This window comes from Rhinolophus hipposideros (assembly GCF_964194185.1).
Source record: "Rhinolophus hipposideros genome assembly, chromosome: 4".
Classification (NCBI taxonomy): Eukaryota; Metazoa; Chordata; class Mammalia; order Chiroptera; family Rhinolophidae; genus Rhinolophus; species Rhinolophus hipposideros.
Genome location: NC_138050.1, coordinates 56,850,049 through 56,922,137, shown reverse-complemented (window position 1 = coordinate 56,922,137; position 72,089 = coordinate 56,850,049).

The following is a 72,089-nucleotide window of genomic DNA, read 5'->3' as shown; positions in this document are numbered from 1 at the left end:
ACTAGGTAAGGTAAAGAACGACGCTTTCCTCTTTGAAACGCTATAGCACGTTAAAAACACTGACAGATTTAGGTATTATTTCTAAATGCTATTTGCTTAAGATTTCTTTAAAAATGACAGACTAACAAAAAGCATCGCACATATACACACACACACACACACACACAAAAAGAAAAACAGAACTTTGACCCTGACAGCATAACATAATTTACTTTCAATTCTAAAATAAAGTTTGAAATTTAAATTTTGATTCTTTTCTTTTTTTCTGGAACTTCACATACACCAAGTAGAAAATAAGTTGCCAGTGATATAAATTCTTCTCTCACAAAAGGAACAATAAAACATATTTCTTGTTCAAATTTTCGGTATTAAGAGTACTAGCTCTTCTTCAAATAATATGCACCAAGTGACCTTATAAGATATAATCTTATAGTTTCACACTATTGTAATAGTAAATTGTATTAAGTTAATTTGCATATTTTAATGTGAAATTGTATTATATTAAATTGATAAAATTATAATGATATTTATTATCAAATCTTCTCTAATATTCATAGGCACTAATTTTGCATGTTCTTTTACTATACATACCTATACATATAAGTTTTTTTGAAATTTGCTCCATCAGTTTCATCTCAGCTGAAGAGCCACTGTTATGAGACAGAGGAGAAAAACAAATTATTCTGTAAACCTTTCAATGTCAAATATGTTAAAAGATAAGTAATTAAAAATACATTGTTTGAGGTTGGTACAACAGCAATATGCAATGAAGCCAGAGAAAAAATTTATGATCTTAGGTGTGTTTAACCTGGAATGACTGAGGGGTCGAAAGTGGAACAATGCGATACTTGTTTCTCCACTGGACTATCCCTGCTTCACTTTGGTAGCGAAGCAAAATAGAAAAGTTCACCCCAATTATTTTTCAAATTACGGAAAAGTACTGTCATTAGAGCTTGAAGAAGTAATTCAATTTCTTTTTTGATCCAAGAATCCCTCTCACTCACTAGGTCTTTCTTCTATGAATTCAATGAAAATAAACCCTTGAAAATTCACACTCTTTGTTTGCTTTTATAAACTTATTTTATGAAAGCATAACTTTATAGTCTGGATTAGACTATGTCTTATTCAAATGTCTGTAGAGTCAGAGCTGATGAATAAATCTTCTCTAAAAAAGTATTCCGGTCCCAGTTCCAAAGGCCATAACACAAAGTCCTGACAAACTGGAGCTGTTTTAGCGTAGTAAGTAGGATCAGTAATGCTGTGGTCCTGTCAAGGAAAAACAGTTCTCACTCCACCTGACTGCTACTCTGGCTCCTACACTCAGATCAATGACACTGACCCAGCAAATTTTCACACACAGAGAAGCTTAAGACATCGTGTTTGGTCAAAAACTGAAGACACTAAATAAGATTTAAAAGAAAAAATAGTAACACAGGACAGCCTTTCATTTCCAAAAACTGTTAAAATAGACATATAAGTCAAAAGCCATGTAAAATACAGGAGACATCAAAATCAGCGGCATTGGGGAGACAGGCTATTTGAAAACAAAGGCCATGGAGCTCCTTATTCTCATGATAGGTGGATGGAAGAGTTTAATGTATGATACAAAAAAAAAATTTAAAAAGGTAGAAGGCATGATTTGATTGTTTTTGTTTTTGTTTTCTGACCTCTAATGTAGAGGAGGGAAACTTTCTAAGCACAAAAGCATTGGTAGAAATGTAATACTTGTGACATTTTAAAGTTCAAAAAAAAAAAATCACTAACAAATTAAAAGACAAGTGAACTAGCAACTACATTTATAGTAAACATACATAAAATGGGTTAATATCTTGAATTTTTAAAGAAAACCTGTATAACATTGAGAAGTGCGCGACGATCTCCAATGAAAAAATAAGCAAAATTACTAGCATGAAAGTTACAAAGGAGGAAATGTAAATGGATTATAAGTGTATGTAAATAAATATTTAACTCACTGATAAAGAAATGGGAATTAAATTGCAATTCATTTTAGCTAGCAAATAAGCAGAGAGTTTGGATAATAACACTAAGCAACACTACTGAGCGTATACTGAAAAATACACATTATGACATTATTAGTCAGAATTCATATTAATAGAATCCAAGTTAATTAATAATTGATGTGGTATATGGCCTGACCAATCATAACAGACTCAAGCTACAAAAGTGAGAATATTCTGGAATCCCTGTGGTGCCTTGGGAAAGCCAAGGGTTCCAAGGAAGGCAGGATAGCAAGGCGACATTAGAAGAGGGGCTCATCCAGAAGCTCTTAACTAACCAGTACACAAGTACACAAGTATTCTGGTATTTTTCTGAGTATGTCTATACCAATGTGTTATGGCTGAAAATTAGTTCAGGTATTATTTTATTTAAAGAAATTAATTGCAAAAATTAAAATGATGATTTTTACCCTTGACCTAGTAATTCCAATGTTGTCTATCTAATGAAGGAGAGTTAAGAAGGATTTATGAAATGTTTTTGATCACAGAATAATAGTGACATAATGATAATAGCTAGATTTATGATGTGCCTACAATATGCCCGGTATTCTAAATGATATACACAGATTATCTCATTTAATACTAACAACAGTCTCAAAACACAGCTTTCATTACTATCCCCATTTCATAGACAAGGAAACTGAGGCATGGAAAGTAGAAGTCGTTTGCCTAAAGTCATATGGTTAACAAGTGAAAGAGCCAGAATTCAAAATTTTCCCCAGGTCTGCATTTGCCCATTAGTTACGTGGTAAATAGAACAATGTTGTGTGAATTATCAGGCTTTATTGTTTCTCAAATAAAAAATAATAATTCATCTACCTAAATTATATTTAGGCCACTTAAATTTTCATTACCTGGTCCCATTTGCTAATGTTACATCCTACTCACGATTTTTACGCCATTGTCATATATTGTCTAACCAGCTATTATCCATAGAGGACATTATACTTAAGTTATAAATCATGAAGTAATTGTGATTTAAACTATTGTCTGCAGTAATGCATTTCTCCTCATTCCCATGAAAATGGTAAATGAGTTACTATTAGATTTATAATTAAAGACATCAGAAATATTGGGCTCATTAAAAGCAATAGCGTGGGCACCATTATACTTATTTTAAGAAAATGTATAGGTGTGCCGTTATTAGCAAAATCACCCTTTCTTTTGACTCACCATTTGTATAACACTCTACCATATCCAGCCCCAAAGTCCCGTGGCCTTTGACTTGTTTATTCAGTCGATTAGAAACCCCTACAGAAAAGTGATAAGATCTAAATTAGTCTGTTTCCCTAAGCCCTCACACATGTCATATTTTCACTAAGTTGACCAGGAACCTTCCTGTCACTAAATTGAACTGGACCTTTTCAGGTTTCAGTTTGTTAACCTATAAACCTCTCCTGGCTCACCTCTTTTTTAGTTTCCTTTGCCAGCTTATTGTCGTCAACACAGGCTTTAGTTACAGAAGTCCGACGCTTATCCCAGTCCTCTGCGCTTCTCATTGCATACTCTCTTCCAAAGCAAGATCATCTTCAGCTGTTATTTCCCTTTCTACCGGAACACCAGAAAATCCCAGGTTTTCATCTCCAATGCAGTCATACCTCACAGTCTTACTAAACAACTAATTACTCACATGTCTCAAAGACCCTTCAGACTCCCAGAGTCCTAACCTGTTCCCCCAGACTTGTCCTTCTCCAGCAGTGCTCATCTCCTGGCATCGCTCTTCATCCACGCATGCAGGCCCAACGTGTGTATCACTCTCAGCATCAACCTTTGCCCCAAGATCCCTCCTAAAAAAACACGGGTAAGTACTGAAACTTTTAGAGCGCTCCATTTCTGCCCATGTTAACACCATCTCTACTGCCTACACTTGCCCACGTGGCCGTGACTTTTTTCTAAACAATTTTACTCTTGGTGCTCCGTAGCCCATTCCCCACGTTGTCACTTCACCCATTCATAGCAGTACCCTCCTTAAAACACCTCATGGCTTCCACTAATCTAGATAAAAACTCGAGGTGGCCTACACACCCCTACATGATTTGGACCCTCATCCCACCTCCACTCCAGTTTTTCTCCTTGGTGTTCTTCAGCTCAAGCACCATTTCCTGGTCTAGGTTGTCCTATTACACTCTCTTAGTCGCCCCTACAATTTTCCTTCAGAGCACTTGCCAGAATTTGTAACTGCATGTTAATAGGACCGTGTCCAGTGTCTCTCCCCCACAAGGCAATGAACTCCTCGTCTCCACTGAACGTTGCCATATCTCCAGGGCCTGGTACATTGCTGGGCATATGGCAGGACTCAATAAATATTTATTGAACAAATAGCTTGATACTTGGAAAGGCAAATTCAGTAAGCTTAAAGGCTCCTTTCTGAATCTTATCCCTTTCTCTGCAACTAAGCAAGTTGTCTATTGTCATATTGTTTTGTTGAGTGTATTGCAAATCTCCAGTCAGTCAGTAGCAAATGCTGCTTTGCCCTGTATCCCTCAGCCCACTTGGGTGGGGTCCCTCATTCTCTGAATCATCTGCTGTTTTCTGAAGTCTGGCTCCAAACCCAATAGCCTTTGGAACCAAGAACCCTGCTATGGCTGATCAAGCATCCAGCTGTTACTCCCTACACACATTGCTAGATCTTGGTGATCAGATCAAACCTATTAGGAATGGAGTCTGCACTGTGTCCCTCTCAGGGGACAACCTAAAGCTAGGTTGGTTCTTTGATCCCAGACCCTGTTCGTTCCTAAGTACCTGCTTTCCCACACAGCAGTGCTTCTGCTAACATTGCAGCATTAGCTTATGGTTAAGACGGCATAGACTTTGACAGTTTGTGACATTTTCATTTTGCTACTTAATTTCTAAAAGAAACTTTTTGAGCAAAGTTAAGTTCAATAACTTTACTTACTTTCTTCTTGGCTTTAGGGGAAATGTAACAAAAAAATTAACAAAACAAAAGAGCACTGTCTCTATTGTTAAACTTTACCATCTAGCAGAGTTTGTGGTTTTATGAGACTAATAAGTTATATCTTCATAAAGATGTTTTAGTAACGGGCCATTTCTTTTTAAATGTCTTTTAAAAATAATCTCTAGAACATTATTTTACTGAAATTAGATATTTTTTCTTTTCTAAATTTTAAACCAAATTGGTTTTTTTCACAATTGAAGCCATAATACCAGTTTTTCTAAACTTTTCTTATTGTGAAATTCATTACAGAGGAGGTTCTTCAAATAAATCTTGGTCCTATTTTATTCTTTGCTTTCGTTTCACATGGCTGTGGCAACTAATGATTCTACAATATGCAGAGATCCCCTGTGGGGAGTGTGTTAGAAGGTTAGCTTTCTGTGTAAAAAATGTGGTTCGTCAGGGAGTGTCATCTAAATTCCCCAATGGGAATTTCCCTCATGAGAACTACTTAGTCCTATTAACATACCCTTGAGAAAAATGATACAAGAAACTCATGTCAATCTCATTCTACAGATTTTACAAGTTCTCTAGGCTAGTTACATGTTTGGATGAAAAAGCTCAATGACACAAATGTGTTTTTTTCTTTTCTTTTAAACCAATGAGCTCTGCACTTGCTTCTGAGAAGAGCAAAAATTCATTCGTGTTTAAACAAGAAGGCAAAAAGAGACACCTCACTTTCTTTCAGCCTCTTTCCATCTACCTTTTACTCAGCACCATCCAGAAAGTTTACAGGCCCAAAATAATGCTGGAAAAGTGACAATGACAGTTGATGGGCAAGTGGGCAATCAGAGAGTTACTGCAGGCTCTTCACGGTGGACTGTGCTGGAACAGGAGGAAGACACTCAAGAATCAAGAGGAGCCACGTCCATACCCACAGAAGCAAGAGCCATGATGAAAGGACATAATGATTAGTGACTTTCTATTTGACAAAGTGATGATGGTGATGATGATGACATCTTAACAATTGCTGAGTGTTTACTATGAATTAAGCACCAAAGTGCTTGATGTTGACCAACCTAAGTCTCACACCAACCCGGTAAGTTTGGTACCATTATTAGTCCCATCTGACAAATGAGGAGACGTAGGCACGAGGTCATTGGGGAGCCTCCTTGGGTTGGAAAAGGACTGATGCAGGCTTTGACCCCCCCAAACATTCAGGGTTCATAGCCTTAGCTCCTAACCATTAAGTGTGGGATTTTACTTTTTACTCCGATGTCAACTGTGGAGAGCCTGCTTAGGTCAATTAAAATATGTCATTCTTCTAAGACATTCTCACTGCCTACCAGGTAGACCAATCAAGCCAAAAATGTCCCTGGTGTTCTCTCTGAAGAGACAAGCAACAAGCCATAGCAGGAGCCTGATGAGACTTGCAAGCAGGTCCAAAACTGGCTTTGCTTTTCCTAAACACCGTTTCTTGTTTTAATAAAAGAAAATAAAAGTCAATGTATGATGAAATTAGTTATGTTCACCTATCAAAATCCCTAATTCTTGAAAGATGAAAAGATGAACTACATATTTCTATACAGATATTTCTATATAAATGTTATATATTTTTTCAGCAAGTTTTTCTTGAGCACCTACTGTGTGTCAGGCCAGTGCTAAATGCTGGTGACACACGAATAAAATCTCTATTACCTGCCCACAAGAGTTTTTAATATGGTGCAGGACTCAAATAAATAAACTGGCAAATACAGCACTATACTGTGCTCTGCTATGTCATGCCCAGTGCATCAAGCAAACACAAAGTAGCTTCTAGGCCAGTAGAGGAGAATTAGGGAAGGCATTTTGACAAGAAAGGGGAGGGTCAGGGTGCAAGGAGGGTGATAAGGATACTAGGCTGAGTCCTGAGGATGGTTAGGAGTTAACAGAGATTTGGAGAAGAATGTTCCAGAAAGAGCAAAACAGTCTTAGATGCAAAGGAGGGCATAGGTTTCCTTCAGTGATTTGATTTGGTGGAAGAAAAGACCCCTCAGGGAGGAATGGTGAGAGGTCGCCCAATGGGATTTGCAAAGCCAAGCAAGTTGAATATTCCTGAAGGCTATAGAGAAGTTAGTGAAGATTTTCTCCTTCAAAAGCATAACATAATCAGATTTGGTTTGTAACAAAAGCATGCTGATGATGTTAGGAAAAAAAGGGAGGGGGGTGAGATTAGAGCAGTAAGACTGAAGACAGGGACCTATTAGGAAATGATGAAGGTAAAGGCTGAATATTTTTAGTAAATATAGGCATAACAGAAAGCAAAATGACAAATAATATTTCTCCTATGCACTGTATTAAGTAAGAACCACTACCTTGATTTTAACCCTTAGTAAATTAAAATGTGAATTCCACAAGTGTTTTTAGGTTATCACCCACTACCTTGATTTTAACCCTTAGTAAATTAAAGCACGAATTCCATAAGTGTTTTTAGGTTATCACTCACTGATCCCCCAAATAAAGTTCTCACCTATGAAATGGTTAGGTGGAAGAAAAAAGTTTATTATATTTCTTTTTGGTCTTCCATACTCAAAATTAATGATATCTACCTTTTTGTTCTTAGCTATTAAGCTACCTTAATGTGGAAATTAACACATGCCAGACAGATGTGAGGTGTAGATGGTGGGAAATAAACAATTAGCTTTTTGAGCTAAGGCACCGGGATATTATAACTCTAAATCCTGCCAGAAACAAATATGCAAACTATAATAGGTCTAAAAAAAATTTAACTGGCTTTTACACATTCAAAGGGTAGATTTATATGCGTCAGTAATCCCCAATACTCAATTCACATGGAGTTCTTCCAGCAAAAGACAAGTATTCACCTCCTAAGAGTTTGTACATTTCTAGGTTTCTAAGATATTTCTGAATTCTTCTACAACAGCCTAGTGCTTTCTAATCCTTAAAGAGAGCAAATTCTGCAAACTGTTCATTGATGACAAGCACCAGAAATTAAAGTTGTTGGCCAGAAATTTGTACTAGTTGCAATTTCAGAGACTCTGTGTTTTTCTGTACTTTTTGCCAGAGACTTATTTTTAATATCTTCCTACTAAAGAGGAAAAGATAGAAACCTGAAATAATAGTCAAATTCATGGGGAACTGCTCTGTCAGCACCCCAGGCCCTTCCGACCATTCCTATCAGCAGATGGACAGACAGTAAATGAGCTTGTTTTCCCCTCAAATGACTTGAAAGTTTTGTGCTCCCTTCTTGCTTTAGTGCAGGGGCCGATTTGCCTTCGTGGGCATTTAGGTTTAGGGAGTAGATTTAATCTTGCTGTCTCCAGTAACTTTCCAGAAGATTCTTACCTTCTACCCACTTGAGAAAATTCCCATTGTACCCAGCAGTTAGAGTTCACAAATGTCTAATTTACCCATGAGTAGCAGAAGCGTTTATGTAATGCTGCTTTTAAGATTTTCATCTTTCTCCCACATGATCTTAATCCGGAAAACCGTAAATTGTTTAGACTAAGAACTTCAGCATATACTGCTTCCAACATAAAAGCTGAGATGCAGCAAATAAGAATTTAGCTTTTTATTTTTTTAAATCTTTCCATTCAGTGACTTAAAGCAACTTTAAAACATTTTATTAAATAAAAGAATGTAATCATTTCAGACGACATAACATAATAGACATCAAAGATACACATAAATAAAATATGGATTTCTGTAGTTGAATAACATAAAAGCATGCATACTTGCATTTGGATTTTGTTTTACATGCATAGGCTATATACAACAGATTTGCTTATTTGAGTCAGATGTGGCTTTTGGCAAAAAACTCTTACAGTTTAGGTGGCCCACTTGAAAAATTTTTTAAAAGCTTTCACCTTATATGCTGGAGAGATTCAATTCAAATAAAGATCAACTGTGTTGTTTTTCTTCCTGTGAAAATTTCCCTGGCCCCCTGCAATGCCTGAGCCCCACTTTTATATAGATTTCCCACCTGCTTGCAAAGAAGGAGGTAAGCCTACTGATTCACAACCCTGAGGGGAGGACGAACACAGGACCTATCTTCGTACAGTGCAATTGTATCCAGATAGCAGTGCATCTAGGCGTGGGAATGACTTCAGACTATGCTCTGGAAGAGTCTTCCACCTCTAGAGTTATGGGCTACCTATCACTACTGGCGAGTCCCCTAAGAGAATCAATTCCACAAGTGTTTTTGTGTTACCACCTGCCCCCCCCCAAATAAAGCTCTGATGTATGAAATGTGTTGGTGTGTGTGTGTGTGTGGGGGGGAGTTGATTGTGTTTTAGAATAGCATCTTTGAAACATCCCGACATGCCAGCCTACCCTCCTGGAACGTGTAGTGCCTCATTATTAAATTTCCAGGGGCAGAACCCTTGAGACTTGCATTCCAAGGCAATGAGGCCTAACAAAAACTCTGTCACAGCTGATGGTTTCCACAATGCCTAGAGATCAAAGCCAGGGGACATGGGCTAAGGCAACAGGTGTGTGTGTTCCTAGGCACAAGGTGGGGGTTGTGCAGGGAGAACAGGCTCCACACCATCCAGCAGGCTGCAGAGCCAGAGAAAAACAGGTGTGCATTGCAGGTGGCATCAAAGAGTCATTTGGATATGATTTAGACAAAACGAGTGGGCCCATTTGTGAGAGTCACACTGTAGTGCCTCAAAGCCATAGCTTAATTATCATGTACCACGAATACCTTATTAGGGACGTAGGAGGCAAATGGGTGAGCTCCTAATTGCACCTTGTCTAACTTGAACATGAGACCAACACCTTTTCTCACATGCTCTGTCTTTGAGATACCCATCTGTGTTGACTCGGTTTTCCAACTGAGTATTTCTTATGGTGATGCTAAACCTTTCACATCAGAAAGAATGTGACAGAAGCTGGGAAAGCACTGATTTGTTGAATTATATACCCCATCCTACTGCCTGTATATAAAAGAGAAAGGGTTATACAAGCAAACAATTGTGGGTTGTTTTATGTTTCAGTGAAAGGGGAGAAGACCCAAGAATGCCACAAAGGACCCTGGGGTTCAAAATATTTAGAAACTTTCTTTACTCTCCAAACAAAACCAGAATGGTAAAGGGAGATGCAGGAATTGGAAACAGCCTTACAAGAGAATTGGCTGGCTTTGTGGTTCAACAACTGGTGTTTGGCACAAAAAGAGACAACTGTGGTTTAGTTCCTGTATTCTCTGAGGTGTCTGAGACCCAGAAAGGGAGGGATGTCCTGAGAGCATAAAACATAATTTATCTACCTCCCGGGGTTGAAATGTCCCCACATGGTGCCAAGAGTGTGTTCCAGAAATCAGTGACGTTTCAGGAAGAAATCATTGTTTTGGTAAGGTGCTGTCTGTGTCCCGTCCTCAACTCAGTGCCAGTAAACTGGGCAAATCAAACAAGATAAGGAAAACGATTGCAGCATCAGAATGCTTGATTCCAACAGTTAGACAGCTAAACCTCTTACTAAGCCTTTTATGCAGCACTTAATGGTTTCAGAATTAGCAAGGATGTAGAAGGCATGGGCCAAAATATAAGTGTATTTTCTGAGTATTTCATGCAAGCTTTATTGAGCAGCTTCCATGTATCTTCCACACCCCTACTGGAGGAGCTCCCAGGGCAAGGCAGCCTGTAGCATGTTCCCACATTAAGTAACTGAAAAGGATGTGGAATGAAGGATAGAACAGATGTGCCAAAGAGCACCAAGAAGGGAGAAAAGTCCACAATTCCATGTGGACTGATCATGAAAGATGCATGACAAAAAGGAAAGCTGTTTAGGTAGGTTAACCAGGACCTTTATATTTTTTGTTCCTTCTGCTTAGAATATTCTTTCAAGATCTGTGATGGTAGCTCTTTGTCTTTAAGATTCAGGTCTCTGCTCAAATGTGCCTTCTTCAGAGAACCACGCCCTATCACCTCCCCCAACCCCATCACTCTCCAAACTTCACTCTGCTTTATTTCCTTTAAGTACTTATCACTATAGGAATTTTACTTGTAATTATTCTATTTGGTGCTCATTGTTGCTGCTACTCAATATAGTTCCATAAGGAAGGGGATTTTACTTTTCCTATTCACCTCAGTATCTTGAACAATCCAGAGTGTCTAGTCCTTTGTCAGTACTCAATAAATAGTATTTATGCAAGTAACAGAAAAATGTGCCATACTTTATTAGTCTGTTTTTAATAGGCAATTTGTTTTAATCACTGACAAAATAAGGCAAAATTATTAGCCACTGTAATAGAAGTGTTTCAATTTTAGCTTGTCAAACACGTATGATTGCAGCCTTACATATGAATCACAAACACCATGTTTGCTTTGAGATTTCACTCCAAACTAGAAACCCCAAAGGTAAGGAGATTGCCAGCCTCCTTCGCTTTTCTCCACATTGTTTCTATAAAAGGCAGTATAATCTGGCAATTTAACTGATGCAAATTACTGTCAGAACAGTTTCATAGTCAATATTTTATTTCTAAAACCTATTGTCACTTGGGGGGAAAGAAAAAGGTTTCTTTTCCCACAGACTTGAAAAAGTTTATTGCATCCTAAGGTGTGATTTTATTTTGAGTTCATCAGCTTAAGGATAGAAACCAACAGATTCATATTCAAATTCTGCTTCTATTATCATCTTCCATCTAATGCTGAGTGAGTGAGTGTCTCTGTCGGTTTCCCTAGCTGCAAAATTAGGGTAATAATAGCTTCTCTCCCCTATCTCAGTGAGATGTTGGGAGGATTAAAAAATATCACCTTTTTAATTAGTGTAGAACACTGTGCGATTTTAAAGAAGGTGTGACGTTCACACAGAATAGTATTCATCTTAACTTCCTGGAATACTTTAATGGAAAGAACTGTTAGAAACGCAGCTGCTGAGAGAAAATGTGAGCCAGAGAATCCTCTGTGTGATTGATGGGTTTGGGAAGAAGCAATGATAATAGTATACACATTGGGCTTGGCGGGGATTTTCCTTCTAAAGAAGTTAAGTATTTTATAAATATTATCTCTTTCATCCTTTTCAACTTCCTGTGATGTGGCATTTATTACTCTTAGCTTCCAGATGGACAACTAACCGCAGAGAAATGTATGATCTTCCCAAAGGCACATGATGACTGGGTCTCAGTGTGCTCAGTAAAATGGGCTTTGATTGATTGAGTAGTCACTCACTCATTTGCTCATTCACTCATTCACTCAACAGGAAATGTGGAGAATCCATTATGTGTCAGGCACTGAACTCAGGATGTAGGGAGGAGACAGAGATAAATGAAGCATGTCCACCCGCATAGATGGAAGGAGACTAACAGAGGCAAACACAATATAATATGAAAAGAAGATAAGTGCTCCCACAGAGGAGTGTAGATTGTTTGATATGCAATAAAGTATCAGGATGATGTCGAAATGATGTGTTTATATTTATAGGTAGAGATACAAACATACCTTTATGGACATGCAAAGTTGATAGCAAATACTAAGTAAAACTCAGGTTAAAGAAAAAAGTAAGAAGTGTGTGCTTTGTGTGTTGTTCTCGTAAATGTGTGTGTGTGTGTGTGAGTGTGTGCGCATCATAATAAATGAGGCAAGTGTGAAGTTGTAAAGACAGAATATGTCAGTGTATAGAATTACAGGTCATTTTTCACTTCCTTTTTTATACCTTCATGAATTTTCTGAACATTTTTGCAGTAAGTATGAATTGAGTTTTCAATGGAAATAGATACCTTGCTGATTATAAATTTATTGACAAATATATAAAATGGAGATTAAGAAACTTCTTAATCTCAACTCTCAGAAATAGCCCCATAATGAAGATGTTTTATAAAAATCCACATTTTATATTTATATATGTATGTTTTTAAGGGAATTGTCACCAGAATTCTGTTACAAAATATGGTACACACCTTTCCAGGTCAAAATATGTTGCTTTCTTTCTTTCTTTCTTTTTTTTTTTTAATGAATAGACAAATATATTTAGCCAAATTCCTATTATTAGATTAGGATTAGATTCGGATTTTAAATTCATTCTCTCTCTGTTTCTCTCTGTCTGTCTCTGTCTCTGTCTCTCTCTCTGTCTGTCTCTCTCTCTCTCTCTCTCTCTCAACCAGCAGGTTGGCATTACATATCCCTGTGCATATATCTTTTGGAACTCATCATATTATTTCTTTATGATAAAATCTTACAGGTGGGATTAATGAGTCAAAGGCCATTATATTTTCAATACTAACACATGTTGTTGTCATATAGTCCTATGAAAAAGTTACACTACAACACCCACTGCAACAGAGACATGCCTGATTACATACACCCTTGCTGTATTTGGCATTACCATGTGTTTTATTTACCCACCTATATGAAAAAATATGTTTTATAGGTTGACTTTGAATAAATTCATCATTTGATACGGGCATCCTCTCATATATTCATTTATTAGCTCTTTGTGTTACTTCTGGAATGATATGCCTATTCATATATTTGCCCATTTTGCCTCTGAAATTTTGTCTTCATAGTATCGATTTCCAATAGATTTTTATATATAAAAAATAGGAACCATCTACCACATGTTATTAATAATTCCTGAAGCAGTGGTAATGAAAGAAATTTTCAAAATAGATACAATTATGATTACTCAAATTTATAAAAATAAATCACATTCAATTACTTTAAACAGACAGTGTTCCAAGAAATTAAAAACATTGTTAAAATGCTTAAATGATCTGAGAAGCAGAGAAACACAGATGAATAAAATAAAATAAACAGAAGTACATGAAACACAGTGATTCTTCCAAAACACATAGAAAATATTAAATTCTTTTTAAGAGAATGATTTAACAACAAAAATGATAAATCCATTAGTTTAACCAGATAGCTAAGAAGCATTCTAAAAGAAGAGAGTAGAGACATGAGTAAAGGAAATTATTTTTTTTAAATAGAAGAAAATTTCTCTGAATTTAAGATCAGAGAGGAAGAAATTTTGAAATAAAATATTACAAAAGCAAGCAAAAAATAATTTTAAAGCATAAATGTCTCCATAAATGAATCTATGAAATTCAATGTAAATTGAATAATAATCACAATAATTAAACTTTTTTTACAAATTTTGACAACTAATTCTAAAATTCACCTGGAAAAATAACTTTTGATGAATACCCTTGGAAAGAAGGATATATTTAAAAATCAAATATAAGTTAATATAAGTTAAAATAATGTATTACTTGCAAAGGAATAAGAAATGAATGGAATCGAATAGATGAATGTGAAACTGACTTATGTATGCAAAAGATATTATAATATAAAAATCAAAACATTTTAAAACTGATTGCTTGTGAGTAGTATTAAATTATTCACTACTTATTTGGAAAAACTAAAGTTGGATTTCCACCTCCAACCATACACAAAAATAAATTTCAAATATATTGAAGAGGTAACGAGTAAAACATAGAATCCATGTGCTAATAAAAGATACAGGAGTCATTTTCTTTAGACTCTCAGAGTATGGATGATGTCCTGTGCAAAACACAAAATCCTGAAGCCATTACAAAAACGGATGAAATACATGGCCTGAGATTAAGTATTATTAATACACATATATGGCAGATTAAAGATGATTAATACACATATGTAGCAGATTAAAGACAACTTTTTGCACTTCTACCATTGAGAGGTAAATTCTATGATTCCCCCTTCCTTTGAATCTAGTTGGGCTCTGTTACTATTTTGAAAAATAGAATATTCTAGAAGTGATTCTAATCCAGGTTCTGAGCTTAAGTCTTAAGAGAATGACAGCTTTCCCTTTCTATATTTTAGGACAGGTGATCAGCTAGTATGCTGTGAAAATCTAAGTCGTATAGAGAAGCCACTTATCAAGGCCTTAGCCAACAGCCCGAAAAGAGTTCACAGCCAACAGCCAATATCAACAGTCAGCCATGGATATCCAGGATAGCATATCCTGTCAAGCCTTCAGATAACTCCAGTCACACCACCTACCATAATGATCCCAAATGAGAACTGCCCATGTGAGCCCAGGAAACCCACAAAATTGTGAAAAAATAATAGTAAAATAATAGCCACTAAATTTCAGTGTGTTTTGTTAAAAAGCAGGAACAGATAACTGGAATGTGATTTGGTACTACATATGAGATGCTTCCATAACAAATTCTAAAACATACAACACTTGCTGTGGGACCCAATAGTGGACAGAAGATGAAAGAGCTTTGAGGAGACCTTCAGACAAAGGTATACGAGCCTTTTAGAGACTGTTGGTGACGGCTTGAATGAGAGTGAAAAAAACTTCTATTGGAGGTTGGAGAAAAGACATGGAAACATAAATTTTGATAACATTGTCACTAGTGGAATTTTGGAAAATAGAAAGTATATCTAATGCACTGATAGATTTGGCTAAAGATATTTTTCTACAGGATATTGAATGTACCAACATTTTTTTAACTCATGTATGAAAAGGATAGATAGCTGAGCTATTAAAAAATAACTATTCAGTTTTCAAAAAGTTAATTTTCTAAAACAGTAAATGGAAGGCAATACTTCTTGAGATAGGAAAGTACACTTTTCTCATCCTCAGTTGTTCCATATGTCAAGAGATTCAAAAAAGAAGAAATGGTTTCAGGACAAATATTGAATCCACAGCGCAATCAGTAAGGCGTGGTCTCAGGGTAATGACATGAACAGTGTGGCTATGCAACATTTTGATAAGCCCTCAGATGGTTTTATATGTGTGCACAGCAGGGCCTCAAATAATCTTAAGGTTATTACTCTTAGATGTCCTCCATTAGACAATACGTATGATACGAATCTTTAGTATATGCCTCAAAGACCCTTCCAACTAAGAAAAAAACCTCTGAGACCTTAAGAGCATTGTCCCACAGCACCCTGAATCTTGGCTCAAATAAAGATCCCATAAATGTGATCTGTGAAAAATGTGAGTGTGGCTATTGTCTAATGAGGTATACTAAAATGTGACACACAGGAACCTATGAAATATTTACAAGAATTAGGTCAGCTTGGACAGAAAGAGTCAGGTATAGTACAAAATGGAAAGGGTCTTTGAATACAGTCCCCTCAAACTACCATGGGCAGAAGAACACAGAGAAAACATTCAGATGTGAACGGTCTATATTTAATGGAAAAATAAAGATGACATGAAGGAAGAAACAAGAAAACAGGTCCCAAAGCCAAGAACCACGGAAAATCATTACCAGGAAAGAGAACAATTCAAAAAATTGGCAATATGTGCCTAGCTGGATTTCATAATTGCTATAGGCCAATGAGTGCCACGTGCCTCCCATTTTCTCTTTTTTTGAACTGAAATGTAATTTATGTTTATTCTATGTCTGTCCAACATTGAATGTTGTGGTGTGTGTGTATGTGTGTCTGTGTGTGTGTGTGCAGATAACTTGTCTCCTTGGTTCACGAGTTTTCAAATAGAGAAGGCTCACACCCAAGGAGCTTCTTTCACACCTGAAACTGATTTAGATGACAAAGGCCTGAACCTTAAACTTGAAGCTGTCATAGAATGAGACTTTAGGTGGGGAGGGTATGTTAGGAGCTTGGGAAGAAGAACTGTGTAAATTTGTATGTGAGAAATATGTAAATAATTTGTGGTAAGAGAATGGACTGTAGTGGATTAAAGAGGGTCAAAATTTTTTAAATATTTTTTTTCTGTCTCTTCCCTGGAATCTGGGTGGGCCTTCTGACTACAACAGATTATAGCAGAAGAGATGTTGTGCCACTTTCTATACTCAGGATTTAAGAGGCTGGCAGTTCTGCATCCTGTCTTTTGGAATACTTACATTTAGAAATAAGTTATTATGCTGTGAGAGCCCAAACCACATGGAGAGGCCACATGCAGACATTGCAGTCAGCAGCCACAATTGAGCCCCCAGCAGAGCTTTCAAAGAAAGATAACACCAACTGCCACCACATGTGGAAACACTCTTGGATCATCACCAGTCAAATCTTTGGATGACTCTAGTCCCAGTTGCTGCTTGACTGTAACTACATGAAAGACGCTGAACAAGAAAACCTCACAGCTGAGTCCAGTCAACTCACAGAACCATATGAGATAATATCTTATTGATTCAAGCCTCTAAGTTTAAGGGCAGTTTGTTACCCCACAAAAGATAGGTAGAAATATATATATATATATATTTCATATATATATATATATATATATATATATATATATATATATATATATATATATATATGAGAAACACAAAGAATCCACATCCATAATATGTAAAGAGCTGCTGTAAATCAATAAAAAAGATAAAGAACTCAATACAAATAATGGGCAAGGCATTTGAAGAGGTGATTTACAGAAAAAATACAAATAATAAACAAGTCTATAAAAAGATGCTCACAAGTTACCAGGGAAATACAAATTAAAACAATGGCACAACTGTTTGCTCCCATCTCATTGGCAAAAATTAAAATGGCTGATAAATCAATCAAACGACTGATTAATAATACCAAGTATTACCAACAATGAATTTGGGGTAGACATCATGTTGGAAGACATGCTTCTACATGGTGAACATCTTTACAATGAGCAGAGTTACCTCTGAGATTTCAAAACACCCCACAACCAACACACACACACACACACACACACACACACCTAGTCAGGAGAGGAAGTATTAGCAATATATAATCAGTAGTTAAAAAAGAAAATAGAATCAACGAGAGAATTTTGCCAGTGAGAGACAATAAAAAGTGTCTGAATGTTGAACCAAAGAACACAGAGAAGCCAGGTTGTGGAAATGACTGAAATAAGGTCTTTGATGGAGCAGTAGGGAATGGAATCCAGAGCACATGGGGAAATGCTGTCCACACCCATGACCAAGGCACCAGCCTCAGAAAGCTGGGGGAAGATCTTCCAAAGAGATTAGCCCAACCGACAGAGGCAAAGGAGATGCAGAAAATATCAGAGGCTCTGCTTTATTCTGCTATTTCTTCCACTTTCCATAATACAACTAAGTCCACTCGGTTAAAGGAATATATGTACAGATAAACTTTATTCCAGATATAGCCTTAGCTAATTTACAAATTACCTCATAACCAGAATAATTTGTTCTCGTAGGTCTCTTTAGTCCCCTTCCAGGTTGCAGATCTTCAGTATTTCCCTGTCCCTGTGCCTCCAAAAGACCTGAGTGACATCATTATGCACACCCAAGGTTAGTTCCTGACCTTCTCCTGAAGTTCATCTCCATTTGAATAGATAATGAGCTTAAAGTTCTAACTGACTTAAATTTTTCCTGGTGTGTCAAAAAGGAACCACACACTGAGACTTAGACCTGCACAAAAAGATGTCCCCAGATAAGCCAGTCATTCTAATCCAGTCCTCCTGTTTTCAGGTTGATTTTAGCACCCGCATGCACCCCCCTTCATTGTTTCCCAACTGAAAATCTTTCCTCTTTTTAGAAAATACCATTCACAAGAGGGGTGTCGATGGTTGTCTTTGGCTCTTGTTTCCTGAGTCATCACTGTCAAGCTGCTCCCAGAACACATTCAAAGGAGCACGGCTGTTTGCCCAGTTATCAGTGGGATCATGTGAAGATTGGGGTCTGCCCACAAGCAGGGAAGAATTGGGTCCTCCCATTCTGGATCACTCTTTTCACTAGGGACAGCTGAGAGCCTCTTGAGTCCCTTATTTAGTAACCTATTAGTTAAATACATTTCTTAAAACATTAAAGCATGGAGACAGCTTCATCTAATTCTATTTTGGGGAGAAAATGGAGTATTTCTGCTACTATCAAAGCTCTGGCTTCAAGGAGTAATGAATTCCTCCTTTATATAAAGAAGTCTGACCTCTGCCCTATGTAGCCTTCAGCCTCACAGCAAGGCCATGCCAGTTCCTACTGGTTGCTCGTTTGCTGCCTGCAGCAATGGCACCAGCTGCCATTACATTGTATTTATCCTGGGTCTCTCTCCAATGTACACTGGGAGTGGTCTGCCAGTTCCTGTCACCATGTAATTATCACAAAGCTCTCATGCACTGTGACAAATGTGATTTCTCCCTGGCTACCACATGGCCTGTTCAGCCAATGATTATTTTTAGGGAAAGCATCTAGTCCCTGGTTTTATTCCCACAGCCATCTTCTATTTTAATGCTCCATTTGGCTCCGAGAACCAAACTATGCCCATTGAATTCCCATGAGGTTTTGCAGAAAGGCAAACCTACTCCCACTCCTGAATTAATGAACCCCTCTTGCTGTCAGCTGTGGTTTAATGGATTTCACTATCCTGTGTATTTTCACACCGAGAACAGAAAGTCATACAAAGGTAACTTAATTCAGGAGTGACCTTTGAGTTCATTGCCTGGCAGTGTTGTAAATCTTGTGAGGTGGCAGGTTTATTCCTTTGTTCGTGATTTCCATAGGAGGCTTCACCTTATGTGTGGCAATGACTAAAAATGGTTGCAAAAATGGTTGCAAAAATGTTATCGCTGTCTAAAATGGCTGATATTCATTGCATTTTATCAACCGTAGTGATAACTTATCTCTATTCATTCCCCAAATTTAACATTTTACTAGACTATCTTTCAAAAAGAATGCGTCCCCATGGCACATAATATTTCAAGAAACTGGAAAAAAATAATTTCTATTCTGTTCTTTTTATTGCACCATCTTTTTTGTTGTTGTGACTTTCTCTCTAAGATTCAAAAATTACCAAATATGAAGGTTTTCTTTAATTTTTCACTTTTCATTATCTTAAGTCATTTCATGATCAGTTGTAATTCTCATCTTTAAATTAAATGCAAATGGGCCAGGTGAGTTTGAGTTGAAAAAAGTCTCCAATGTGGAGTTGGTTGATTAAGAACAGAATTTCATGGGTCAGCTATAAATTATCATGAAACAGTGAATTCCTAAACTACCTCTGTTTTGTTCATTCTCTCCACAGATATTACTTATCACTTGCTCTTTATCACTTTGCTATTTGTCACTTTGTATCATGTAAATGGGGATGCACAAAAGTGAACAAGGAATTTTCCCCATCTTAAGGATGTTCCCATTCCGTGGGAGAGACAATCAAATTTTAAAGAATTAAAATATTTTGTTGTAGTAGTTATGAGAAAATGTATAATGTGTTTTTGGGTTAAACAGGGGAGGCAAGCAGAAAGTGTAGCAAATTGTTGCTGTTGTCTCCAGCTTCCATTCCTATCATTCTGGAGACAGCACCTTTCTTTGCTTAGAGAGCTGCTTCACCATCCCCTCTAGCCATTCCTCCCACATCCTGCTCACTTCCCACAGAGATGAGCTATACAGAAAAGGCCCATCACAATGCCCCATCCTCCTAGCCACAGTAATTAGTCTAGGGTGAGCACATGGCCCATGGTGGGCCAATCAGAAACATTTCTTCAGATTTTCTCCACAGATGCTGGGAAAGAAAAAGCTTTCATGTTAGCAAATAAATGTACATTTCTCTGAAGTGTATTTGGATTGGGTTTTCTTCACTCACAGCTGACTAAGTCCTGACGAGCACAAAGATATTCTAGGAAGAGGAAAACTAGTGAAAGCAAGAACATGGCACATTCTTGGCACAGCATATACAGAAAAGGGACATTTGTGTATCCTACCATTCCATTTTGACCATATTATTTTGATATTTTCATGATGCTATTTTAACACTGTTGTTTGCTCTGTGTTCTGTCGAAACATGGATTGCAAGTGTGTGATGGACAAAATGGTAGGACATACACTAAAAAAAGAGATTATCAACATAATAGATCATCTGACCATTCTGTACAATCTTGGAATACCTGAGAGACAGTTGTTTATTATAGTCTACTGAATTAAATGAAGGTACGTGGAATAAGTTTGTCATCCAATTTTTAATAAATAATATTTTAATTTTATTTTATTAAATATTAAATATTTATTAAATATTAATATTAAATGTTTATTTGTTAAATTTAATAAATTTAATAAATAAATTTTAAAAATAACATTAAAAATTAGAATAAAAAATAAAAACTTTAATAAAGGCTAAATCTAGACATGGTAAAATTTTAATCTCGAAAATTGTACTGAGAAAACAGACTCGGTAGAAATGACAGGTACAACGTGAATCTTACAAGGAAAGAATATTGAAGTAGAAATGTTAGTTTTGTGAAATAATATAAGACTGATACAACGATGGCCGATTAATAAATCAAATATCAAGTATAAAATTAACACACAAGATAATTTTCCCAATGAGATTTCAATTAAGTAAAGAAATACAAAATAAAACTGCATACAATGCAATTATGCTACATAAACATTCAGACAAGCAATAATTTAGTTTACTGTATCAGCTAGAGAAAACATTCTGCCAATAAAAATTCACCTTGAAGTTAATACAGTACGGTTAGAACCTATTGATTCCATATGTATATCAATTTGGTCGAAGTATACATTTCAAGGTAAGCAGTGTCAAAAATGAAGCTGGAGGAGTAGGTGAATATGTATTATGAAGAATCAGGCTTGTGGTGCTAAAGGCTTTGGACTTATGTGGAAGACTGTCAGGAATCTATGAATCACTTTAAAAAGAGCAGTAACCTGATCATCAGCTCTTCAGTCAAGTCAAATCCCTCCAGTAGCCCTGTGGAGAGTGAACTACAGAATAAGATGGGAGGCCAGGAGACTAATGAGAATCTGATCCAGTAATCCAAGCATGACTTAGTGAGTGTCCCAATTTAGGGAGGGGCTGAGGGAATGGAGGGAAGGCAAGAAATGGGAGATATTATGCCAGCGAATCTGACTGGACTTCGTGACTAATTGAATGTGGGGAGGAGGGAGAATAAAAAATTACTCCCAGGATCCTAGCTTGTGAATTTGGACACCTTTTACCAGGAAAGGAAATAAGAGTAATAGTTCTGGTGGGGGAGGTAATGAGTTCATTTTGGATGATTGAGTCTGAGGTGAGAGGAAATGTCCATTCATCAGCTCGACTCTATTGCTCTATAGGGAGGTGTGGGCTGGAGTGAGCTAGTCCAGTGTATCAGCATATAGCTGATAGAAGAAGGCTTTGGAGAAAATTAGTTCATCTAGAAAGACTAATAACCGAGAAAACAGAATTAAGAAGGAAAACCTGGGTTTCACTTGTTTTATTCTTAAATGAATAGGTTATAGAGCTCTGTGTGTTCTATGTGCAGACACTCCTAACTTACGACAGGTCGATTTATGATTTTTTGACTTCACAATGTTGCAAAAGCTATGCAAATTCAGTAGAAGCTGTACTTAGAGCTTTGAATTTTGGTCTGTTCCTGGGCCAGCTATGTGAGGTGCCATCTGCAAGTGATGCTGGGCAGCAAGAGGAAGGCCTGGCTCCCAATCAGCTATGTAGTCAGGAGGGTAAACAACTGCTACTCTATCATTTCGTCAGTGTTTATTGGATCTTGTGTTTTGAGTGCATTTAAAGTAGGCTAAGCTACGATGTATTTATTTAATAAGTGAAATAAATGTATTTTGACTTATGATATTTTCATCTCACAATGGGTTTGTCAAGACATAACCCCAACATAAGTCAAGGAGCATGTGTATTTTAATTTGCTTAGTCCTCACCATAAGCATATGAGATATATTGTTATCATATTTTTTTTACAGTTAAAGAAACTGAGGCCCAGAGAGGTAAAGTATTCTGCCCAAACTAACGCATACAGCAAATGGCACAGTGAAGAACCAAACCCACATGACCTGGACTCAGTCTGCACGCTAACCACTAAGTGGCATGGTCCCTTACAGAGTTGAATCCCACACATAAGGAACAGGCAGAAGAAATCAAAGAGAGAAAAACCAGGAGACATGATCAGGGAAGAAAGAAGAAAAGGAGAAAGCGTGGTGTCACAGAAGATGAAGAAGGGGTGGTTTTAAGGAGAGAATGACAAAGAATGCTAAGTGACAGAGAAGGATATTGAATGTCAAGGAGCTAAAAAGTGGTCCGTGAGCTGCTTTGGTAGGCTTTTCTGTATTCTCTGTGGTGAGTGAGAAGCAAAAGCCATGAGATAGCAGACAGAACAGAAAAAGGGAGATGAGGAATTGAAGATGACAAGCATACAAAATTCTGTCCTTCCCTTCATAGCCAAGCACCTTTAAAGAAGTGACAGTGACAAAGGGGGACCTGAGGCCCATTCTCATTGTGACAGGAGCGGACACAAGAAAGCTTGAATAGAGCAGCTAGAGAGGAAGGGGAATGCATGTAGAAGGGGTTTTCTGCCACATAATTTTACTTTTATACTTGAAGTTAGAGATGAGGTTATTTCCAAGAAGGGCAAGGTAGATGAGAAGCTAGGGAATTTGAAGAGAATACTAAAGAATTTAAATATCTATTGTGGGGATTAGGGGGAAGAACTGACTAGAGATATTTCTTTTAAAGTGATGGCACCCTCTGACACTGGAAGGGCAGCCATCTGTTATGTTTGCCGAAAGTTAGTCCCAATGGACACTTATTGTGTTGGTTCATTGTTTCTCTTTCAAAAGTATCCCCGTTTGGAGGTTATCGTAATCCTAATAATTAGAAGATGTCTTTAAAAAAAGACTGACAATAATTGTCATTCTGGGAATGTTACCAAGGATGAGATTTATTATATATAGTATGATCTCAGTGGGAATTGATAGGAGAAAACTTACCCATTCTCGGTATCAAACTATTAATTATTTAAACATGTGTACTGTGTTTCTTACAACTGATAGGACAAATCTCTATGCGATGAAATGTCTAGGAAATTTAGAGCAAAATGTATGGCACACTCCAAGCAAATATATTAGTTGATAGTATACCTTTTGTGTTCTGACCTTATTGTTTTTATGTCTGATAGTACTTTACTTTTCAACCCTTAAATTCCTCTTGTTGGTCATTCTAAATTTGCTTGTTTTATTAAATACACTTAAATATGTAAAATACCTTAAATCCTTTCTGGAACTAGAGGTTCCATTCAGTCTTTCATTCACTTATTCTTTCTTTCTTTATTTTTTTTTTAAACAGTAAGAGGACAGTACAAAATGAAGAAAAAGGTCAAATGAGATATGCTCATTGTTTTAAGTTTCAGAAGCTCTTTCTCATTTTTCAACAAAAAATCAACCTGGAAACAGGAATATGAGCTTTATGATTAAGTAAAATGATGGGAACAAGAGTTCTGACATGATTTGGATGGCCGTAGTTCTCTAAACTGAAATGGCCGCTGTGGCAGGTACTATCCATTGTCTACAAGCCTCCCCTTGCCCTGTCTTCCTCAGTTTACAGAAAACCAGCTTTGGGGATAAAGAGGGATCTCTCCCATCATCAAGGTATGAAGGAAAAGTGATCTAAGTAATCCAAGCCAACTATGGTAATTGTTTTTCAATGAGCCAGCAATTGGTTTAGAACCCAGCATAAGACTTCATTCTGACCAATTAAGGAGCTATAATCTGGGCACCTTCTGGAAAGTTGTTCCTCCCTGATAAAAAGAGGCTTGTAAGGAAAAGGGATTGCTGTCTCATCAGCGAAACATCCCCTCCCTCTAAACTGCATTGTCTTCCTGCCTTTAGATATGGTTGTGAAAGTTCATAACGTTTGTAGCAACTACCATTTTGAAACCATAAGAAGACTGAAAGAGAAGTGAACTCAGAGGTCTGAAATCATCACTCTCAAGGTGCTGGCTTCTCGTTATGTAAAGAAAAGGAAAGCCTGTTTTTCTACACTTCTCTTAATCAGGTATTGTCACTTGTACCTAAAAGCACAAGCATTCTAGCCTATGATATTCTACGGGATTCATCACAGAGTTGGCAAGAACAATGAGGAAACAGAAGGCCCTCTTCTAAAATTAAAATACATTCTTAAAAGAATAATTTTATATAAAATAATTATATATAAGACTTACAGCAACACAAAATCCTTAGTGATAGGCTTATGTTTGTGTTGAATTTTATTTTTGCCCTCCATTTTTAATCTGTTGTATTCTCAGCATATACTACTTCAATAATCAAAAAAACAAATATTATTGATAAAATAAAGGTATAGTTCCATTATCATTTCAACACTTAGCATTGACAACCAATCAAGAACCAAAAATAGGGTGGAGCCAGCCAGCAAACCTTAGTTTGGGAGGATGTTTTCCCAGTCTCTGGTTACTATAAGAATGAAAGACACAGCAATTAGTGACAGGTATATGTTTACCAAGTACATTCCCCACAAAAGCCTTGAAGCAATACCTCTCAGTCTCCTTCCTCCCTCTGTGTTGTTTAATTCTGGATTATCTGCTTTAGTTTTCCTTTCTTCATATTGCTTCTTCAAAAACCTCTTATTCTCATTGGTCAATGCACAAAATTCTATATAGTTCCTACCAAAGCCTATTAACATAATAAAAGGACAAAAGTAGTTTATTTTGTGAAGGCTTTATAAAATGTCATATCTACTAAACACCTATCAAGTTGTTTCTTCTGAAAAATCTTAACTTGTCTGTCACCAATATAAGTCATATTTCAGTTAGTTTCTTCCCACTAGTTCCCATTTACTCTACCAAAATATATTGCATAGAAGATAGTAGTCTATTTTTAATCTTCTGGACTGATAATGAAATCACAATATGGCTTTGATGACCGTTTGAAGGTTCATTAGGTGGCACTGTTTGAGGAATTTTGTTGCAACTATAATTTTAGAAGTAGAATATATGGCTTAAACAAGACCTAAGGCCCTTGAGAATTTACTGTCCTTTAAAAATCATTCTTTCTTTAAAGCTTTCAGAACTTTGCACACTATGTGTTTAGAAATGGTCTCTCCATAAAATCTCTAGGCTGACAATAGAATTCTTCAATGAATATATAGGCAATCAATAAAATACCACATTATTCATTCACCTTATAGTACTTTGATGCTTTTAACATTATAATATTCAACTAGTGAAAAGAGAACATAGCAGAAGGGGGTAGCCTTTCATTTAAATTGGTGCTTGAGCTTTGCAATTACTTCAGATGTCATTGCTGCTATTTGAAGAGCTTTCCAGTGGAATTTTTCGCAAGTTGGTGTTTGATATGATTAACCTTAGTTCTCATCTTGATGCTACTAGACTGTATGACGAAAAAATTAATTTTATCTTTCAATCTGTGCCAGACTTTCAACTGATAAGGAAACCGGAATCAAAGGATTATACTAGAACAAAGATCCTCATATTAGTGATTAAATTTTAGATCATGGCAGTTAGTTCTTCGTTATTCACTTGGTTCATTTTAGTAAAACTCTTCTTCGAAAATACTTTGAAGCAAATATAAATATGCATCAAGTTTGAAATAGTACAAAATAGGAAAGCTATCAAAATCTATTGTTATGTATTCATTCATTAATGTATAAGAAAATATAGTATGCATAAGGCACTTGTCAGTAAACCAGCTTATTTATTAGGTTGGTGCAAAAGCAATTGGGGTTTAAAAGGTTAGAAATAATTGCAAAAACAGCAATCACTTTTGCACCAACCTAATAATTCCATTGGCCAAAAGAACTTTTGGAAACATTTATTTAATTTAAAAATTTTCCTCTTACAATTTCGTATTAATATTTGTTGATTATTTCCTTCATTTTAGTTGCTCACTATGAGCTTGCAGGCCCTGAAATGACAATCATAAACATATCTCTAATTTATTCTCAATGGCACTAATAGCTACAGGCAAAGCACATTCTCACATAATGTTAACAACTAATTAAAAATAAAAATGAAAAATAGTACCTGAACTGTTCACCGAGTTTCAGAGTTCTATTGTATCTTATCTGAAAACTTTCTTTCAATTAACCCAAAACACCAGAAAGTTCATGTTTGGTTTACTATGTAACTCTGTCCAAGGAACCCAAATTTAGAACAAGTGTTGGAAATTTGGAAATAAAACAGGACTGATGAGAAAAGAATAGCGTGAAAATTAACCAGCTTTCTGGGTTAACCGTATCCTTCCAAATAGCACAGCTACTGACAAATCATAGATCCAACAGTAGGTATTAAACATAATTACACAATGTTACTTCATATTCTGAGGATAGAAACAATCTTGTAAAACATGACGATTAAAGTACTATAACAGAACTCAATAGTATTTAATACCTATGTTTGCAGAAGGGTGTGTTTTAGAAATTTCGATCATAATGCAATCTGTTCAAAGCTGTTAAAGTATGGATAATTTCACTCAATTTTCCAGTAGGTTTCTGCCTTGAATAAGTAAATAGTGGGTAATGGCTTGTGTCAAAGTCCTTACAACACTCCATTAAACATAGAGCATGACAGTCTGATCAGATGTCTCTTTTATAGTCAGAAACTGACTTGTGACTTTGTGAGTTACTCAGCTACATCAGGTCACATCAGAAATCTCTTCTTTTTTTCTTGCCCAAATCCCTGATGGTTTTACATTTGACACATTTGAATCTCGGCATTGTGATTTTACTCTACGGCCTGTATTTGATATAGTCAAAATAGTGCTATTGAAATAACTCTAAGGTATTACTTAAAGAGCTGAATGGATAAGTGAACAATACTGACATTAATAGAATTTCAAAATTTTACATTATTTTCCATCAATATGAATTTTCAAACACCTTTCATTGATGATACATGCACCCTAAAGTTAAATTGAAATTGGTCTTTTGGTAAATTCATTAGGGACTCCTTTAACAACTTCCCATTTCCTACAGAATAATCTATATATTATCTCACCTACAGCCAATATGATCCACTCCACTGATTAAACATTCTTGTTCCCCAAAGCTCCCATGCACCTAGAACGCCTTTGTTCATAACTTGTCCTTTACCCAGTGTCCAATTTCCCTGGCAAATATCCACTTGCAGTGATCAGTAGCCAGTTTTTCTTATCCTGTAATTATGCAATTGTTTTTTTCAACCTTATTAAATTTTAGCCAATATTCCCAGGGTAGCAATATCATTTGCAATATTCCTCCTGTACTCTAACACAAAAGTTATCCCTCTTGATTAAATAATGTATGTCTGTTTTATATGTGTGTAAGAAGAAAACACTCCTTGCTGATATGATTGGCACCTATACTTGGTGAAAAAGTTGATTAAAGAAGAGTAAGATGAATATGACACATGCCTATTCTAAACATTTTAACTGAAAACATACAAATGAATATTCTTTACCAGTGAGTAATTTGTAGTGCCAAGACTCATTCTCTAAATAGGGGTCCTCTAGTTAAAGTTCAATGTCACTTTCACACTTACAACTCTCTTTAACACATCACTCGTGATTTCCAGGTTTGTATTTCTTTAAAGAGAAGTATAATCACAATGATAGTTGTGAAAGCAACTGAATGCAGAATCTTCCTAGATTTTTATGACATTTCTTTTTCAGTTGACTTGCCCACAATTAACTGGCAGCAATTATTCTTTCTAGAGATGGTCATTTACTGAATCATTCATTGCAAAGCATTCAGCATAGTTTTCATAGCAACAACACTTTTCCTTTTTGCACTGGTTTTTCATCAGTTTATGTCTTGCTTAATTGTATTGTTTAATCACAAACCAAGTACAATTAGCTTTACTAAGTTTGGGGAAGGAAGAGGTGGGAGCAAACAACTTATTCTTGGTACTAGCTGAACTGGTACAAGTGAAATATACAGAAGCCAGCAAGGAAGAGACTCACTACCATCGAGTAGAAATTGGCACGTCAATAACGACTGTCAGTGGGTTTTATAGAGAAAAGGGACATGTTGAATCTGGCAAGAACATTGTGGTGAGCTGTTAAGAGAGCTACCACTGCAATAATAATATGTATATCACTTTTATTCACTTTTGCATGTCTAGATTCTCTCTACCCCAAACTTTTATGTAATTTCTGTGAAGTAATCCTAGAAAAATAAGTGTTTTTTTTGTTTGTTTGTTTTAATATAAAGAGCTTCAGGGCTTTCTAAAAGGAAGAAAAAACAAAACAAAACAGGCATTAGAATCAAAGATACAATGTTAGACACTGAAGTCTGAGTCCACTCTACTTCAGCAGAGGTGGTTAAACACATCAAGAGAAATAGTTTAGACTTAACTCGCAGATCCCAGCCTACACTACCCAGCTCCAGATTGGCAGACAAATATACTTATAACTGGCCAGTATAAAAAATGAGTTGACAGTAGAGCAATATATATATATATATAAATATATATATATATATATGCAAATGTGATAAATCCCCAAGCTATGTATATGATTTAACACTTATGAAGAAAAAATTTTCACTAACTTCTAAATCGTTAGAGAAAAATTATACCTTCTAGCAAACTTTGCTATTCAGCACCAAATGTTACATTAAGAAAATTTGAATAAAAAATTTTTCAGTACTTAAATCCACCTGCTTTACTCCACAAAAAAAGTGAACTACCTCTGAACTTAATGGGAGCAATTTTGTGTAGAACAAGGCAGCATAACTGAAGAAGCAGAATGCAGTAACAGTTTCTAGCAGATCTTTAAAATGACAGCATTTTGTGGACATACATCTCAGACATAATCAGTTCTAAACACTTCAGTAGCCCTTGAAAACACTACCACATTCCAATGTAAAACTGGATTTCACTGACTTGTAAGTTTATGATGATATTCTATGCAGTTAAACTTACTAGAAGTACAACCTCTGGAAATCCATTCCATTTGTCTCCAACTGAAGATGTACTATGGTGTCTAACACTGTTTCAGGGTATCAGTCCAGAAAATCCTCTCTACCATGGTTTCCCTGAGGTGCTGCAAGCAGGCATCTGCCTAAAGTGGCTAGGTGATTTGGCACGTAGGGACTCAAAGAGTGATGGACTACCTGACCCACCCACACAATGCCCGGGCTATTGAAGGCTATGAGGGTTGCACTTATTCATTCAGCTGTCAGCTGCCCATCACAGGTAATGCTTGAACTCACTGCTGCTATGCTTCTTTCATCTACTATGACCACTGGGCATTTGAATCTTGCTTTTCATGGTGACCCTAATGGCCCCAGCATCTTCTGTGCCAGGGAAAGGCTATGAGGCCATTCTCTCTTTGGAGTACCAGACTTCCTAAAGCAGTTCAGTTATGCACTGAATTGTGTCCCCTGGCCACCCCTCCCCCCAAAAAAATCCTTATGTTGAATCTCTGAGCCCCAATATGAATATATTTGGATATAAGGGCTTTGAGAAGGTAACTAAGGTAAAATGAGGTAATAAAGGAGGTTGGGGCCCTAATCGAAAAGGACTAGTGACTTTTTAAGAAGAGAAAGATATCCCAAGAGTGCATGCATGCATAGAAAAGGCCATACGAAGACACAATGAGAAGGTAGCCATCTGTAAACCAACGAGAGGGGCCATGGAAGCCAACCCTATTGGCACCTAGATATCAGACTGCTAGACTCCAGACCTGTGAGACAATACATTTCTGTTGTCTAAGCCACCCCACCTTTGGTCTTCTGTTATGGGAGTCCAAGCAGACTAACACCACCTCCCCAGCCAGTACCACCAGTGTTCTTATTTCCCCATAATACCCCAAACCTCTCTCTAACCTTTGGGCCTTTCCACTTTGGGCCTTTGAAGAGAGAAGTACTTAAACAAAATATTTTTTTTTCAAATTATATTTAATGAGCACGAAAAAGAACTTGAGCTCATCACAATGGAGCCCCAACCCTTACAAACATAAATTCTGGTTTCCCCATCCTGGACAGGAAAAGAAATATTTTCATCTTTCTTAATGAGTCACCCTACTCAAAAATAAGGCAGAAGATGTTTGGCTTAAGCCACAAAGAAAAAAATTCAGGTTGAGTTATTGTATCCTATTTCCACATATTTATGTCTTAGCACTAAGAAGAAGCATGTGTAAACTAGAGGAATGAGCATAGGTTTTGGAGCCAGGGAGGCCTGAGCTAAAGTATACTCAGGTACCACCTGAACTTCTTGAGCCTCTATTCTTCTAGCTTCCTCTAAAAGTTCAGATGGTAAACCAAAAAACCAATAAAACAAATTTCCATCTATGAAGATGGTAGACAAGTATCAAATACATTCAGAATAATAAATATTTTTAAATAGTTAACAGACCAAAGTGTTGATATTTGAGCATTTTTTCAGTATCTGGAAAATTTCTTCCATGGAGCACCTCAATTCTTCTACTGGGCCAAATTCACCAAGTGTTGTTATTCTTCAAATGAAGCTCTTTAGTTAAAAACACACCAAGAAGTCAATGAATCACATTTTGCCAGCTTATTTAGAAATTTAAATGTCATTTGCTCCTGGAACATGTTTTTCTGGTTGCATTAAAGTGAATGTCATGATTTTTGACTCAGGGGCTCTCAGTGGACATAACATGAGATAATTTCAGATTTAATGTGTCAGGGATTTAAATCTGGAATGCACCTTTACCCCCTCCCCTTCCCCCCTTAAAAGTCTAATCCAACCTCTGGAAGGCTAAGGAAGGATCTGCTACTTGGAAACCTCAAGTAGGCTCCCAACACAGGAAGAAATAAAATAGGAAATAGGTAACTATGGTGTAGTAAGAATTTTCATATGTAGGCATAAAGGTGGACCATTGATTACTGATATAGTCTCCCCTGGCCCCCTCAAAGAAAGTAGCTTTATAAAAAACAACAAGCTCTTTTTTCCCTACTCTGGAGATTTTCACTCTTCAACAGCTTAAGGGAACTACAAAATTCATGATCACCTTTTAAAAAAAACTAAGGGGGGAAATAACATCATATGGTTCCATATACTCACCTTTGTCCACGATCTTTTTTGTCTCTCCCCTGCTTGTTTGCTGGTTTGGTGGTAAAATGAATTGAAACAACCTTTTTGAGTCTGAAGGATTATTCTCCCCCATCTTTGAACCCAGACCAGCCCAGGTGGTCAGGCCCAGTTCATTCCTTATATGACAGAATAGGAAACTGAGGGTCAATGAGCAAATCACATCTTTCATTTTGTTAACAGTGAGGTCCCCTGAAAACCAAATGGCTCAAGGTAGAAAATATTTCACCATTGGAAATATAGGGCACAACACTGGTTAAACTAAAATTTTTGTGGCGGTCATCAAGACCACTTGTGGTGTGAAAAATTCACACCATGTTTTCCCCAAAAAACAGAAATATTAACCAGACCTTTCTGAGGAGGGTTTCTGAAAGGGATGAGTGAACACAGCTCTACAGAGAATACTTTCATACATCTGAAACTCTTTTCTGAAGCCACACATCTCAAGTTTGGGGTGCAGTAAAACCCCAGATTGTCCTCCCAAATACATATAACAATGTGTTTGCCGAGAAATATGAACCCATATGTTCCTGATTCACTTGAACAGTACTGTGAAGACTGCTCAAAATATTTACAAGCTTTTCTCAGGAAAGTTTTTGTATTTCAAACTCAAGAGTTATATTTAACCCAAAATAAACCAAATGTAAACCCCTACCTATGGGGCATTAATTTGAATCAAAGACCACAAAACTGCCTTTTAAAGAGAACAATTAGTTTCTGGGACACGAAGGGCCAAGAGCTATATTTTTTCTAGTATTTCTCTAGCAGAGCTTGGTAAGCTACCGAAAGAAGCACTTTTTAATCAAATTGAGAGAATGAAGCTTTATAGTAAATCCAAAATAGCACTTTCTTAAATCCTTACTCCAAAGAGAAGATGTTATCATTATTAAACTTGGTTTAAAAAACTAAAAACTTTAAAATAATAGCGCTTTTTTTTTCAAATGATTAAGAAAATTGTCACGTAATTTAGTTAGGCTTTTAGGGTTAAGCCTGTGATATAAATTGAAAATTAAGGATTTTTATCTGAACTAAATCCTTTTAAAACCTTCACAAATTTAACAGCAACCTATTGCGCCCAGGGGATTTCAAATCGTTAATTCTAACATCCACTGGATTTCAAAAGCAAATTCTAGACCAAATATTTAGAGTAACCTGAGTTTTGCCTATATACCATCTTCTTACCAGTTTAAAGAAGGTTTATAGAAATGGGACCCTTGAGAGAAATTACTTTTTTCCAACCATAAAACCAGGTGCATGAGAGGATTCATTAACAATCAGCACTAAACTGGGGCTTTCCTGGTGAGTCTGAAAGTTGTTGGGATTTCCTCCATCAGCAAAAGAAAATAAATATCAATTAGTTGTGTTATCTAGTATGGGTAAAATTCAATGGGAAGTAATGCTGAAGGTCAAGCATTTCAAAAAGTTGTTTGTTAAAATCTATATTTATATGTAATATATTATATATGTGTAACATATTATATATGTGATATATTATATATATAATATATATTATGTATATATGTAATATATACAAATTTAAATAAATGTTGGATGGAGGCAATTATTGACAAAATAATAAAAAATAATATGACCCATATGGATAATTCCTTGTGGTATGAACTCGCACAAACATCCTTGAAGGCCAGGAGCTGTTGGTTGACATCAAACTGTGGGGGGATCACTTTCAGAGAGCTTATTTAGATCTCCTTTAACCAATAAACTCCCACCCTTGAATCCATTTGCAATTTAGGTAAAACTAAGAAGAAAGAAATAATCAGAAATAAATTTTCTATTTTCACCTAATTCAGACTTCAAGGTTTCATAAACTGACCCCTCTGAATAGGCAAAGAAACATTTCCCAAATTATAAATGTATTTACTCTGCCATAAAATGCAAAGCCTGTGATTTAAAAAATAAATTTGCAGGCACCATTTTCCTTTAACTAAAGGTAAACTCCACCATTTTAAAAAACAGAAAATTATCTTTCCTTCTCTGTAGTCTTTTAACTCAAGGAGAACTGAGAATTTTCTGCTGTTGAAACAGTCACCCTTTGCTACTGAAAAGCTCTTTTAAATCCTCTTTCAGACCCATTTATTTCATGAAGCTTTTCGTTTATGTCCTATCAATGATGCTTTACCCCTTCACACGGTGTAGTTAGAGAAGGTCAGAAGAAAGACAAAGGAAAGTCAACCTTAGAGTCAATTCTCTGCTGCCTTTGAGTTCTGCTAACCCTCAGGTTTTTTCACTTAACTTTCCTGTGTGCTTTCTATTTGTACCATAATCCACCAGTCAACAACTCTGCTGCTTTGAATAAAAAATGTAGTAATCATGGGACAAAATCAAACAGTCGTCCTGTGGTCACATATGATCAAATCTAAACAATCAAAATTATTGTCTTAACAAAACACATTATTTTCCTCAAGTAATAAGCTGACTTCATATTGCACAGCATCTGATAATTTATATACAATTTGGGAAATTTATTTCTCACATTTTAGAAAAAAAATTTATACATTTAATTATTTGGAAAATTAAAATTAAAATATATATATATACATATATATCCATTTCTCCATGATGTGTTTTTATTCTTATTTTTCATTAAATAAGAATGATTAAGTAGATTCATTCTTTAACATGATATGTATATAAAATATGTATATAAAATATGTATATAATTCAAACAAAATACATTAATTGTGTTTTCTCAACACTGATAAAACCACCATCATAAGCAGTTCTTCAAGGAATTGACACTGCTTTTAGGATGAGACAATTGGAAAGGGAAAAAATCACAGGATGCTCTAGGGTCTTAAAAGTGAGCCATTCTGTTATAGACTTTGCTCTATCAGAAATTAAAATAATGTGTTAAAAGACCATTATAGTGTCTCTGCTAAGGCGGTTAGGTCCAAGGGCTGGACTTAAAATGACACAATTAAGACTGGAATAGATTTGCATTTCCCCCTTCTCTTTATGCTGTGCCCAAGAAATAAACGTTCAAAAGGTCCTACATGGAGAGGACAGGCTGGACATAACTATTAATTCAGATTGGATTCCACCTCCCTAAGTAGACCCACCTCCAAAATTGAGAGGCCCCTTATATGCCTTCAGGACATTTTCCTCTTTTCAGATAAGGTGGTGAGATGACATCCAGCTGACTGCTGAGGTCATCAGAGAAGACTGCTCTCCCTACCCGAAGTTTAACTGCTCTGACCACTATGATAAGAAAGGTTAGAAAAGAGCTGAGACCACTGTATCTAAAAGTATTACAGTATAGATTGCCACAGACAGCTAAAAATAATTTGCCATGTCCTTAGAGGAAAAACTGAGCTATAAAATGTTTCTGAATTGTAAGACAAGTACCGCAGGAAGAGGACATACATTTTTTTCAGACGTAAAACATCATACATGTTAGGCAAGGTAAAATCAGCACTCTCTATTTCATTTAGAGAATAAAATTTTCCCTAAATTTCCCTCTTTTGAATTAAATACCCAACTGTGGGGACAAAACCCCAAAAAGCAGTTTCCAGGCTCTCGGCCTCACATAGAAAGGTGCTGGCTCGGGTAGTAAATGGCCATAAACTGTGATCAGATGCCAGCAGCTGTGGCTAGTTGGCCGTCAGCTGTAACCCGTAAGCCATTGGCCACTAATATAACTGCTGTGGCTATGCTAGCAGGAAAGGAATGGGGGCTAGCGAGAAGATGGTGGCTGGCAAGCGCGGACTGCTGTTAGGCAGATTATGTAGCTCCTGCTTCCTGTGTCTCCAGCCCAGCCGCCAGCGAGAATATATTGGTTTGACTCCCCTACTTATGGCTCCATGGGTGTTCCTTTTTGGCCTTACCGTGTCCTGCGTTCTTGGGCGGGGAGTGGGAGCTGAGACCCTGCACGACAAATGGCGCAGCGAGCAGGGTCCCCCGCGCGACACATGGCGTAGTCGGCAGGATACGGTGCTGGCCAAAGCTTTCCGAAGGGCAGTGGAGCAGTTTGTGCATATGAAAGCTCAGTCTGAGGAAGACCAGGAGGAGCAGCTGCTGGAGAGCTCGATTCCCGTGGAGGGGTGGAAAGATGTGGATGGTTCCCCAACCAGCAGAGGCCGGAGAAAGTGGAGAAAGCGGAGAAAGCGAAGGTTGTTGCCGCCCTGTGGGCTGGGAACTGCTTGCTGAGGCAGCCCGGACGCGGGACTTCTCCCAGGAGGAAACGCTTGCTGAGTCCTCCGTGGGAGATGAGGGTGAGGTCAAGGTCATCATCCCTCACCCCCAGGACAGCCCTGGCGAATGTATGGACTATGGGGAATTGCCTTCCATCCCTAATTTAATGGACGCTTGACTGTTTGGGAACATACCATCATGTAGTGGGACTGGTTTGAGGTTTGCTTTTGTGTCTTGACTGGCCGCCATTGATAATATGTAAGCACCTTGATGTGAGCCGCTGTTGTTCCAGCACAGTACCCCGAGAGGCCCAGAGAGAGAGTGGCAGTGCCCTGAGGCCCTGGCTGTGTCCAGGAAGTCTGGCTGTGTCCAGAGAGAGTGGCAGTGCCCTGAGAGCCCTGGCTGTGTCCAGGAAGTCTGGCTGTGTCCAGAGAGAGTGGCAGTGCCCTGAGGCCCTGGCTGTGTCCAGGAAGTCTGGCTGTGTCCAGAGAGAGTGGCAGTGCCCTGAGGCCCTGGCTGAGTCCAGGAAGTCTGGCTGTGTCCAGAGAGAGTGGCAGTGCCCTGAGAAACTCTGGCTGTGCCCGGGGAGACAGGTGGTACCCTAAGAAGCCCAGGAAGTCTGGCTGTGACCAGAAGTACTGTGGTGGTCCCCTGAGAAAACCTGGCTGTGCCCGGGGAGATAGGTGGTACCCTAAGAAGCCCAGGATGTCTGGCTGTGCCCAGAAGTACTGTGGTGGTGCCCTGAGAAACCCTGGTTGTGCCCAGAGAGCCTGGCTGTGTTCAGGATAGTGCATTCACCTCCAGGCTCCTTGCACAGGGCCCCTCGCAGAAGACGCTTGTCGCGTAGATTGTGAGGCGAGACCCTGTAGGGGTGGAGTGTGGGGACAAAACCCCAAAAAGCAGTTTCCAGGCTCTCGGCCTCACATAGAAAGGTGCTGGCTCGGGTAGTAAATGGCCATAAACTGTGATCAGATGCCAGCAGCTGTGGCTAGTTGGCCGTCAGCTGTAACCCGTAAGCCATTGGCCACTAATATAACGGCTGTGGCTACGCTAGCAAAAAAAAAGAAATGGGGGCTAGCAAGAAGATGGTGGCTGGCAAGCGCGGACTGCTGTTAGGCAGATTATGTAGATCCTGCTTCCTGTGTCTCCAGCCAAGCCTCCAGCGAGAATATATTGGTTTGACTCCCCTACTTATGGCTCCATGGGTGTTCCTTTTTGGCCTTACCGTGTCCTGCATTCTTGGGCGGGGAGTGGGAGCTGAGACCCTGCACGACAAATGGCGCAGCGAGCAGGGTCCCCTGCGTGACACCAACTGGCAACTTTCAACACTTTTTTTTCTACTGAAATTGATTGTGAAAATAGGCTGTGGAGGGATGAGAGAGATGTGACATTCAGTGATGAGTGTAACTAAGTATCGTTCTACCTCATTCGTGAAATAAGTGAAGGGAAAGGAGGAAAGAAGGGACAGAGGGAGGGAAGAGGAAGGCAGGAGGGAGAGAGGGAAGGACGGAGGGGCATCATGAAGTATTTTACTAAAATGAAACCTAGAAACTTGACATCCTAGGAACTGGTTCATCAGCACTGTATATTTACTACAGTCAGGTGTGTTAAGATTCCCAGAGCAGAGAGTCAACAACAATAACCATAAAAATATTCTCCTTTCTGGACTCCTAATGGGAGGTAATAATACCAGCAAGGGAATGGCTCTGATAATTCCATCCAATTTCATCACCAGTAAATGACTCCTACAGCATTGTATCAGGCAATTCACACAATAAATGAGTGCAAAGAATTTTTAAATGTTTATACTATAGGTTGGAAAAAAAAAACAAAAATACTCCAGTCCTCTCATCCTTTTCTTCCTCTGAATAACCATAATTCTTTCCTTCCAAGGGCTAAAAATTTCATTTCACTTTATGTAACTGCTCAACTACTTTTTACCAACAATCACTATAATTTGCAATTTAAAAATAAAATCTTAAACCAAACCTCTTCCATGTCTGTGTTTATGTATTCAGCTTAGATTATATTGTTTTGCATCTGTAAATATGCAATATTATGACACATTTGATTCCTTGATAATCATATCCTAAAAAATATAAACTTCACCAGGTCAGGATTCCCTCATTTCACAAATTTCTACAGTGCTACGAATTCTATAGGGTTTAATAAGTGATTAAATGTTAATTGATTGAGCATTCAGTAATTTCAGAAAAACAATAAAATAGATCAAAGAGATAGGAAAAAAACAGACAGGAGGCCAAGAAAAGGATGAGATGATTGTCTTGAATAGGGTGAGGGCCTCTAAGAAGAAGAAGCAAGGGATTCAGATTCTTTCTCTCTCCCCCTCTCCATCATGATGCCCCGATGAAATGAAAACTTGGGTCCTTCACTCAAATTGTGTATGTACAGTAACACCAAGCATCCAGATATTTGGCATCAAGTGTGAAAATCAATCGGGTACTTGGCCATTGTTTTTAAACTTTTTATTTAGATCTATTTCAGATAGAAAGAACAAATGAAACATTACTAATTGAAGTGATATTGTGATAAAAATAATGGCATACCTAAGTTATTTTCGAAGCCATGTTTTGAATAGAGAGTATAGATGAGAAAGGAGAGAGGTGAGATTCAAGGACATGGAAGAGAAATGGTATTGGTTTAGTTATTTTATAGGCTGTCACACATTAAGATGACAAAGTGTTCACACTGAGGGTATAAACTACTTCTTTTTTAAACAACAGTATATTTTAAAAAGAGAAGAGACAGTTTTAGAATCACACATACCCTAACAATTTTCTAATAAATAGTAGCCCACAGCAGCCGCTTCCCAGCGTCTCAGCTCTCATTGTAAACTGAGCATTCGGGTTTGCCTCAACAAACTCGTGCCTGCTAAAAATGGAGAGTTTGACAGATTTTTAGAAATGTTCCATGAATCCTAATTTATGAGCAACAGTTGGTAAGTGAGCATGCTAATTAAACCAAATAGTGAGTGCTAATTCATTGACATGGTATTTCTAGGTGAAAAGGAAAAATAGTTTGCAAAACAGTAATGGGAAAGCATTTACTGATTGAATGTTGCATCATATATTAGTTTGCATTTTTTGATTATTTGCCAGTAATTGTTTACTGAAAATATCTCTTGCACAGTAATTTACACGTTAGTTAGGGTCCACTCATCATTTGCTTTGACACTTATTTCATTTAGAATCACAATCAATAAACCAGGGTCATTTCCCAAGGAAGCCTTTTCATGCAAGAAGCATGCAAAATTGTCAAATAAATGAAAATAGCCATCATGAATTGTTGAGCTCCGCAGTGTCATTTCAAATTAATCTCTATAAGCCATTTTAAACCTTTCCACAATAGCTATAATACTCAGCTTTCTTCTTTTCTGCTAACAGCAGGAACTGAAAATGTTGGCATGGTAAGAACTTGAATGCCATAGTAGACAACAGAGAGAAATAACGAAGTTCCCCATTGTTCACGTGAGAAGCAGAGCAGGGAAAACAAACCGCCTAATGAACATGCCCATAGTGCTGCATGAGACAGAGTGTGCACTTCTGTAAGGAAGGCCCTGCCCAACAGTGAAAAAAAGAGAGTGATTGTGCAGTGTTCAGCAGTGAAGGAAGTTGGAACTGCACAATCCGTCACCATTTGTTTTCTTTGTATGGAGCATTGTATAAATAACAGCAGCCTTGATATGGACTGAAAAATGACCTTTTTTCTCTTTTATTTTAATTAACACAGGAGATTAGAGTAATTTTTAATTAGAAACATATTGTTTCCTCTGAGTGCTTTATATGTAAAATTATTAATAGAGTGAAAGATCTATTACAGAAAGGGCACACCACATGTTAAAAATGAAAAAGCGAAAGTCTACAAGAATTAAAAGTAACCAGTTTTTAAGTTGATTGCTTTTTAAACAAATATATTTATCATTTGTCAACAAGTACATGGACAAGGTAAGAGAATCATGAAAGTAACACTTTTAAAACAGAACTTTATCAAACTTACTAAGTGTTACCCTTACATGCATCTGCTATCAAGACACCAAGTCACCACCAATGAAAAGAAAGTGACGAGAGTTTCAGGGCTTATTAAAGAATCCAGGAGGGGGGAAATAACCTGCATTTTGAAGAAGTGTACAATGATATTTTTAGAAAAAGCAACTATAGATATTAAGGGGGAAATATAAGCCATGAAAGTGAGAATGGGTCTTTTGACTTATTGTCAAGTATGTAAATGTAGTGAAATTTGGGGGGAAATCTTATGACTATTCTAAAAATATATGTTAAAAATACTTTCTAAAACTCACAGGAAAACTTACGCTACGGTTTTTTATCCTGAGACTCTATCCCACTAGCCCATGTTCCATTAACCACTGACTTGTATAACAAGCTAGAAATATCTTGGCTCAGGAAGTAAACAGACATTCAATCACGTTTCTTTCAACCACCCAATAAGTTAAAGTGAAAACAATCCAGTATTGATTATATAGGGGTCAAAAGTCAAAAGAGGTTTAGAGAAAGCTACATTCACTTCACATGGACTACAAAGAATTCTATACGGCCCAGACTATGAGAGTTTATACCTAGAACAGGTATACTTTTGTGGCAAAAAAAAAAAAAAAAAAAAAATATGGGTCAGATTTGTTGAATGAAAAATATCTGTAAAGAAAACAGCAAAAACAAGACAGCCTTCTGGGAAATGGCATATAGTTTCAAAAGCTGGGAAATAAATAGACTAATGGATAGAATCTATGCAGACATATGTCAGGCATATGGAATTGCTATGCCATTAATCTCTGCATTTTCATATTTCATTGTATCTGTAGCATAAGGATGACGTGATTACTTTCATTAGTCTTGACCAAGTTTTTCACTTTATCCCTCCAAAATAAAAATTTGCTGACAAGGTGAAAATTAATTCTAAAGATGCCCCACATTCCCCCTTTCACATTAGTACAGCAACCTATATCTAAAATCCCTGCTACCACAATTCTGAATGCATTCAAGTGAAACACAGACTTGTGTTCAGGACTCCAAAACGCAAAACTATAAAGTCTGTGCTATGTGACAAAGAAATGTTATGTCTTTGAAAGGAGAAATAGCAACCGACAATGAAAATTGAACCCCGGAAATAACCAGGTGATTTAAAGCTTTCTAGATAATCACCAGCAACTAGAATGATAATACTTTAATAACATATTATATTTAAATAGCACCTTTCAAACTCCATCATGTTAATCTACACAACATGTTCACAGGTAAGAAGGAATGGATATTACTCCCATTTTAGATTAGAAAATTAAAGGGTAATAGAGGACGGCTTTACCAAGGTCTCTTCTGGTCCTGGCAGTGGATCCAGGATTAAATACTCAGGTGTGCTTTTCATTAGATTTTACTGCCTCCAAACTGACTCAGCTGATGGAACGAGTTGGCCTCCGGTGCATTTTTCAGCAAATCTCCGTAGACATGAGAATTTCTTAGTGGTTTGACCAAATCTCAGGCTTTCTCCACTTCCTGCCATCACCTGGTGGGTGTCCTATGATGCCTTCCTGGGACCTACAGAAATAACACCCAAATCTCTCTCAAATCCATTCTTTGTCCTCCAGCTTTGCCTCAGTCTGAATGCAGAAAATTAAGTACACCATGGGGTATGGACTTCTCAGGGTACAAATCTTTCTCGGTTTCCTCAGCTCTGGATATATCTACCTAGTTGTTAGAATCCGGTATCTCCTTGACCTTGTCCTTTGAGAAACGTCTTTATTTTTACTTTATTTCTACCTTCAGACTAAGCTGACTTCCCTTTCAGTCCCCCGCCTTCATTTATACAACGCTCAGACGCCTTTTCGTAGTTCAGGAAGAATGCAGGCTTCTCTTTCTAACATTCTGGGCCAAGTGGTAACCTTAAATTCCAACCTAAAGGCATTTATAACTTGATCGATGACTCAGCAGAGACTCACAAAAGGAAGGAGACCCATTCTCATCAACATATCAAATATCAGCCAGAATCTGGGTCTTCAGACACCCAGATCAAGGTAGTCTTCCAACATTAATGACTGCCCACCACTCCTAGCACAATGGCAAAGCTGAGTGCCATCTATATAATGACGGATGTTCCCACCAGGAGTGTCTGCAGGAGAACAGTGTGGAGGCAGCAAAGGAGTTCAAAAGCACTGAGCAACACCATGCATCCTACTCCAGAATCTTCCCACACCTCACTTCTAACTCATGTCTGTGTTTTCTTCTCCCACATGCTGTTCTCAGAACAGCAAGGTCTCACCTTGTTTCTCATTTACTGCTCAGCAGGGTCCAAGTGCTCTTTAGACAAGTGATTCTTTTCTTTCACTTATTACAAAGAGCTCTATACAAATACAGTGTTTATACTGAACAGTCCACAGATGACATGCTGTCTGCCACAAAAGAACATTTTTATATAAATAATCAGTAAGACTTTTCACAAGTGGTTCTAGGGAGATGCTCTAATCCATGTACAAAGTGATGATAAGAATACCTCTGTGTGAGACTTTGTTGTATATAAAGAACTTTCATATATATCATTGTATTTGTAGACAAAGTATTTAGCCTCTCTGAGCTTCACTTTCTTCACATATATAAGTAATGTCACAAATATTTCATGCTATGTATACATACTTAGAAGATTTTAGAACTGACCCGAGAATTCAAACACCATTTATATTATTATTTTTTTGGCAAATGTATTTTTCAAAATGAGAAAAAGTAGTTTTAGATCATCTGCCACTTATTGTGGATATCAAATACAGTCTTTTAATAGTTGCTGTAAATATTAGCCATTTTCAGAATGTTGCTAAGCATTTAACAAACTATTCAACATTCTCTAAAAATCCTTATTTAGTTGTGATGAAAATTATAAATGTTTAAATTAGTAGTAATATTTCTTTAAAGATAGATATTTTAAGACAGTCCCACTTGATATTCAAAGATTTGTTCAATCTGACTTGTTAAATCATCTTGTGGATGGAATTGTTCACTGATTGTATAGAACATTCTTTCTGAGTGATATAATTCATTCACTTGGCTCAAAATACCATTTCGATACCAAGGACAATCAACTTTATATCTCTAGCCCAGACTTCTCTTCTGAATTCCTCTTTCATGTAGCTAATGTCATGTTTGATATATTTACTTATAATCATTTCTTAGAATCATTTTTAAATTAAGCTATATGAACTCAATCACTTGATTTGATTTCCATGCAAAAAAATTAAGCTAATAAAATTATCTTTTGGGGTTTTAATGACATTTTATTATGAGCAAAGATGCTTTCTATAAATTACATTGGTTATTTTTTTTCCCTAATGGCTTCTTTCAGAAAATTGCTGCGATTCACACACACACACACACACACACACACACACACACACACACACACACGCTCGTGCATGAATATGCAGACATACAGACATACCCACTTACATACATAAACATATATTCCCAGGGAAGATTCCTGCCAAAAGAGAAATTTTGTTAATTTAATAATTCTGATGTTGATTGTTTAAATTAGTTTTGGAAAATGAGGCTTTTGTAAATCATTCTGAGGGCGATTCAAGTACTGGGGATAAAGTTATGTATTGTGATGTCCTGCAATCTGAGATGCAGGTACGATGTTTTACAGGTTGAATTGAACAGCAGCAGGAGCACATTATCAGCTAAGAACAGATTTCCTGTTTGCCAGTTTAGGAACCATTCTTGTATGTGTTGGCTGATGGCCTATAAGCTAGCAATTATTTTATTAATGAAAAAACCATAAAGGAAATAAGATAATCCATTATGTGTCCGAACAGTGTCTCTTAGCTTTATCATCACCTTTGCATAAGACACTAAATCCCGCAGACTGGAAATCGCCCCTCATAGACGTGAATGCATGCTTTCCAGAAATACCATCATACCAAGCATCTCCAAATTTTCCACAGCTTCGCTGAGATTACTGGGGTCAGAGTGAGGGATCCTTTGACATGGAGAAGATTTTCTTTGAAAAATCTCCAGTACACAAGTTTTCTTTCCCTAGTCTCTTCCCCTTTTCCCCAGCCAAGGGCTCTGCTCTCCCCTAAGTTTCCTCTCCATCAGCAATCAGCCTGTTTTACCATCATGCTCCTTGGAAACATAGAATAGCTTCCTTTTTGGAACACAGACATCACTTTTTTTTTTTTTTGCTTTTTTTTTATTGTTCCCCGCCCCCCCCAACAGGACACTAAGCTAATTAAACATGTTTATAAATTGAGGCCCTAGATCTTTAGTCTAGAATTTCAGTCTCTGGTTCAAAACAACTTACTTTTCAGTCTTAGCTGTCATTGTGGGCACCATGATTTCAACTGGGCCATCTACTTTCTGTCCCCTATCCAATCTTGGCTTATAATTCCAAAATCTGTGGTTTTGCTTTTGTAATTTCATTTGCCTGGAGGCTAGTCGTTTTAAGACTGGCTCCCTAAATACCAATCCTTGTTAAAATTCTATCCATCTTTTATAGTTTATTTCAAACGAGCCACATCTCCTTCATCAACTTTCCATAATCCTTCCATTCAAATACTCCCTTCCAGCTCCAAATTCCTCCAGTCTCTTATGTAAATATTTATTATGATTTATATCCTATACCTCAATGGATTTTACTTACTAATGCATTTATCTAATTTCCCTCATTTATTGCTCATTTTTTAATATTATGTGTACTGTCCCCCAAAAAAAGTCTATTGAATGAGTACCAAATGAAGCAGTGAGTCAAACATGTACTCTGTAGCCAGAGTGTCTAGATTCAAGTTTTTGTTTCTCTGCTTACTACGTATATAAACTTGAGAAAGTTATTTAATATCTTCATGTCTCTATTTTTTCATCTGTAAAATGGTCACAATAACAGTACTTGCTTCATCACCTTATTCTGGAAATTAAACAAGCTAATACTTGTAATGCAAAAAATAAGCAATATATATGTTGAGCAAGTAAATACTTGAATAAATGAGAGAATGGATTATAAGATTAGCAGAATAAAAGTGGGATATTAGGTATATACACTTTCACAAATAAGGAGTAGCACTGCTCCCTTGCTCAACTCTTGGAAATTCAGATTTCCAGCAAAGGCAACTGAGAAAGAAATCAGACAGTAACCATTAAGTTAAGTAGGCTTCTGAGCATCATAAAAAATGGTGGTCACATAGCACATGCGGTGGACGTGTCATGAGAGGGTGCTATACTTTTCAGTTCACAACCTACTCGCTTTTACTGTGTTAAATAAGGTGTATGAGTACATATATCTTTTTCTTGAAATTTTTATTGAATGATAAACGATTGAAGATTACAAGTAAACAAATCAAGGTGGAGGGTGATCAACTGAAAATGACAGCTGGTAGTGGAAGAAAACAGTGCATTGACAGCTGCTTTGGGTGTGATGATCACAGACCACCTTAGGCTATGAAAACGTCTGCAGGTGGTTTGGCAGATGCAGAGGAAAGCCTATTTTATACATGTTATGGTACTCAAATCTAAAGGTAAGAAGGATCATGATTCTCTCAAAAATCCTTTGACGTTGTTTAGAATCAGTATGTTTTCAAGGTTATAGGCTCACAAAGACACACACACATATGTGCACACATACGCACACTGCAAAAATGGCTTCGCTTAAATTTCTTTCAGCTAATGTTGAGTTATAGAGCACATCTCATCTAACATCTGATATCATTTGTACATAATATTTTATATTTTTCAGATTTGCATTTAATTGCTATCATAGAAATATACTTATTAATAAGTTTATCAGTGACTTAGACTACAGTTTACATGTAGAAATAGCAACATAAATTCTATAATTAAGAACAAAGCCATAAGCATATAAGATGATAGATTCCAGTGGAAATAGGAAATATAAATTTGGATGTGTTAGGACAAATGAATCAATGAATGCAATTTTATAAAAGCAGTTGAAAAGAAAAGGTGAATGAGGAGTAGGAATTTCTGTAGAATCATCTCTTTGCTGCATTATTTGGTACGTTATCTGCTAAGAAACATTTCAAGCAAGGCATGAAATCACTAAAACTTTCCCTGTTTTCAATCCCACTCCTACGTATCTATCCAAAAAATCTGAAAACATTTATCCATAAAGACCCGTGTGCTTCAATGTTCATTGAAGCTTTATTTACGGTGGCCAAGACATAGAAACAACCAAAATGTCCTTCAATAGATGAATGGATAAAGAAGTTGTGGTATATATACACAATGAAATACTCTTCGGTGGTAAGAAAAGATGAAATAGGACCATTTGTGACAACATGGATGGATCTTGAGATTATAATGCTAAGCGAAATAAGTCAGACAGAAAAAGCAGAGAACCATATGATTTCACTGATATGTGGTATATAAACTAAAAACAACAAAAGAACAATACAAGTGAGAAACAAAAACTCATAGATACAGACAATAGTTTAGTAGTTACCAGAAGATAAGAGGGGTAGGAGGTGGTAGATGACTGTAAAGGGGATCAAATATATGGTGACGGGAGGAAAACTGACTCTGGGTGGTGAACACACAATGGGATTTATAGATGATGTAATACAGAATTGTACACCTGAAATCTATGTAACTTTACTAACGACTGTCACCCCAATGAACTTTAATTAAAAAAAAAAAAAAAGTTTTGCTGTTTTCAAAAGAAAAAAAAAAAATTTTGAGTGACATCTTGGGTAAGCCAACCAAGGTTATGCAGAACTAATGTAAAATAATTCTTTGCTATATGAAACTCACCAATTTGCTAAGAGCAGAAAAGATCAAAATTAAATATTTCCTTCAAATTTTCATTTTTATCAGAAATGGGGGGGAAAACATGCAATTGAGGAGAAACATGAAGAATTAGTAACGAAGGACATTACAAATATGCTTGGAGAGAAAGCAGATGGAGCTACTGCATATTTCCTTAATTAGATGGTATGGTTGGAAATCACATGATGTCAGTAACATTTAAGACAAAAGAGCATTTATTTACCCATAACACGCTTGCATATATTTTGTTTTGTAATTGGGTGAATGCACTGACTTGTAGAATATGAATCAGGTCATGGCCTATGTGTAACAAACAAATGAGGGAAAAATACTCAAAACTTTTATTTTTTGTTGTTGTTGTTGTTGAAAGCTCATAGTACAGGAGAAGAGATACTTCATTTAGCTAATGAGTACCTATGAGCTACAGCATAAAATAGAAAAAATATGCTGTGGTTACTAGAAATGAATCCTAAATGTAAGTACATAAGGAAAATTATTTTTTCAAGAAGAAAGTTTTTCACTAAATGCAAAGCTATATAATATTTACTATTTACAAGGAACTAATAGTGATCCAAAATTAATGTTAGTGCTAGAGAAAACAATAAAAGTTGAAACACAATGCAATCATTCAGTATACAGTTCTTCCTTACCTTCCACTCTATGAATAAATAAGCAACAAGAAACTTTGTTTTTAAGTAGGTTGGCAATCCACATTCAAGAAACTCACACAGACCCTTTAAGTGAAGGATAAAGCATTTCTTCCAGATCTTTTCTATGATGTCAAGTATGTACTCAAGCAACACATTACAGCAATCTATTCAATATCTTCAGTAGTTAGAACCTGTCTCCTCAGAGTTAAAATATAACAAATACTGTTAAGGGTATCATATAAAGATTCCTACAGAAGACAGAGATCTTCCTACAGAGATTTTACTGGCCAAGACTTATGCTCATTTATGAGACTCATTTAATTTCATTATTTATTAATGAAGTAAATTAATTCTGTATTGTTGACATACACTTTTTTTTTTTAATTCTGAAATCTACCCCAAACACAAAGAAGCACTTTTTAGAGCCAATGTGCAGAGCTGATTCACACACTATTAGTCATGGTCATCAACAGTGAAACCTGCCTCTTCCCACTTGTGGGGGTGGCCTGCTCCCTTGCTCAACTCCGTCAGGTGTTAAAAGTGGCTCCATTGAAAAATCTTTCCATGATATAAGGTTCGTTCATATTCAGCCCAAATATCTAGAACTATTTGAAAAGGTCCAACAACACTCACTACCACTCCTAAGTAACTGTGACATGAGTCAATATGATCCATTTTAGAAGAAATAGTGAAAACAGAACCCAACTAGATGAGAAAATGTATCCTTTTTTATTTCTTTGCTGAATTGCTTGCTCTCACTCTCTACTCAAGGGGTTGTTTGTACTTTTTTCTTATTGGTTTAAAAAATGAAAACGTTAACAGTAGCAACAAGACCAGCAAAAGCTGGTGGTTAGTGAGCATAGACAAAATGCTTAGCACTATGCTAAGCATTTTTCATGGAGAGGCATATCCATCTTCAAATCAAATATGTGAAATAGGAGGTATGACTGGGCTCAACGTGTGACCTCCCGTTGGTGGGGAGCAGAACGAGAACCCAGACAGTTTGACTCCAGTCTGCGTTCTTAATCATTGTTATCCCTCCTTCCCGTTTCTATGAATTATATATATACAATTCATAGAAACGGGAAGGAGGGAAAACAATATATATATATATATATATATATACACATACATACATACATATACATATATGTGTATATGTATATATTTAGATTTTGAACCATATTGTGTTTCAGGATTCCACCAACTACTACTAAAATGTTTAAAAATTTCATTACCTAAAGTGATAATCTTTCACTCTCTGGAAAATACATTTATAGGGAACACCACATTTTCTAACACTGCCAGACAAATAATGCTACATATATTTAACACAACATTGATCTGTCAATCCTGATTAGCTGGAGTGATACAGAAAAATAGGAATTAAAGGAAAACACTCTGTCAACCACCAAAACGTTGTCCCAAAGCTCCTGTACTGAAGCTTATTTTCTATTGTAGGACAGAGCAGAAGATTCTACTCGTAGGACTGTACACACAGTTCTAATGCCCTTGACTTTGGGCTGTCACCATACCAAAGGTTGAAGGTATTGTGTTAGGTAGAGGCATGTGACACTTACAGATGGCACACTCACATCTAGAAGAAGCAATCTAGCCTGATAGCAGCAGAGCACAAAGAAAACTCCTGAAACAGAAGTAGGGTGTGGATCTTTGAAGTAGAGGTAAATTCAGAAGGCAGTGTGGTATCAATAGTTAGATAGTCCAAAGTAGTCCAGTGATGGGGCTAAAAATAACAATAGGGAACATTTATTCACCAACATTCCAGGGGAACCAAGGAAGCTCTGCCAGTTGGGTCTACTCTTCAAAAGAAAAACTGTCAGTTCAGAGGAAATAAATTACCCATCCTGGACCCACATGAAGAAGGTAAGGCATACGTTGGTATGTAGGCTCTGGAAGAAGCAGAACATGAGTGGGAAGGACTACGAAGTCAGAAGCTGTGCAGAGTGTAATGTAATCCCTCTCCTTTAAACCACTACATCTTCAGTAAAAGAATAAATACTTTTACAAAATGCTTGGCTCACTGTGAATGCCCAGAATTTAAATCCAAGCCAAACAAGGTGGCATGCATCAATAGCAGAATAGAAAAAAAGGCACCTTAAAGAGGGAGCATAGAGTTGGGATTTAACAGAAATTATGGGAAAACCCTGGAGCTTATTTAAATTAGCAGTTAAAGATTCTAGTTAAGTCCTCACGATGCAGAGAAGTTCCAAATGATATCCAAATTAAAATAGCAATAGCCATCATACTAATACCCAAAGTGATCTGACACTTCCTATATATCAAGCATCCTGCTGAGTATTTTTCCATGCACGTGATCTCACTTAATTCTTTCAAACTCCGAATGAATTTGATACCAATGATTATTACCTCCTTTTTGTAGGCATAGGGCACTGAGGATGAGAGAGGTTAGCTTTGCGATGTGCACTACATCCAAAGCTAATCAATGATATAGTCACAACTTAAACCCTGCTCCATCTCCAGAGACTGTGCAATTACGTCAGGTTCATAATGTTATATCCCTGAGATTTCAAAAATAGGCAAAGTTTACTTTGTAATCTAAGAAGGGAAGCAGAGAGCAATATCACTTTTAAAAATATTCTCATGAATAATTTCACTTTATAAAAATCCTAGCCCATTAGTTTAAATTTAGAAGGCAGTGTCATAGATTTAGGAGGCAGTTTAAAAGAGAGCTGGGTTCTCCTGCCTTGAGTCCTTCAGACCTTATGTACCTCAATTATCAAATAATGGATGGATAGTTGATTGCTCAGATCTTGCTTTGCTCCAACTTTCGGTGATGAACTCAGGTAGGACATTTCATTGCACAACAACAGTGATGTGGAGAACAGTTTTGGTGAACATATCATCACTCTCCTCACTGTGGGCACATGACACTTATTCTCACCTACAACAGAGCTGTGAGAACAAGCACCGTGCTCCCTGGATCTCCGGACCATCTGAGATCCACAGGGTTATATCTTCCATTTGTTCTTTGGAGAGAGAAAAGGAAAGATAAAAGGAACCTAGGGATCCCTAAACTTCCTTAAATTATTTGTTGCGCAGAAAACTGAAACTTTTCAAGGTAAGGGCTGTGGCCTTGAGACTACACAGCACCGGGTCACAGCTCACTTCAACACTCATTTTTCTGGTCCCTGGTCAAAAGCTCATCCTGCCCCACTCCACAGCTTGAAGTCTCAAACAGTAAAAGTAAAGAATATTAAATCCAAATTTTAAAAAGTCCTGTGGGTAGCAGAGATGAGTAGAACATCTACCACATCTAGCAGTTAGGTCAGGACACAAGATCAGGCCCCGAGATCTTGCGGAAGAGGCAGATAATTCACGAGACACAGGTTTTTACAACTGCTATTGAGATGAGGGCTGGCCCTAGCGTGGCTGCCCTGAGTTTCGCAGGTGGTGACATGAAATTGGGATCACACATAGGAGATGGTCATCCTATAAGTAACAAGAAATATCAGCTCCAGAAAGCAGAAAATGATTCAGAAAATGATCCTATCATGAGACTAAGTGGATCTTGTATGAAATCCAGGAGGGCAAGGATGTAACTGATCCACCCTTTACTCCCAGCACCTAGGCCAATGCTGACCAAAGAGTAGGCTCTCAATAAACACATTGGGTGAAAGAAACAAGAAATAGTCATGACTACATCCAATAGGTAAGCCTATCAAATGATGCATCTTGTTAACCAGTTCTCCATATGTGTTTAAAGAATGACTCTCAGTTTGCCATATTCTTTCCTCTGAATTCCTCATGTGTGTATATACACACATATCACATCAGCCACACTAGCTCAAATTGCCTTATAGATCACTTGGGTTATTTTCTACTCATTTTATTTTTATTTTTTTAATTGGTTCTACCAAAAAATAAGCCATTCTTAATCATAGAAAGGAACTGTGAACTTTTTTGTGTGTCTTCTGTAGGAAACTATAGTAGTGGAGTTAACTCTAATTAGATTGTACAATCCATCCATTTGATTTGATTTCTTCCGAGCAAGCGTACATCAATTCACAGGTATAAGCCCAGTGCTCGAAACTGCCTAGCACTTAGGATATATTAATGTGCACTTGATTACACAAGGCATTTGCAATGCAACACTACCATTCATGAAAAACTTTTTAGTGGTCTTTCTGTCTTCACACAGAGGTCCCCCTTAATAGGAACTTTATAGCGTAAACTTTCCGTGACTATGAATCAGACCAGTCTCCTTGACACACATGCACAAAATTTTAATTTTAAAATGCATGGAAACAAGTTGGTGGATTTCGGTGTTACTTCTTGAGATGAGGAAGACTAGGAGAGGAGCAGATTTGAGGGAAAATATAAGTGCCCTTTCAGACATTTTATATTTATATGTAACATAAGAACTATCAAGAGACAGTTGGCTATATAGACTTTCATTTTTCAGCAATCAGTTTAAAACGTTTAAAATAGTTTGCTAAAAAATAGTTAAAATGTCTATGTATAGTGTAATCCAGTTGTGTGTCAAGGACAGATTTTTAAAATTAGCCTTAAGAATGCAAAATTTCCTTATGCTAGCTATCATTAAAATTATGTTGGCATATGGTCCCAGAAGGAAACATCTATTGTTTCTTCACCCACACATTCAAGATTCAAGTGCACACACACACACACACATAAACACACACACAAGCGCACACTCACACAACAACCACCTAATGCCAGAGAAATAAGCATTATGTGGTATTCGTGTGCACATAACCTAAAACACATCTGTAATTTTGAGCCTTCCCATTTCAAATGAAAATGGATTTATGCATTAATATAGAAAGAGGGAATATTAATTCACTCTTCTTAGAAAATCTTAGCAACATCTAACAAAAGCAAGTAGAAAATCCAAGTATCTATTTATCTTTCACAGAATTATACACATGAGGGAACATTCTGCCCTATTTTATAGCATATTATTTTTTTTCAAATACTAATATACAATATTAGAAACATATACTGTCTTTATAATATGCATAAAACACAGAACAATACACATGAATCAAATGTATGAAAGAATCCCAAAAACTTCACATTGAATTTGCAATCTCTGTAACCATCTTTTTATATACATCTATCTTTATGATGATATATTTTTAAGTAAGGATTCGTATCTATTCCATAACTGTCGTAAGAAATAGGAACCAAATATCTAGCTACAGATATTGGTCTGATAAATATACGTGTTTTTTTACAGATTACTTACAATTAATTCTTGTTCTAATTCCTGAGCTTTCATTTCTGCTTGGGTAAAATTATTGATATAATAGCAAATCTATGTGTACTTTGCGATAATAAAGCAAATATCTTAGTTTTCTATTGATCTCAAGTAAGAGATACCCATGTAGTCGCATTTACAATTTCTCATGTGCTTCTATTTGATTATTCTGTCTGCAGTTTCTAGATGTATTTGCTTTAATTCTGAAATAAACTTGTATCCAATAGCAGCACTCTTACTGCCATTTCAATATCGAGTTCCAGGCCCTTCACCTCCATGCCAACAGTGCTACAAAGAAAACACTTGCTAGAGCATGGAGAGAGAATTGGCCTCGCCACTTGGCAACAGATCCTGTGTTGATGATTTTTAAAAGAATAAGTGTTCAGTTCAAGAGCTCTAGAGAGGCTGATGACTGCAGCTCCGGTCATTTGAGGGAAAAAGGAAAGAGATTTTTAAAAGCGGGGGCAGAGTCATGGAACAAAAAAACATTTCCTTTCATTTAAAAAAAAAATTAAAAAGAAAAAACAAGTTTTGAGTAAGAACATATGTAGTTCCTTATAATTAGATTAAAAGCACATAGATACATAGACTCACGTCTTTGATGTGTCTGGACTTCAGATCAATTATGCACATGCTAATGTTCAATTTCCATAAGAATAAAGAAAATGACAATTATATGTTGGCTTAATTTTGTTATGACAAATACACTCTTTAGACCCTTAGCAAGAAACTTGGTTCTATTTCTTGTGGGATCACTCCTAGAATCTACAAAATTCCATGAAGAAGAAATTAACTAATTTGTATAATAAACAGACCCAGTATCCTCTCACTGGACTTTTGTGTCTCAACTGTCCTAGAATAAAAAGAGGATAAACAACCATAGGTAGTTCATTAATCTCTCTTCAGAACAAGGCCTCTAAGGAATGGATGAGGTGCTGAATTTCAGAGTACCAGGCCTTTGGGTCTTTCAGGTATCCTGGAAAGAGTTTTAAAACCTATGACTGACCCTGCTTGTCATCGACTCCTTTTCCCTGATTTCCATGTCTTTTCCAAGGGAAAGAATGTCAGGTCATATTTCAGAATAGAAAAATGTTCCCTAGTGTAACTTTACCATTTAAAAATAATTTCAATCATCCTGTTGGAAAAAAAATATTAAAATGTGAGTACAGGTACGTTTCCAAAAACAAACAAACAACTTGATGTAATAATAAGAAAAATCTGGTTTCTCATTAAATAGTTGTGTGGCTTTGATTAACTCACTTCATCTCTATTGGTTGAGCTTTACAAGGGACGGCTTCACCTAAATAATATTTACATTCTTCTAACTCTAAAATTTCATGATTCTATGCATAAGAAGGTTATTTGCTGTGATGGGCTTATGGGCCTTGGCTGACATAAGCACTCGCTGGAAAATCACAACACAATTGTGGCCTCCGTCACCAACATAGACATAATTTGAAATTAATTTTCATTTCTTAGCTCTTGATAAAAGTGGAGGTGGTCACCCATAGGCCTCAGGAAGAATGGAAATGACAAGGGGAAGATGTGCTGAGGAAAATGATATCTCAACACTGTACATTCCCCCTTATCATCTTCTCCCAATAGATGAGATGACAATAAGTGGAGAGGCCAGGTGAGCTCTTTGCACAGTGATTTGTGTTGTGTTGTGTTGTGCTTTATTGTGCTGTAATAGCCATGTAGAAAAGGATATCAACTGAAACTTTTTCTCTGCTAAAACAGTCCAATACTGAAATGACCTTTAGAAATAATCAAAATTATACCCAAAATATAGTTGGTGAGAAGAGAGCTAAAGAATTGAAAAATGCACACATCTCTCAGAAACCCACACTACAACTGTCACATGGGCTCCTGTTCCAACGCTAAATAGCCTTTGCTAATTCAAAGCCAAATCTTTAATCTTCATATGACAGCATGCAAATGCACGTGTTTATACTTAAAATGAAAGGCAGCTTGATATAAAGGAATTTTTTCTTCTTTCAAATGCTACATTAAGTGACACAAATCTCCTGAAGATGGTATTAATTTCCTCTAATAATAATTTCTGGGTCATTAAGTTCATTGCATTTTACTTTACACTCTTCTTGTCAAGTATACAGAACACTGTGCAATTTCCCCCAGGAGCCCGGCTGCCATATCAGAAAGGCTCACACTTTCAAAGGATTAATAACACCTCTCGGGTGCTTTTAAAAATCCCTCACTAATCTCCACACTTTCACTTATGCTGACCCTGCCTGGCCAAGCTTCTGTCTGATAGAAAGTCTACACTGCCGTGTGGGGAGTGACGGCCACATTCTAGCTCACCACAGATGGGGAGCAATCTTGCCAGGGCAAAATGGATAAGCCAACTCATATTTCTTTTATTTCTCCTCCTGGAAGAAATAGCAAAAATAAAGGTCATTCCCATATGAATAAAGTAGTCTTTTGATTAAAAGCATTTGAAAGGATTTGACTATTTAGAAGAGGAATCCTAATTCAATGAAACAGTATGACTTCATCGAACTATGTTAAGTAAGGATACATCAATCTAAGAACTAGCTTGATTTGTAGGAGCAGAATTATTCACTATTTTAATGTGTCTTTCTTAATAATGCAATTAAGTTGGTATCAACATAGTTCCATTGATAACTAACATTTCTCCAAGATAATGACATTATTTATTGATATCAATCAAAATCCCCTAAAACACATAACTTCTCATGTACTGGATATTTATTTGTTTCTCATCTAATATATGGTAGAGTTTTAAGAAGACATTGTAAATCAATAAAGTTTCTTTTGTTTTGGGAATTATGATTCTTTTAGCAGGTGCACCTTAATTAACTTAATTAGAATGTATTCACTTAATAATCATCCAGCATATAATGCCATTAAGAGGGTAAAAACACAATGGTCATGGAAGTAACTTCCGGTCACAGCAGGCACTCTGGGAACAGTGCTGGGGTTGAAGAGCTGTACACTTGGTGAGAAATTTCCTCAGTTCTGTTCTAGTTATACCTTATTTAATACTTTTAACATATATATTGACTTATAGATATGCAAACATAAATGTAACCACATAGAATACGTACATTATAGCTCAGACATTCAGCATAGGTCATTCATGTTGGAACTATATTCTCTATAGAAACCTTAGAAAAGTAAATGAATCTCCAAACTCCTATTGGTCTTTTAACCATCTGTACAATGTATAGAACGGGTTAATAATTTTCTGAGATCTTAGAATATTGAGGAGAATATCTCCACAGTTTAAAACAAAATCTTCTGCCTAACTTGCCAGTTTCAAAAGGGTACATGCAGTATGATGCAAATGACTTTAACATACTCAAATGTGCAAAGAAAGTGAGGTTTTGTGTTTTTCTATAATTGACCTCATCTTCCTTGCACTCTCTCACTCCACTGAGGGGCAGAAAAACAAATTTGCCTATGAACGGTATCTCACTTGCTTTCACTTCCATCTCTTAGTTTACAACAGTCCCTTTAAGTTAGAAGGTCCATTCTTCAGAGTGTCACCCCTCTTCAGTTTCCAACAATGTCAGCTGTTCTGTGGCCACCGTGGGAGGTGCCAAACATGTTCTTCTCTGGATTTTCACTGGTCACAGAACAAAAATGTCCGTAGTTCCTTGTCTGGCTCTGTGTGCCCTCATGTGCCGGGGATGTCTATAGCTGGTGAGTTGCCAGTCAGTTCTTTCTGGACTAGATCAGAACCAGTTGGAGCACCCACTGGCTCAGACACCCCTAGGCTTGTTTGCACTGTTGAGAGACTGAATCTGCCTGAGACTCTCATTCTATCCCCGGCCTGGCTGACCCATGTGCTGTGACCATGGCAATGTCCCCAGCAAAGCTCTCCGGTCAGTATCTTCTGCTTTCCACAATTTCCCCCCAAAACCAGGGGCCTCGTGAATAGTCACCAGGATGCGAGCTGACAGCTAAGCTCAGACACTCCCCTTCTACCTTGGTTACCAAACAGTTAGTTTTACTCCAATAGGTACAGGGTCACAAAGCGAATATAGGTCCTCTGCTTTCAGTCATCATTATAGCCCTCAGGGAGGTTAGCTTCATGCACCTCCATCTAATATCGCCCACTGCTGCCTCTCAGCCCCTCAGACCACTCATTTCTTACTCAAGAAAAAGCCTCTGCAGGACCTCGGTGTCTCTATAGTGAGTGAACTCAAGTTAAAAAGGAGGCCATCTTTCCTTGATTTGTGTTCTAGTTCCCAGACACAGACTCAACTGTTGGACTCTCTGATGAAAACCTCATTTTACTTTCCAGATTTAGAAACTAGGTCCCTCTGATGTCCATTTCCTAATATGCTCAGTGGCTGAGGTTCTTCTACCTTCCTGTGTTTGCCTTACGGGGAAATAAGCTGAGACTATTCCAGTCACACCTACTATCAATTCCACCTTAGGTACAGTATAGACAATACATGCCATAGTTTGTAAATGATCAACTGCTGTGACTAGAGTAGTAAGGTGGCCACGAGGTAGGACCGCAAAATAGGTAGGTAAAGAGACAGAGAATGAAGCCAAATTCCTACCAGATGCTTATATTTTCTTTTTCTTAACGTTAAGCTGTTTCCCATCTTTGAATATAATTGTTGATTTTTTTTTTTGCAGAAACATTTTGAAGTGGCAAATGTTAACTGAACCTCATGTTCAATTTCATATATTTCATTGACAGATGAGATATATATATATTTTTTAATTTCCTGGACTTTGGAGTATAAAACCAAATAACTTAATGATAAAATATTTGATGGAATGAAAATCTATGCAAGTACTAGCACATTTTTAAAGAAATTATATTTCCCTAAAGATAAATAGTTCCCTAATGATGATGCTTCTTCCATCCCCAAGACATTTAATTTTAAGGGAAATGACTATCTGAGCATAATTACTCAGGCAGTGAACATTTATACAGTGCATTCTCTCAGTAATTACAATGCCAAGTCATGGAAATACAGAAGCCCGCATGAGGCTTAGAGTCTGGCAATCATTTACTAGAGAGAATGCTGGATATAAATTTAGAATAATGGGGTCTCACTTGCCTACCAGACAGGTAGCATCTGTATGATCTTTGTAGATGATTTAGCTTCTCTAAGACTTGATTTATTCATCTATAAAATGGACATACTAGCACCTGCCCTATGCATCTTAAGATACCATCACGAAGCTCAGATGACCAAACCACAGTGAAATCGTTTAGTGAACATTAGAATTCTCTGCAAAGACAAAACAGTAGAAACAAGATGACAAGGTATGTATAGAACCTAAGTGTACTCATCATAATAATGACAAAATTACGTTATAAGCCAGCTACAAACAAATATTCCTTGCCCGGGCAATACATTTTTTTGCTTTGGTGGATGTGACCTACTTGAATAGTCCTTTATATATAGTGAAGATTTATTTTGCTTCTGGCCAAATGGTATTTTCTCTAAAGACATAGAAAACCAAAACTGTAAATCAGATCACAATGAAATAATATACTGTTATGTAGTGTTCGAAAATTTACAAAGCACTTTTACTTGTTTACCTCACGTAGTCTTACTGAATTCTGATCTTCGTGAATGTGTTTGGAGAGGTCATTTTATTATCATGTAATTTCTTGGCAGTAGCCATTTAAAAAAGTAAAATGCAAAGAGAAAAAAAAAAGATTGCCCAAATACCTTCAAATACTGTCTTGCAAATAAAAATTCTGTTCAGCTTTCAGGAACTGCCACATCCAGGACTGCCACTTTTTAAAGACAACCTGTCCAATGCAGTGTTCTTTCGTGTTGCACTTCCCCAGGACACATAGCACTTCCCCTGGGCTGTGTACCATTTGCTGATGAGGCTCTTGCTTCTAATGTAAAATTCATCATGGATGCATCAAGACCTTCCGGCAGGCCACCATGAGGCTCTCAATCACTTGACCCTTTGCCAAGTGACAAGGGCTGAAGCTGAAATTCTTCCGCAGACACTTTAGTGCAGGAAAACGGAATGGCGGAAGACCCTCACTATTTATTCCAAACAAATCAGAGAAATCACCTAGCGGGCACTACTGACTTAATAGAGACTTTTGATACAAAGAAGTTTATAAAGGACAAAACCATTCTGTCTTACACTCTTCTTGGATTTTTACTTAAAATAACCCAAGTGCGTAACAATATTTGCTCTAATATGTTATCTCTAGTTTATTTTGCTCTATAAGAAATCTGTTTAAACTGTACCTTCAAAATATTTTCTGTGAAAACTGAAGGTATATACATATATATACACACACACCTACGTGTGTTTCAGATTTGCTTTCATTCTGTAGTAAATCTATAAACTTTTGGTTAAAAGTCTCTGTGTTTTGGCAATGTTTTGTTTTCCTAAGTAATCGATAGCTCTATAGCTTTTTTTTTCAGTTTCTCTAGGATAAACACGTAGAAAGTAAACCATATATCTTCACAACCATACAACGTCCAATATGGTGCTTCCACTTAATAAGATATTCAGGAATTGCTTGTTGAACAGGATACAATTTTTCAATAATGACTAAATACTTTCAAAACACAACAGCTTAGTTTTGGATTGCATTTGTAAAAGTCATCGTGAGGAGGAAGGATTATTTTGAGGAGTGGAAAAACTTTGTGAATACTTATGTTATTTGAGATTTTAAAAAGGCTAAAATAAAAACTGGAATCCTAAGGTTAGAATTGCAAATAAAATTACTAATCTAGGACCAGCCTGGTGGCTCAGGCGTTTAGAACTCCACGCTCCAAACTCCGAAGGCTGCAGTTTCAATTCCCACATGGGCCACAAGGTTGCCAGTTGACTCCTTGACTCCCCCAAGGGATGGTGGGCTCTGCCCCCTGCAACTAAGATTGAACACAGCACTTTGAGCTGAGCTGCCGCTGAGCTCCCAGATGGCTCAGTTTGTTGGAGCATGGTCTGTCAACCACAAGGTTGCCTGTTCAATTCCCACCAGGGATGGTGGGCTGTGCCCCCTGCAACTAACAACGGCAACTGGACCTGGAGCTGAACGGCACCCTTCACAACTAAGATTGAAAGGACAACAACTTGACTTGGGAAAAGTCCTGGAAGTACACACTCCTACCCAATAAAGTCCTGTTCCCCTTCCCCAATAAAACAAATAAATAAATAAAAATTAATAATCTGCTCACTGGATACCAGATTTGTCTGTCAAAAAAAAAAAGGAGAATTAGAAGTCAGAGATGATTGGCAGTCAACTATTCAACTTAGTACATAGATTGTCAGAAAGGGATATCTGCAAACCCAACGACCTCACCTATGACCTCACCTATGACAAAACAACAGAGAGTGGGCAAAGTTAGGTGATTGCTTAAGACTAGAGAACTAGTTGGGGAAACTGAGAAAAATAAAAGAATTCATTATTCATACGTTCTGAGGCACCTTACGCTACGTTCTAGCACTGATAAATTAATTGTTACACTGGAAATCTGAATAGTTAAATGACGTCTTAAATAAAAATCATTAATTTAAGTTTGATAGAATTTTCACATTTTCCAATGATTATTTCTCAATAGTAACATCCATCATTATGCAGTATGCTGCCCAAATTCCAGCTACTAATCTTACCCATATTACTCAAACTCTGATCCATAGCTATCCAATTTATAAAATAAACAAAATAATACCTCCTCTGCTATGGCAGTCACTGCACTGCTCAGCAATATTCCAATTGTCCCCTTCTGGAAACATGGTATGGCTGATTTTACTTCCCATTCTCCTGAAATTAGGTAATGGCCATGTCACTAACATGACAACAGATGTGAGCACATGTGGCATGTGTCACTTCAAGGCAGAAAACTTGAGGAGTTAGCGTGTGATTTGCTGGTTCTCTTTCTACTGCTATAGTAATGACCAACCTTCCAAGTGGTTCCAAAAGCCCCCATCAGCATGCATCCCTAAGTGGAAATGACAAGGAGCAGAGCCCCTGATGACTCAGAAAAGACTACTAGGAGAATGAGTGGTGAAAAGAAGAAAAACACTGTAATTGTTTTAAGCCACTAACTATTGGCGGTTACTTGTTACCACAGTATGACCAAGACTGACCTGACTGATTCACCTTTGGGAATCTTCTAGCATTAAAATTGTTGAGTGTAAAGTGGTCACCACTTTGCCTTTAATAGGTACTCAATCTAATACTGTCAACTAGTTCGACGACCAGAGAAAGAAACTTTTATGTTTAAATTACAAGAAATAAATGTCTGAAACAAATAGAGTGTTTAAAGTTTCAAAAATGTGACAAAAACGAACAGACAACTGTTACAAGTAATGTGCCCAGATAAGAATAATCCTATGTTTTATGTTCAGATTGCTCCTAGAAGTGACAAAACAGATTTTCTCATGTCTGAGTTCCATCGGCTGTGGTTAGTCATTTAAGTAATAGCGCTGAATGGTTCTTACAATAAGTAGTCACACTCACTATACACAACTGAATTGCACACATAAAAAATGAGTTCATATCACTAATACACTTACAAAAGCACAGCACTTTGTACATGGGTGTTAATAATTAATTTGTATAGAGGACTTTGAATATCCAAGCATTTAAAAGTCTGTTATTGCAGTTGATCAAAAATCATTATGAAGCATAAAATACTTAAGAGCAGCAATACTCTTAACCTTATGGTTCAACGCTCCCCTTTAAGAAGTTAATGAAAGTTAGCAATCTTCTCTTCAAAAAGTTGCACGTCATCACAAATGCACTTTGCACAGTCATAGGAGACTTACGGACTGACTGTGGCCCATGATAGACCTTTGGCCAAGAATTTTGGCATTAACTTTCTAGGATATTTCTACCTTTACTAAAGTTCTGTAGTATATTAGAATATTTCATATCTCACCCATCAACATGTATTGAACAGTTCAGTGATCTAACTCAAAAGAGAAACGTTCATGAAACTATCACATACTTATTCCATCTTATGCAATTTGTGTAAGAGGAGCTCTTTTACCCTTAGCCCTGTGTCTTTTACCCTTAGCTCTTCAAAGGAATGAGATGTTCCTCTCAGGCCCCAGTATTTGTAGATTCCATATAACAATAACTTTCAAACTGTCACAGCTAAGAGCCACAGTGGAGGAGGAAGAGACAAAGATAGTGAAAGGTCCTAAAGGACAGTGAAAGGAGTGGGGACTGTATTTTGGAATTTCTAAGTCACGACAGAACTATTGGGTCACTCAATGGCAGAAAATATAGAGGACAGTTGTCCAGTTTTGAGATTGTTTGTCTTTACTCAGGCTAAACCTAAGCACTGAGAGGATTTCCACTGGTCCTGCAGAAGCACCAGAGCCTTCTCGCTAAGGGCAAGAATGACATGCCCACCTTTAGTCTTTGATCTAAAACATACTACATCTCAAAGATTCTACCTCAGCATCTGGGACCACCAATGGTCAAGGTGAAGAGGAGCCTTAAGTTCATTCATCAAATCAGATTCTCCTTACAGACCATTTATAGTCTGTAGGCATAGATTCACAGGGTGAGAACGCCTTACTCATTATTGGGTTTTACAACCTGGATTTCTCAGGAACGTGTTATAGACCTGAATTCACTTTTTAAACCAGAAACAGACTGAAGAATTAACTTTAAGATAGAAGCTTAAATTCCCAGTAATAGAGATAAGAGGCTTATCATTTTCGTACAAAGTGCCCAAGCGTATCTGTGCATTACATCCCTGTGTTCTAAATGAGCTGTGGCTCTGAGTCAGCCTGGGTTTTGAGCTCTTATCAGCCTCCATGGTGTGCACATAGCAACACACCACAAGAAGATAAAGGTTCATTGATCTTTTGCAGCATGGCAAGAGTTTTGATGAAGATAGCAAAAATCCACATGGTGAGGACTTAACCCACTGCGTACATGTTGCTGATACTTTCAACTGGGAACACTGCTTTTTATCTATCGATTTTCCCACACAATTTGGCTTAGGGCCTTTGCTTATCAGTGTGGGTGTGTTCACAGCGTGTTATATGATTACACACACACACACACAAACACACACACACACAGTGTCAGCATCTGTATCTTGATAAACACAAGATTTCTATACACACTGTTCAGCATTTTGTTTTTGTTTGTTTTTTAACTTTACAATACATCTTGGAGATGTTTCCATATCAGCACACATAGATTAAACTGTTTCTTTTTAAAAAAATTAACAATATAAAGCATGAATATCATTTTTTAAATTCAAGAGTATAAAAGGGAATAAACAGAGTGAAAATAAGTATCCCTCTAACCCAAATCTCTAATCCCCCAGTTTCTTTGCCCAAAGGCAATCATTGGTCAAGTTTTTAAACAGAAAACTACTATATGTATATATACTACTATATATACATATAGTAGTATATATAAACTACTATATAAAAAACTAGTATATATAAAAAAGTAGTATATATAAAACTACTATATATATATATATATATATATATATATGTATATATATATATATATATATATAGTCTGTAGGAATAGATTCACAGGGTAAGAACGCCTTACTCATCCACATATATATGGAATATTTTTTTTTTTAAAGAGCAGCAAATTATTTGCTATCCTTCTAGGTATAGGTGGCATCTGCTTCTCCATCCCCTTGATCTGGCTGTCCTGTCACTGCTTTACCCAATTGAATATACCCAATTGTTCTGGGATAAAGCTTTTGAGAGAACGAGCTGCTGCTTGTCCTTGGGAAGTAGATGCCACATAAGAAGTCTCAGTGAGGAGCTTTCCAATCGCAACACACCCCAAAAACAGTGTTCAGGATTAACCGGACTCTCCACACCCTCATCATAAAGTGTTTTTCTATCCAGTTGTTTTAGTTTATATGTTTTTAACCATCGCTGGTTTTAAAGCATCTTTTTTTGCAGCTTTGACAGGTTCATGTGCGTGTGTCTGTGTGTGTGTTTTCTCTGTGAACTATCTGTTAATTTAATATACCCTTCATATTGTTAATCCTTTTATTTAGTTATGAGACTTTTATATGTATATATTGAGAAAATTAATTCCTTTTATGTTATGAGTAAATTTTTAATGATTATATAATCAAACATAAGTAATAGAACTTTTTCATGTTACTATTAGTTTCTTCACATGGTTTTTTTAGCTATTTTATATTTTCATTTTTTACATCAATATTTGGGATAGCTTTAATTTATATAGTGATGTAGAGATCTAGTTATAGTCTTTCCCAGGTGACTATTCTTCTCTAATTATTTAAATGCAGCATTTTATATACTAAATTCTCATGCCTATTTGGATTTTTTTTTTCTATTTTTTGGTTTATGCACAAATTCTTGGCTTTAGTTTATTTTCAATTTGATAATTTGAAATATAAAACAATAAAAACATTTGACATCTATAGATTCCATTAATGAATTTGAGTTTAAAACTCAATGAAAAGATTCTAGCAAGGTTTATACAAATTTCAACTGGTCATCAAATTATTATATTATAAAATTATTTATCAAAAACTGTAGAGATTTATTTTTAAGGAAGTTCACATTTCCCTGAAGGACAACAACAATAGCAAAAAAAAACAGAAATGTTTTCAGTTAATGCTTACAATACAGAAACAAAATAGTATGTTTTGTAATTTTTGGAATTAGCAAAATTAATTGTAAATTCTCAATGTATAGGTCATGCAAAATGAAAGTTTAATTTATTTAGTAGACAGGGCCAATTTGCTCTCTAGAAAAATAAAAGTAGCCACTAAAATATATAGTTACATGAAATCATAAGGAAAGCAGTAGTCACAGTTCTATTGCTTTGTATTATAGTTCTTAGTTTCTTCTGCTTTATATTAATTTAAAAATGTATGTTCTTCCTTCCCCACAAGTAGTGAATTCAGTTATTAAAGAAAAACAAAAGTAGCTTATTTAGCTTTGAATCTCTCTGTGCTGATCATAGTGTATTGAGTATAATGGATTAAGTAAATATCACATCAATTATATGAATATATGGATTCAATTCCATACATTTTTATTTGTAACTTCATTAAGCTACCAAAATCAAAGACAAAGTATGCCATGAAACAAAACAAAACAAAAAAAACAACACTTCAAGATAATTATAAAAAAATGTTATTCATCATTAGATCCATGTGTGACAAGACCAATGAAATAGCAAAAGATAATGATTTGGAAATTCATCAATCACTTATATATAACTAATACATCATACATGTATTTTTTCTATTTATATATACATCCATTTTTTATTTAATTTATTCATTAGGGTGTGTTTGTGAACTACTTATACTTACGCCCTGTGCTAGAGTCTGGAGATGAGATGAAGAACAGTTACTCACAGAGGCTTTAACGTGTTTTTATTCTGGACGTTGAATAAAGATTTACTACAACAAAACATGAGCGGTAGTGCTATCCTAAAGGTATCTATGCAGGGTTAGACGAAGGACCATAGGGTGTAACCCAAATGTTTTGAGAAAGACATGCCCAAAGAGAGGCAATAGAACTGGTTTCTGAAGTAACAGAGGAAGCACACTCCAGACAGAGGGAACTGCGGTTAAATGACACTGTGGATAAGCTAAACAAACAAACAAAAGTCTTTGTTGGCTAAGGAATAAGACTCCTAGATTTGGGATTTATAACTACATGTTTCACATTTCACTGATAAAAGTTGACACACCTATCCCCTCTCTCTCTCTGTCTCTGTCTCTCTGTCTCTCTCTCTGTCTCTCTCTCTCTCTCTCTCTCTGTCTCTCTCTCTCTCTCTGTCTCTCTCTCTCTCTCTCTCTCTCTCTCTCTCTCTCTCTCTCTCTCTCTCTCTCTGTCTCTCTCTCTCTCTCTCCCCTTTTATTCTGGCAAAGATAAGTTTATAGATTTTTCCAGTTCCGGTTCTGTGCCGCCCTGTATACAATAGCATATACAAAAGAGAAACTCAATGTTGCTATTCACCAGTGTGAGACAGGGAATTACTGTTGAAAAGAGGAGGAAAGGACTTCTATGGAAGACAGTACCACTTTATTTTTTAAGGTAAAAAATAACCATGTAATAGCAATGTAAATACATGACTGTTGACAATGTAAGTGCCATGTAACTATAGAGTAATTATGTAGTTCTCTCCTTTTTTAAAACAAAGACCAAGCTGAAAATTTAAGAGCTGCAAGTTGCATGATGATTATTCTGTTCATTACTTGGTAACTGGAAGTATAATTATCAAGTAATCTGCATGAACATAATTACGTATTTACATAGTCTTTGCCATGTAATTATAGAGGAGTTCAGTGATTATACAGTACACTCCTTGAAAAAGAAAGTGATACCAAAAAATAACAACAAAAAAAACTCTGTGAAGTAGTCATCTCAAAGAGAAAAAAATTAAACATGAGGATGATTTATCTTAGAAAAGTCCTAAATCATAATGTAAGTGAAAACAATAAAAATTAGATCAATTTCCAATCATGAAAACCAATCAGAGTCCAATTCACAAATTATGGAAGCCCGTTGAGACCATCAAACTATTTCATCCATTAAGTAAGTACTCAAAGAAAATAGCAGAATTTGCTTTCTTTTTACAAAATGAAGATTTTTTTTTTTGGTTTATTAGTGTAATCATCTTTATCTCAGTCTTCTGTCTCCCACTATTATAAGCATCTCTTTTAAATTCTAAGATGTTCAATAAGTAGGTAAAGAAAAATGAGAAGGAATAAAATTGAATAGTCTTGATCACTTTAACAAAGTTCTAAGGCTTTTTCTTGCTTAAAAAAAGAAGTATTTTGTTTTTCAAGATCTTTACTATGGATTGTTTATAAAACGACATTCTGGAATTTTTAAGCATTTTTGTCTCTGCTTCTATATTATTCAAATCTCTCTATTGAGTGGTAATTGACCATAATAACTTGCTTTCCGTTTGCAACGGAGATTCAGGCCACATCAATGATTGGATGACATATTCTGCACACTGAAGATTATCACTTAAGCAAGTCATTGTATGAAGTAATTTGCATAACACAACAGTTCAGTCAGAAATGAATTAAAAGAGACTTGTTGAGTATATACCATATATGGGTATGAACCTGTAAACTGAAAAGCATACACATACAACCGACACAAATTGAAGCTTGTAATCACTTCACATTAGTTACTGTCCTCTAAATAAAATATTCTCCCAATACTGACACCAGCTCCTGCTCAAATCTAACAGGCTTGGCAATCTGACTCTTTTCATTCTTTAAATGCTACTTAAGACATCCACATTGTAATTTCCTGCTATTTTTCATAGTTAGAGCAATGTCTGAAGGTCAGTGACTGGCAATGATAAATAATTTAAATATGTGACAATCAGAAATGAGGCTTCTGTGAATCTTCAAGCAGAAGAATACATATGAGACATTAGATCTGTAGCCATACTTGATAAAGATATAACAAATTAGTTTTTATATATTTAGTGAACAAAACCAACACTCTGTCTTTAAAAATTTCTACTCCTAAATTAACAACGTAATAAATTTTCAAGTCTTATTTTCTGTATTTCTGTCAAATGTGTATTCCTTCTGTAGGAATATAATCTTCCTGCACAGTACTGAAAGCAGAACACAGAAAACCTCCCAAAAGAAGGCAAGATGCTTCTTAAATCCTCTGATGTCTGCTGCTGAATTCAGAGACCCAGTTACTTTACCAGCCAAGGAAAATGGGACTGGTGCCTCCCTGAGAGCCTGCCCTGGGCCCTGCATAGCCCAAAGAAGCACACTAAAATAATTTACACATTAACACACGTGGGCAGCTCCTTACTGGGGATTTGCCCATGAATCATAGCATTCTAACTCCTTAGAAATACTTTACAGTTCTTGCCCTGTGTCTGCGTAACAGAAATCAATGTTTAAATGTCGTGGTGGTTTGCGAGGTACACCTCTGCTCTCATCCAAGATGGGCAAAGCTGGAGGTGCAGGGAGGAAATTAGGCAGCAGAGCACTTACGTAAAGAAAAACACAAATGATTAACATGTGTGTTTTTTTTTCCCTCTGCAATGGCATATGAATGCAATAGATTCTTGTATAATGACGTGTCGTGTTCTGATGGCGACAGACATCCGTTTCCTTGTTTGTCTTTTATTTGGTACACTTAAACATGGTGGCTGAGGAATATCAAGCAACATTAAACAGTTTATGAGTTGTGTGTACATAGTTCTAGATTTTTTAAAATTTCAATACATCTTTTCCAGAAATCAAATTTTAAAAGTTCAGTTTTATTTAAATAATTACATTAAAAATGTTATATTAATCGTTTGTAATTTATATTTTATTTAATGAATAATTTTGAATTCTTAGAATCACTTTTTTTTAAATCTAAGTAATTGAAATTTTTTATTTTGTAATATTTATATTTTAATCAAAATATGTTCAAGTTTTGAACATTCTGCATGCAAATACATGTTTCAATCCTTCAGATCATTACTCTCAAAAGAACAAAAATATTGTGAAAATCTTTAGTACAAAAACAATTAGCAATTTTGATTAATTTGAGGCAAGAAAAATTTTGTGGAATGTATAATAAATTAATGAATTACATATGCTTTCTTTTTATACTCATCAGACAGCACTAGAACACCAATCAGTGTAATCATGATGTGTAATCATGAAATTCAGTCACATTTTTCCAGCCTTTAGTCATATAAAAACCACAACTTTGGATACGTTTTTCAGTTTTGACATTATGAAGGTATATTTGTCACAGGAGGATAAAACATCTTTAACATTTTGTTAAGTCTGACTTATAACTCTTAACGTTTAGACATATGGTATGTGGGCTTCCATTTTTTTTGTCTTGTCCTGACCCTCTTACTCTTGTCAACACAGGATGTTTTTAAAGTGATGCAAATGCCTCTCCTATCTCAACCATTACTACCACTGTCGCTATCTTTCTACAGTGATCTAATAGTAGCCACGGATAGGATATAGGACAGAGCATGCCATAAAGAGAAGAAACTGATGTTAAAACAACAGGATGGAGAGGAAAGAAGAGTAAATGAGAAAAGAGAAAAGGCAAGCAAATTCAGAATAACGTGTCAGATGAAAAATCCGTGTAGGAGAGAATGAAGAGCATAATTCACACCAAAGAAAATTGTCAGTGCTGTGGAAGACCAACTTGAAAACCTGCCCCAAGATGTAAAGGAAAATGACAAAAAGGAAAACGACTACAGAGAGAAAAATAACCATGCAAAAGTGAAACAAAGATATAACATAGAAATAATTAGTATTCCAGAACTTTTTTTAAAAAATGAAAGGAAAGGAAAATTTCCTTGAGCTAAAAAGACCTGAAACAACAGGTTGAAAGTGCTCACTGCATTTCTGGTTAAAAACAAGTAAAAGTTCATCACATCTAATACATCCTGGCCCCTCCCAACAAGTTAATGACAGAGAAAATAAGTAATTCCTGCAAGCATTAGGCAGAGTTGGAGGTAAAGGGAACACAACTACAAAGAAACAAATATTAAAGTAATCTTGGACTTCTTGACAACAAATGCCCAAGACAATAGCTGGAGTTCTCTGAGAAAGAGCCTGTGATCTACCAAGTTTTTACATGATCAAGTTGTCTTTCATGTGTGGTATAAATAGAAAGACATTTCCAGGTACATGAGGACTCTGAAAAGCATCACTATCCGCTCTTTCATAAATTAAAATTATGTGTGAGACCATCCTACATTAAAAATTCACTAGTGGAACAACTGAGGCATAAAAAGGACTAACTGTATACCTTGCATGGTAGTTAAGGCATGGGAATAAAGTCTCCAAACCTGGTTTCAATTCCTAATGCTCATATTAGCTTGGTCATTTAACATCTATAAATCTAGTTTCCCATCTATACAATGGAGATAGTAGAATTACAGCAAATAATTGTAAGGATTTAATGTATGTAAAATATTTATTATAGAGCCTATCAGAGAGGGAGTACTCAGGAAATGTTCAAAAACATTATTATTGGCTTATAATGTATAATATACATAATTATACTTAACATGTATAATATTTAAGACTAAAATTAAGTGGATGCCCTTTGAAGGAGCTACTAAAATTTATGCCAATCTCTTCTCTGCTCTTGTATGGAGACAATATGGTCATCTTGAGGAATACCTTTTTCACTTTTATAGTATATACTTGAATGATTCCCTATTATATGAATAATACATACATGTATGCATAATTTGTGTATTATGTAAGTATTATTGTGTAAATGTAGGTGAAGAAATAGGGCATAGCAGACCTCTCATTAAAGAATCCAGGTCTATATCAATTGGTGACAAAACTAACCACTGAGGAAGGGGTGGATCGCCTCTGTAGGGAATGGGCCCATGGCCATTCAATGCCTAGTTTTTGATAAGTAAAGTTTGTGTGGGCTGTTAAGGTGGTCCAAGATGGCCCTAATCAAAATTCATGCTCATTGGCACAGAAAGACAAGGAGAGTGCTGGGGCTAACTCCCCATGTTTTTCTATATTAACGGCTCAGATTCAACAGAAAAGTTAAGTGTTGAGTGATTATCTTTGGAGCCCCACAGCGGGATACCACTTAGCCAGTGCAGGAACTTGGAACAGCACTGATGTCCCTTCAGTAATGGACAGGAATGCCCTGGGGGGAGCAGGCTAATCTTCAAAATGGACAGACACACTGTCCAGAAAAAAAAAGAAAAGTAGTTGCTAATATCTGGAAACAAGAATGATCCTCTGGAAACCTCAGCACAATGAAGACTTTGGGAGCCGAAGAGAGTAACTGGAAAAAAGGAATATGTGACCACATGTGTACCAAGAGTAGATGGATCAAGTCATAACAGTTAAAAATGTTTGTGAGAGAGATAAAAGATGGCAAAGTAGATAAGTACTGTCCCCGCTTTCTTTCCTGAACGCATTAAATTACAACTAAATTATAGAAAAATCAGCCTGGAGAACCATCTAAAGTCTAGCTGAACAGAAATTTTATAACTAAGGATATAAAGAAGAAGCTATGTTGAGACTGGTAGGAGGGACAAAGACATGAAATGAGCTGGCCCAAACCTCCATGTCGTGGTTGAGAATCAGGAGGGATATCTCAGCTTTGGAGGTTCCCTTGGAGGAACTAGGGACCACAGCCCCACACCAAGTTCCGCAGCCTGGAGTACTAGTGCTGGAGAGGGGCCCCCACAACATTTGGCTGTGAAAAACGTAGGGAATTTCAACCATCCTGGCGAGATGGAAGGCTGCAGGAAACTCAGATGTCCTCTTAAAGAGCCCATACAGTCTCACTCTCAGGCACTTCTGAGTTCTGGTGGAGACTCAGTGATTCGGGGGTGTAGGAGGCATACGAAGAGCAGACTGTGGTGTGTGGCTTTTAAGAGAGGGCTGGAAGATAGTCTCCAATTTCCCTTTGTGTGGGGTCCTTCTCCCATGCAGTCTGCAGGAGGGTGCCATCTTTCCTGTGTTGAGCTCTCCCCAACAGGCAAAATCTGAATCTGAATTGGCCTGATGAGCACTGCTGTTCCACCCTGCTGATTCCCTGGGACCCCATTCATCCAACTTCCCCAATAGCAGAGGCACTTTCTCAGCCAGCAGCCAGCCCCACCTGCATGGCACTGTTCCTTAGAAAATTACCATAGTCTACAGGCCCCTGCAGGAGGCAACTGGCCTTGGTGTGCTCTGAGATTTGTACTGAGTAACTTCAAGCTCAGCACTGGCAATAAACCAAAATCTTATATTAACGTGGTGACCACAACACTTTCCACTCTAGTGACTCCCTGAGATCCTGCCTCATCCAAATTGCATACCACACGAAGCTTTATCAGTAGTTGAACCTTAAGGGAGACGGCAGGTAGCAACAGGCCTTGGGGTTTCCTGGCTTTTTGTGGAGCTACTCCAGGCCCAGTTCTGGTGGCAAAGAGTTCAGCATGGTCTTTCCCATATACCTCCAGTGATGGCACAGGCAATGAAAAACTTCATATTGCTTTGTAGCTCCTACCAGGTAGTCACAGTTATTCACAGGCACTGAGTAACCTGGGCCTGCACCAGAGCCCCTCCCCAGAGGCCCCAAAACCAACATACTTGGAGGTTGGATTCAGATAAAAGCAGATACCCCACCAATTAGCCCCACAAGTGGCACAACCAAAGGATAGTCTCAACAGGCACCAGTGCTGGCTGGAGCAAATCCCACACTGTGGAGTAAGCTCCCCCCTTCACACACAGCGGCCTGTAAGCTGTGGACGTGGCCAACACCACAGCCAATCAGTCTGAGGGTCAATCCTACCTACTTATGTGCCAATAGCAATGAAGGCTCAACTCTAACAGGAGGGCACACACAACTGACACACGGGACACTCCTGGAGCACCCAGAGAAGGTGACCAGGAAGACGGCACCAGAGACCCACAGGGAAACTACTACATAAGGCCACCAAGACTGGGACACATAGCAGATCTACCTGATACATAGAACCAAACATAGAGAGGCAGTCAAAATGAGGAAACAAAAAATATATACCAAATGAAAGAACAAGAGAAAAATCCAGAAAAAGAACCAAACAAAATGGAGGCGAGCAACTTACCAGAGACAGAGTTCAAAACAATGGTTATAAGGATGCTCAGGGAAATTAGTGAGAATGTCAACAAAGAGATAGAACGCATTAAA